The sequence below is a fragment of the Cupressus sempervirens genome, chromosome 9, assembly GCF_028749045.1.
Source record: "Cupressus sempervirens isolate cs-2001-9-10 chromosome 9, ASM2874904v1, whole genome shotgun sequence".
NCBI lineage: Eukaryota > Viridiplantae > Streptophyta > Pinopsida > Cupressales > Cupressaceae > Cupressus > Cupressus sempervirens.
In genome coordinates, this window is record NC_143126.1 from 78945103 (window position 1) to 79017191 (window position 72089).

A 72089-nucleotide genomic window follows, 5' to 3' on the forward strand; every position below is an offset into this window, starting at 1 on the left:
TATTTAATCTATTGATCTAAAGAAGCTAATAATTTTAGTGGACCTCTTATGGATCATGCCATTGAATTCAATACGCATTCCACTTCAACTTTGTTCATATTGTGAATTTTGAAATGACTTTTTATGAAGGCCTTCAACATTCTATTTAGTTGATAGATCATTTTTTATTGATTTCTCATCTTTACACCCAATACATTCCTTCTCTTTTCCCTACTAATATGTTCATAATAGTAAAAAACAATCAATTTAAAAGAAATCTTTATTTTTCTTGCATATAAAAATTACAATTCACTTTTAATTGCACCTTCTTTTCATGCAAATTCTGATTATGCAATTATAAAGTTATTAAATTTACATATAAATAATAAATAAAAATAATAGAAAACCATTAGATTTCTTAAAATATATTAATAATTTATATGTAACTACCTAATTCAAAAGTTTAATTACATTTTAACTAGTAAACTAGGAGATACATAAATAATATTCTATTCACATAAAAAAAGTCCCCCAAAGAATTAGAGAGAATCCTTTCTACATAGCGACCCTGCATGTAAAATTACCTTCCAGAAGTCTTGGCCTGCTTTTCGCTGGGCATTTTTTCTAACCTAGTGACTGTGCACGTAAAATATGAATCAAGTTCGCGTTCTTTTGGGTTAACTAGATATAAATCCCTTCTTCCAACCGGCCAAGGAGGAAGAAGGGAAGGTGAGCAGCTCTCCATAGCAGAAATAGACAATCTTCTCGGCAGATCCAAGTAAATGGCAATCACAAATCCAGGTAAGCAAAGATAACATACTCTTTATTCCATTTCATTCTTGGATTTTATGTGGAGATAAATCTAATGTACCAGTTTGTTAAGTTGTAGATATTACTTTATATCTGAAAAACCTACAGAAAAAAGAAAGAGAGATATCTAATTAGTGAGTGCCATATGGGAGCCTGATCGTGTCATGAATACCCTTTGTATTTGATACCTGGGCGCAACCCAAGTAGGGAAAATTTGAAATTCCCTCTATTATAGACTAGACCATTCTGGCTGTTTATCTGTGAATCGGAAGCCATTATATTGTTTCAATTTTTATTGTTTATATATGCATGAAACTTGATCCTGGCGATTATGAAATTTCAATTGTAACATAGGGCTTTTCCAGTCGTTCATGTCTCTGGGACATGTCAGGACGGGCCGTAAAAGTCATCGGGCCATCCCCAATCAGGAAACGTTTGATTTTTCTTGGAAATAGTTGGCAGGGAACGGATATGGTCCAGAAAGCAAAAAAATCCGAAAACTTAAACATAGTATAAAGAAAGAGAAATTGGAAAAAAAGGTCTAAACTTGACAATTCTGCTAAATTAAAATCAATTTGGCATTCTGCTTTAGTCCAAGACTAGTAAAGCAATAGTAATTTCAATGATATCAGATTTTAATAATCCATAACTCTTGTAGTTATAGTTTCTGGATTAGATTGTTGATTCAAACACTTACAAACAATGTAATCCAGAAACTAGAGCTATTAATAATATGTTTTCCAAAATAGATTATCAATCTATCCCGTTAACAGATGCACTTATACAATGAACAAATACCATTATATTGCCTCTTCAGCACAATGACTGTCTCACACGTGGTGGTAGTTTGTAGTCTAGGTGCAGGACTGTTTATATAATATTGATGGTATGTACAATAGGAAACTGGAATATTGGGAAGTGATGGTTGGAAACTACGAATTAAAATATTAGATGCATACTGTTGTATATTCCTAATGAGGCACGAAGAATTTCATGATAGTTATAACATAAAATTCCCGTCGTGAAGACGCCCTTGTGATTCAGCTAGTTTGCATTCAGATTAGACAAAATGGAAGTATAAGCCTATAACTGCAATGATTACCTGAAGTGCTACGGATATTTGTATTTTACAACCATGCCTGTTAGAGAAGAATGAATACGAGACATACTGGAAGCTCACACTAGATGAGATTTGACTACGGATCAGGATAATAGATGATTATTTTTAGTTTTCAGCCTGTATTGTTTGCAGTGTCCTGATATCTAATGATCAGCATCAATGGAAGTGTGTGTTCACAATGTTTTATAACTCTAGAATGCTGAAGATTTTAAGGAAATTGAAAGGGTTACTCTTCATCTCCTAATCTCTCGAGAGTATTGGGCAGTGCTGCATACTGTGAAAAATGCGTCACCTTCACCACAGGTGACAAGATCAAGTTTGCTGGTATTTTTGTGCAGTGCAGTTAACCAGGTTTAAAACACAGAAATCTTGGCCAAAAAATTGGAAAACAAATTACAATGTATTAACTGTTCAAATAAAGAAAAAACTATTTTTACTTTTAATTTTATGTCAAATATAGTGCTTCTAGATAAATAGAGACATTATACATTAAGAGAAATTGCACAGTGCTTAAAAAACTATATTTTAGTTTCATCTGAGAGGGTTTACGTAAGAGCTTACAGCACACCTTAAAACAGTAGGCCATTTTGCTATGAAGCATGATCTATTAGTTTAGGAGCAGCCTTACCTTGTTTGCCTAGTACTTCATTAGGTTATATATTACAAGAAAAATCTTTATTGTTTTGTAATTCAATTTTTAAAGAGATTTTTTCTGTGTAACTTACAGAAAATTTAGAATACCGTAACTCTATACCAAAAGTGTTACATCTTCCATTGTGCTGTGGCTTTATAAATTGTTAAAAAGAGCCAAATCAAAAAATCAAAACCACTTTTTGAAGAAACTGCAAAAAACATGAGGTGGCATGACAAATTTGGCATGTCATAATTACTTAGGGTTAATTGTGGGTTTTTTGGGTGTCATACTATCAAGTACTAACAGTAGCCTCTTTCATGATTGGATCCTTCCAGTCATCTATTTTTCAGTATTTTCACTGAGAGTCAACTTTATTCTTTGAATTGTGAAGCCATTCCCTAGTCTGAATTGTGTACGATTATATGAAATTATGTACTATATACCTCCCAGGAAGAAAACCCTTTTATTACTTGATATCTGTTACAATTATAGTTTGCTTTCTATCAGAATGCACATTCCTGAGATTTCCCAAGTTCTATTACTAACTTTATAGGCATTTGCTGCATTGCAGCATTACAGTGTTGTGGTCTTGTATAATTACTTTTAATCTTACAAACGTTTACTGAACACTTTGCATGTTGTTTATTTGTGATTGTCTGTATGTACACCACAATGGATATGGTGAATGACAATGGTTCATGTCTCAGTGTAGGTGCAAGATTACTGGTTTGGCAGGTATATGTTTATGCTCAGTTGGAACTTCGATGGCAGACATTCCAGGTCACTTGTTGGCATGCTTACATTCATTCAGACTTGCTGCCTTAGCAATTCTGTTTTCTGGTGGAATTGTTTTGCAAATACTGGTCTGTGATCTTTTCTTCAACTATATTTTACATCTGATTGCATAATACATACATATTTGCAAAATGTCTTTTGTGATTAGATTTCTCTCTCACTTTTTTGGGTCTTTGTCACAATTATGTATTTCCAGGCTTGCGCTTTATACAGTAACTGGTGGCCGATGCTAACAGGTACTTTTGTGGCATTTTCTCAAGAGAAAAGCTTTATTTTCCTTGAAATTTTTGTGAATACTGTTTTGTCAATAAACTGCAGTCCCACTGAGGTAAATACTAAAGCTCGTAGCTGGATTATTTTGCAGCCATTATGTATATAATACTGCCAATGCCACTTTTATTTTTTGGAGGTGGAGATTCTTCATTTATTAATTCCACAGATGCTGGGGGGTAGGTTTCATTGTTCATATCGCAATCAAATTGTTTATATTGCAATGAAGTGTTTGTAATTATTTTTATATTTTTAAAGTTGTAGTAATGCATTAATTGACATTTCCATTTTATTTCAACCTTTTTGATTGCAGATGGGTGGATATAGCAAAATTCTTGACTGGGTTTTCTGTAATGGGCAGTATTGCAATACCTTCTATCCTAAAACATGCCGATGTTATTGGATTGGGGGCCATGTTTTTGGTATTTGCATCACTTTTTGTGTTCGGTTGTACAGCATTTTTTTATATTCGCATGAATAGTGAAGACGAGCACAGTTATGGCTACATCTGAATTTTGTAATATTTTATTGTAAGGTCAGGTGTATTTTTTCTTGAGTCACAGGGTTATCAAGGACAAAAGGAGCAGCAGTGGCCTGCTGGGCAGATTTTTATGTAATCTTGTTACATTATCTTCTGAGTGGCTTGTTTTTTGATAATGGTTTAATGAAAAACAACGATTTCATCAATCCTTTCACTTATAACTTGACTGAGATATCTACAGTCCTCCTAATTGTTAAGCACCACTTACATAATTTTTTCCATATTGTATCTCAGCACCATTAAAATATCATAGGAAGTTTGAAGGAGATAGATAGATAATAATTTCTCAGTATTGTCATTTCTGCCAATATCAGAACTTTATGGTAAGAAGAGTGGTTTTATCATGCTATTGGTGAGTGAATTTTCTCTAATTCAAGTGGCAACTTTTTGTTGATTTTGGCATGGCCACAAGAAACTCAACTCAAGCATCAAATCTGATAAAATATTCCACATGTTGACACTTCGTTTTTTATTTTGTAAGGAGTGGTAAGTTCGTACCAATGTTTCCTTGTTGATATAAGCATTTTGAATCTTGACTTAATATTGATTCTGATATATTTGAAATGCTGAAATTTTTATGCGCATGGTGGCAATGCCAATTACCATTTAGTTTTGTGCCATATTGATTTGATGTTTAAATACAATTTCATGTTGAAAAATAACTCAATCTTGTGTAAAGTTGGGCTCCTTCCCTGATTCACGATTCCTTTCCGTTTATACTCATTTGTACATTCAACCATATCTGATCCTCATATGCACATATACCCATATATTTGACATGTGTAGTCTCCCCCATATCTAGTCATTTATTACTCACATCAATATTAAAAAGCTTTTGTCCAATGTCAGTCCCCCAATGTGTGGAGTCAAACCCCAAAATTGAAACATTCAAATTCAAATAGTACTGATTACTTCCTATATTATTCCCTTGGTATATGTTTCACTTGATTGTTGCCTTGTACTAGATCTGACTTGGTACTTATATAGCCCGACAATTGCTATGCATTAGTATCTAGAAGCATTCGATATGCATATGTTATTCTATATCCAAAATTCATCAAAGATCCTATCCATCAAAGAGAAGAATCATTCGAGGGACACTTCACTTTGGGACACTTAAAGAACCTAATTCTGCAACAAACTATTTTCGGACATTTGCATGACTGAAAGAGTTGCTGTCTTCAATCATTTCCATTACCGTAAAACTTGTCTAAACATGGGGGTTAACCTAGGAAAACATAACTCTTCTGTTTTTGTGATTGCCCTATGATATTTTAAATATTGCCAGTCCTTGACAGTCAAGGAAGAGCAAAGAATTTGGCAAATCAGAAGTCAGAAGTGCCGGTTTTACCAGATTGAATTTGCTTACAATTAATTATTAAAAATAGGATTATTTTTTTACACCCTTTTATTACTTCTGACCAAAATTCATATATTAATCCAGGTCAATCTATATGCTTCTGCATGTGTATTTTATAATTAGCCTAGATTAATGTTAGAGTAAGGTTATTTTCCTTTATGATATTCTAAGATACCGATTTGTCCAGGTAACTCCTGGAAGTGGAAGCGGAAGTGGGTGGATTCCCAGAAGCCAACCACATGCTCCAAGCACATTATTAATCACATCTAGAAAGCAATGCATGCTTTCTGAATTCGCAGGTGTAGAAACACAATATGTATCGAATTTTCTTTGGTGAGCTTTGTCTTACACTCCATGTGCCTCAAATAGAGAGCTTCCTCCCAATTACAATGGCCCTTGTGCAGAGGCATGAAACATAATAGTCTTCGCTAAACAAAAAACTAGTTATTGCGATCTAACTCCATTAATGGAGCATAGTAGCAACAATGAGTACACTTGGGTGGCGGGTACATAAAAAAGGTGGCAGATTGGACTCAACCCATCGTGCACCTTCTAGCTTTCTCCATTGCTTTCCAACATTGTGCAGGTGATGGGAAACTTAAATCACTGCAAATAGTATGTAGAAGATGTGATATTATAAACGGTGTCTTCCATGCCAAATAGCACCCTTCTCTCAGATAGGTGGTGACATTATTAAATCTGACATATTATATATGCTTCCTCCCACATCCGCATCCAGTTTTTTTTGTTCCCGCATCCTGCATTTGCTTCCCGAATCCACATTGAATTGGTAACTTAGATGGTATTATATGAGAGGTATTTTTTTGGATTCATAAATTACAGTAGAAATAATTTCAAAATTTCTGAACCCAAAACTGAAATTTGTCAGGAATAGTGTGTCACTGTTGTCAAGTTTAATGTTTATAAGAAATATGATAAAGATTACATATGATAATACTGTGAAAATCTTGTGTTTGTTTGAAAGTTGAAACATGTCTTCCAAGATCTTCCAGATGTTTTCTACCTTGTATGGTCGACATTTTGACATTAAAGATTTTATTGTCTGATGATGTCATATGAGGTCACCAGTTGCAGAGCTTCATTTCCACAGCAAAATTTTAGAGTAGAATTAATTTAAAGAATCACGTAATTCAGAAATCTTGACCGATTCTTTATTTGTACTGAAGTATTTATTTTTTGGTGAATCTGATGACAATTTAAAATACTTCCATTATCCCTTAAGATATTTTTATGTTTTATTATTATTATTTTTTGATTGATAATTAGCAGGTTTGGTCCTACACCCACTATATTGTATATAAGGATTTTACGTTTAGTTTTTTTCCCTGTGAAGTGCCAAAAAATACTTCATGCATACAATTCGGATATTTGTTATTCATCTTCGATAGCTAAATTTTAATTAACTTTATAATCAGTGACTTAGAATCAAAATTTCTTCACACTGTTCTTTCTTTCTGGTTAGTTTCTTGACTATGGTGTCGCCATTGTCGTTGGGTAAGAGGGCTCTGCATCTTCCTTTGCTTTAACCACCTTTGGCTCCTGCAGCATGTCCTTCACAAACTATGGGTTTGAACCACCCCCTGCCAAATGGAACCCTGATCAAATTTGGGTTGAACCTGACCAGTATTTCGAACTCGTTCGAACCCAGACGTGGTTTTTAGGGCAAACCAGCGAACCCAGGTAACTAAGAATAAATGTGCTGTGGCTCCAAAATTGCCTTTCTTCATCCACTGGATTCTCTGAATGGAAGCATATAGGATTTAGCCATTAAACAAAGTAGCATTCATCATTAATTTTGAGGTCAGTCACTTATGGTGTTGTGCAACATGGCTAATTATTTTAGGAATATCACAAATAGTTGGCAGTCCAAAGAGGCCAGTCACTTATGGATGTCGTGCAATGTGGCTATTAAGTTAAGGAATATCACAAATATTTGGCAGTCCAAACCATGTCCCTCAAGGAAACCAGCCACTTACATTTCAACACATTTCTATGTTAACAAAACCAGGCTTCAGAAAAATGTTGCCAAGAGCTATTGTCTCCAGTGGCATTCCTTGTAAATGCAGTGCTAAGTGTTTCATATTCTTCATTCCACAGGGCCTCAAACTTGGAGAGCGGATGTTTGATATTCTTCATTCCAAAGGGCGACATTCATGATCTCTGGAGATTCATCTAGTTCCAGTGGTCCAGTAGCATTTGGGGACATCAAATTAAACTTTGATGAAGCTTCCTGGGGTAAGATTTCATTGGTCAGATTTTTTCTTTGGTGCATTTGTTGCAACTCCTTTTTCAGGGGGAGTAACAGCCATAGTTGTATGGTCAAAGATTTTATTGGTTAGGTTTTAACTTTTCCCTTCTCTGTGCTCTCTAGTAACTCCTTTTTCAGGGAGAGTAACATTCATAGTTGTATGGTTGAGTAGTATTGTTATTTACACTATTCAGTGGCTACTATACATTTCAGTGCTGCAAATAAATTATCTTCCAATATTAAAACCTTATTTTATGAAAACCAATAATTTGTGACTCCCATATATCTGCAATCTTGCTTTGCCATAAAAAATGGAATTTCGAATCATCTGCCAATCTCCATAGGTCCTTGTGCAGCTATTGCTGCATTTGTTCTGCCCCTTTTTATATCTTTCCTTTTAGACAATTCATTCATGGTGCAGGAGCACCCAGGCATACGAGTAATCAGCACTAACCAAAAAGAATATAAGCTTTCAGTCTTTGTTAGTCTTTGTTTGTTTGACATCTCTTGGCCTTGCAAAGATCAATGTTCATCAAGATCATCCTTTAAGGTGTTGTCAAAACAATGAATTTAAGTGTTGGTTTAGATAAAGACATTCACCAAAGCATTTTGGAAGCGGATTTATAATTCAGATGTTGTAATTACCGCTGCCTGTGCAAAATAACTATGCAGAAAATGGAGCTTTGTTACAGCATATGGTCATCCATCAAGCAATACTTACCATTGAAATGTTCTTGTGAATCGGTCTATATGCAAATGTGGTAGCACAAAACAAGGGACATGAAATGTTTTACTAGATCCTTAAATAGATGTTGTTCATAGAATGCAGTAAGTGTAGGGCATGCACAAGGCATTAGGAACTTTTAAACAAGTGGAAAGTTGATCAGTCAATACCTATTGACTGGCAAACATGAGCACAGTATTAACAGATGAATGAAAAAAATAAAAGAATGAGAGACATATATCAAGCCTAACGTGGTTTCACTTGTTCCTCAGCTTCTGTTATTTGAAGTAACTGTCAATTCCAAATTGGTTTCTGTTATGTTTTTCGCATATGAAGGAGGTATGAGTTTGTGGTTTCTGAAGGCAAGTAGCATATGAAAACATTCGATGCAGCTTTTGATTAGGTAGAGGAAGGTTAAAAAATGTGAGATTAATTGCAGCATCCTGTAAAATGAATTGAAGGGTTGCAAAGGCTAGACAAAACGACATAAAGAAGGCCAAAAGGAAAGAGAGTGCGAAACAATGAAGGCTATTTAATATATGTATCACGTGGATCGACCTAAGAGGAGACTGCAAGCCATTGAGAAGAAAGAGATTTGGTGTTGGTTGTGTAGATAAGAGGAGTGCGTAGAAGCTTAGAGGCATGGGAAGAAACATTAAACAGAAAGGTGGCTGTAGATTGTGAAAACAGAGTTTGGTCTGTTGCCAATGTACAATAGAGTGGTATTGGTTTGTGGAAACTATTTATAGAGGAAATTGTCTACTGCTTGCAAGGCCATAGAGAGGCCAATAATTGTGATTTTTATTTCTTAGCAGATTTATCGTAAATAAAAGCTCTCACTTTTTGCAATCTAATTGATTAGTGTTATTTTAATGAGGATTGCTTGCAGATGTAATAGCACTGACACAATGTTTGGTACGTGTTTTCCGAATGGCAGCAACCTCAGCAACCTCTTATTTATAATGAGAAAAGGCTAAGAAGAGACATGTCCCGTGAACTATTCGTTAATTTGGCAATTAATATAATAATAAGTATAATCATAGTTATATATATATATATATATATATATATATATATATATATATTTCTCTCATATAATAAACTTGTATCTCGTATGTAATTATATCTCATATATAATTATTATTAGTCATAGGTTTATCCGATTAAAGCTACCAAACATCAACACTCTCTCTTAGCTAGGGAGGATAAACACACGTATTACCTCAAAGTAATATCAAGTTAGCAAGATTAAGGATATCTTTGATAAAAACTTATCCATCATTTTGATATCACATTTGATATCAAGAGTATTGGTCTCCCAAAAATTCAACATAGGATATTCACCAAATACTCAATAAGGTTTAATATCACATCTAATATCATGAGTATCAGTCTCCTAGAATACATGATATTCGCCAATTACTCAAAAAAAAGTTTGATATCCCATCTGATATCATGAGTATTGGCCTCCCAGAATATCAATGATATTCACCAAATCCTTTTTGAGTAATGGCCTTCCAGAATGTTGAGATGCAAGATATTCACCAAATACTGTGAGTAATGGCCTTTTATAACATCAAGTTTTGTGATATTCACCAAGTAATTTGTGAGTGATGGCCTTCCATAACATCAAGATACGTGATGTTCGCCAAGTACTCTGTGTAATGGCCTTCCATATCAATACACATAACATTCACTATGTACTGAAAAAATGCTTATAAGGTATGTGCACACACATTTTCATATTGCTTACCATATAGACATCCACCATGCAAAGTATAATCTATCATAATCTGCATAGACATCATAAGATATCCATGATAATGGAAAATTAAGTTATTGTAAGATCATTAGCTTTCAACAACTTCTATAACTACAAGTGATAATCATTTGGAAGTTGTCACTTCCTAATGGTGTACACAGGGGTTAGGCTCATTAAATCATGTAGTCACACGCATGATACCAAAAACATACATGAAATCAAAACTCCCTCTCATTTTGATATGATCAGAATCTTCAAAGATCAATTGAAACATATCCTCTATCTGCTCCTTCAGACAGATGTGTCAGGCTCCCTCTGAACATCAATCTTCTGAGCTACTTTACCTTTGAAGAATTGTCAAACTCCCTCTGAATATTAGTCTCCATTTTCCTGCAATATTATTTTAGGAGGAAAAGATCAAGGCACATAGCTCTCATAGAAAATCACTTTTAATAATCAAGTTTATAATATTAATGTCACATTAAATATCATAGCACTTGTACCTATGTTTATTATCTCATTAGAGTAGAGAAACTTATTTCATAATTATTAATCCCAATATATATCACATATACTTGTTAGTTTCATTAATAAATTGAAAACTTCTTGTTAATGTCACACATGATAGTCGAAGGTGACCAATTTCATAAATCTATATTCACTAATTTCTCATAAGAAATAAGCAATTAATACTAACCTCATAACTTCATAAGATAAATATTCCTATAAATGGTACAACTTATATATTCACTTCCCTGTCGCAATTTTGTGGCATAGTTTAATGAATCAAGGCACACCTTTTGGTTTAATGCAATAGTTATCATCATGTATATCACATTTTGGTAAACATTTCTACTTACTTCTTATTGGCCTTTATTGGCCACCTCTATGCTTGTCTCCCTTGTCGTTTTAATGAGTTCCTTACTGTAAGGTGGTGGCACTCAGATTATTTTATTCGCTGTCCTATTTCCTTATTTCTTCGTTATGTATATTGCTGCGTACCTTGAGTATGGAACACGTATGTCTTGGAACCATGCGACTAACATTTGCGTGTCTATCACTCCCATCTGCAGATGTATCTCTTATCTTTATCATTGTGGTATTTGTTTTTGTTAAACAAAGTCTCTGAAGAAGTCTGAGCACGGAGGAAATGAGTGCATGTGAAATAACAGAACTCCGCCTTTACAAGACCAGTTATCTATAATTTTCATGCAGTCTTCGATCAAGGTTCACCCATCAATTTCAGTGGTCTTCCATCTAATGCTTTGATCGCATTTGGGTGGAATCACATGATCAAGATAATCTATGCATCTGTGATTTTAGTGGGCCACTGACTTGGCACTCCTATGTTTAGATTAAAATCTGTATCTAATATGGATGACCATTGTTTGACGCCTCCCAAACTGGAGAATGTTTACAATCATGCAGTATTTCCTTTATTTTAATATCCTCGTACCATATCGGGTCTGTGATGTTAACAAGTATCTGTTGCATTCAACTTTATTCCATTGAGAATATAATGTTGGTACTCACTAACTTTTGCGGCTAAGGCAAAGTCCACCCAATCAAGAAACAAACTTCGCAAATGTCCTAGCTTCGATATAGTTTGCTGAAGTATTTACCCTGTACTCTAAATTCTTCATGTTTGTGCTTGCATCCATGATATTCCTTCGAGGGCCATGCACAGACCATAGCCCAAGCACCAACAGTGCAAGATTCCCACAATTGGAGAAGAGGGGTCACATGGGAGATTAATTGAAATTAGTTGTGATCAATTAGGGCATTCAGCATATCTTGTGAATATCCTTCTTGAAGCTTTTTCACTCATTATATAATATGCTGTAACTGTTCTTTTCTTTGCAAGTATCTCCCCGAACTATCTTCTATCACTAGATGAGGACTCATGGCATATTCATAAAATCCATACGACAGTCAAACAGTGCACTCACTATAAAATAATTATGTCTTTGTAAAGTTGTAGTTTCCAAAATATCTCTTTTTGTGATGTCACTTTAAGGAATCAATTTTTAGAAGATCTTAAATATATTTACCGATGTGTATACATATCCTCCAATTCCAACTCCTGTTGATTTTTCCTTAACAAGTCTTTACAAATTCTAATGGGTCATTTGGAGATGTCAGAAGAGCTTGTTGAACATTGTCCAAATCTGCCCAGATGCTCCATAATGGCTGAGGGTCCACTGCATTATAGTTGCTGTTCAACTTGGCAAGATATATAAAAATAGTTCTATATTCAGAATAATTCCTTCGTTTTTTTCTATTCGATTTACATCTGCAATTAGGCTTTGATACCATGTTATTTTTATGAGGATCGCTTGCAGATGTAATAGCACTGCCATAATGTTTGGTATGTGTTTTCTTAATGGCAGCAACCTCTTATTTATAATGAGAAAAGGCTAAGAAGAGATTTGTCCCTTCATGGGACATGTCTATTCGTTAATTTGAAAATTAATATAATAATAAATATAATCATAGTTATATGTATATATATATATATATATATATATATATATATATGTAATTCTCTCATATAATAAACTTATATCTAATTTTATTTCATATATAATTATATATAGTCATAGGTTTATTTGACCGAAGCTATCAAATGTCAACAATTAGGAGCAGAGTTTGTTTTTTGCAAGTGGTTGCAATAGTTTGTATTCAAGATTTGTTTCATAAGGCAGGAGGGAGGTTTGCTCCTGCATCAAATGGTATCAGAGCCAATAGTTTTGAGTGCGTGGACTGATCGCCAACTGTGAGGCAGTCTACACCAGGATTTATGGGTGACTATTAGAGAGTTGTGTAAACCAATTGCAGACTATGAGGCAGCTTGCACTTTAGGAGTGAAGCGGTTGTGGGGACTCAGAAGGATTGTTGTGGGTGTGTGGAGTCTCGATCAAGCCGTCGAGAAAGGTAAATGCGTGATGAGAAATTACAGCAGTTGAGATGATGAGTCCGAGGAAGATGACAATATGGGTCGTGTGGAGGCCTGTATTGATTGCGTTTGTGGAACAAAATTGGGATAAGAGTTGTGGGATGTGGAGATTATATAAAAAGTTGCAGCTAGAAAGCGAAGGATGCGATAGCAACCCACACAGAAGATATAGTTGCAGGAGACTAGACATGGATGTAGTGGATGAGCATGAGACCGATATATTGCAAGAGGAAGATTCGTGGGGACATTTTTTTGCAATCGAACATGAGTTCACAAAATTAGTTTGAGCTTCACTCACAAAATTTTCTTGCCCAGTGTGTCTGGTGCAGGAGCACCTGGGAATAAGTGTAATCAGCACCAACCAAAAAGAATTCAAGTTTTCAATTTGTGCTAGTCTTTGTTTGACATCTCTCGGCCTTTTACAAAGATCAAGGTCGATCAAGATAATCCTATGCCACTGTCAAAACAATGAATTTAAGTGTTGAAAGACATTCACCAAAGCATATTGGAAGTAAATTTATTAATCAGATTTGTAATTACAGCTGCCAGTGCAAAAAAAAGGTATGCAAAAAATGGAGCGTTGTTACAGCATACGGTCATCCGTTAAGGAATACTGATCATTGAAAATGTTCTGGCAGGTATATATGCAAATGTGCAGCATTAAAAGCAGATCCTTGAAGAGATGTTCGCAGAATGCAATAATTGTAGGACATTCATGAGGCATTAGGAACCTATAAACCAGTGGAAAGTCAATCAGTTAATACCTATTGACTGGCAAATATGAGCATAGTTCATTAACATATGAATGCAATGAGAAAAAATATAAATATGAGAGGATATTTGTCAAGCCTAACGTGGTTTCACTTGTTCCTCAGCTTCTTTGATTTGAAGTAGTATTCATTTCGAATTGGTCTCCATTATTTCTATTTTTGCATATGAGGGAGGTACGAATTGGGTTTATTTAAAGGCAAGTAGCATTTTTTTTCGCTGCAGCTTTTGGTTTGGTTGAGGAAGGTTAAAAGGCATGTCAGATTAATTGCAACGTGTAAGATGAATTGAAGTGTTGCACAGGCTAGATAGAGATATCAAAGAAGTGCAAAAGGAAAGTGAGTGCAAAACAATGAAAGGCTATTTAATATAGATAAGCTGAAGAGGAGAATGTGAACAATTGAGAAGAAAGAGAAGATGGTGTGGGTTGCGGAGATAAGAGGAGTGCGTAGAAGCTCAAAGGCACGGGAAGAGACATCAAACAGCAAGGTGGCTGGAGGTTTGAAAACAGAGTTTGCGTTGCGGCCACAGTAGAATAGAATGGTGTGGTTTTGTGGAAAGTATTTATAGAGGAAATTATCTGCAGTAAGGCTATAGAGAGGCCAATAAGGGCGGGGTCCCATGGAGGGGGACTTCCTAAAATTTTCAAGTGACATCCAAAATTGAAGGAAGTGGAGAGTTAATTTTTCTTCTAATACTTTTAAATAAAGAAACATATATTTAAAATATATTTTTTTGTGTTGAGAAGAAATAGGAAAATTTGATTTTCTTTCTAAACTATTATTGGGAGAGCAATGCAAATTTTGGAAATATTTTCCGAAGCTGGTGGAGCTAATTCTAGTCCCACCCTTTTTTTTTCTCAAATGTGCATAGCCCTAAAATGTACGAGTTCCTATTTTCTTGGGCAGGATTCTAATGTTTCCTGTAGCAATTTTCATTTTTCTTCATGGAACCTTTCATTCCTATAAAATAGAAGCAATTGTATTTTTTAATTGTCAGCTGATTTATTGGAAATAAAAGCTTTCTTGTTGCAATCTAATTGATTTGGAGCAGAGTTTGGTTTTTGCAAGTGTTAGCAATAGTTCGTTTTCAAGATTCTTTTGTAAGGCAGGAGGGAGGTTTTTTTCTGCATCATTTAATTTTTTTTTTATAGAGGGTTTCGGAACTCAATTCGGGGGCTCATACATGCACCTTTTCAGCTTAGAGCCAAGGATTGAGGGGCATCCACACTGTCAAAATCACTCAGAATACGATCCCGACCTCATCCTTATGATGTTGGGCCTTGCACTGAGCAAGACTTGGTCTACTGGTGTCAGTTTCTGCGAAAGGGCTTAGTTTATTTGAATTTGTCAAGTTCATTGCTTTAACCAATTGTTTTTAGCATTTATTATTTTAATATTCTATTTAAACCAATTGTTTTTAGCATTTATTATTTTAATATTCTATTTAAGATCTTTATCCTATTTTAAGTTTTTATGCTACGGTTGTATTCGCATTTCTTATAAGCTTTACTTGGTACTGATCCAAAGTGAATGTATTTCTGGTAACTATTTATTGTGCAAATTGTCTATGTAGGGATTATACACCGTTGATTATATATAATAATTGATTTAAAAATTCAAATATCTCAAAATATAACATTAAAAAAAACCAAATAATTAAAAAATGCAGTCAATGATACACTCTGATCCACCTGGACATGTTCATCACTATCACCTCGTCAATGGAAAGTCTGCGAAAACCTTTACTGGTTGGAAACTTAAATGCTTGTTTTGAAAATGCAAATGAGACCCTTTGATGCTTAGTCATTACACATTTCATGTTTTGCGAGGATAAAAAGAACAACTTAAGCTTATCTAAATAGATTTAAACAATAAATAAGACATCAGAATTAAATAATAATAAACCGGGTGATATAAATAAATATTAGGTAAAAGAATTGAGATATGATAAAAGGTTGTTGGTTATTGTATATTCTCTTGTAGATAACTCACAATGAGTAGATTCAATTTTTTTTATATTGGATCATTAATGTGTGTGAGGTCACTAATTTACTTGTGAATTTTGTTTTATCTATTGGCATGACTTTATTTTCTTGTATGTGGTTCTATGCTTGCTGATATTTATTCCTAAAATTTTAAGACACTTAAGACACAAAACATATATCGTGGTTGTGTGACTTCAAGTGTTGTGTAATATCTTTTAATTGTAAGGAGGTTATGATTATTGAAGCAACTTACCACACAAAACCTTAATAAGAGAATATGCAAATCTTTTAGATGTGATTGTAATTTGTTACAAAAATAATTAAAATAAAATATATATTACTATGTAAATTTCAGTTTTTATAATGTACTTGTAAACTTTAACAAGAGTTTGTGTACAAATTTAAATATCATTATAGTGCAAAACATGATTATATAGATCTAAAAGTAGATCATAAAATGAAGGTGCAAATTATAATGAATGCTGGAACCTTTAGGAGCTCTATTTAATTTCCTTGTACTTAAGAATTTGTCATAGTTCATCCTATGTGTTATTTATCAACTCCAAAGTAATCTTTTCTATTTTTATCTTATACAATCTTTGGAAAAATCTATCATAATATCCTTTATAATATATGTCTTACATTTGCAAGAGAATGATCTTTTAACAATTAACAAATCATTTTTCAAGGTATCAACATGGGGCAACAGTGTCAACTTAAAATTTAATGTCCATAAATGTTAAACAAGTATAAAAATTTATATTCAATCGATAAATATATTTATGAATTGTTAAAGCTGAGACACCTTAATTCCCAACACCCCCCTTGTCATCCATAGAGTCCAAACACATGAGTCTAATTAATGAATCTACCATCTACATCTCTCATAAAATGATATTGCATCTCAATATGTTTGGTATTACATAAAATGTAAGAAGCTATGCTAGGCAAATAACAATTTCACTATCACAATGAACTATCATTACATCTTATTTTAATCTAATATTTAAATAGTCTCTTAAGCAAATGCACCACTATATTGCACCATCATATTAGAGTAAACACATAAGAATTTGAAGATCTTTTATCATCAACATATTTGTCTAAATTGAATCTAGATCACACCACTTACAACAGAATTATACTAGTTAGATAATTAAGGGATGCCCTACTCTAGTAACATGTAACCTTTCTTTTTAAATTTGATCACACAATTGACACTAACTCATAGAATCAAGAGGTAAATATTCTTTGGCTGGCAGCGATGAGGAGCAATGGATGCGTGCTGGGCTAAGGCTTAATCCCTAGCCCCGTGTTTGTTATTTTATCTTTTTGCTAATATTCTTTCTTCTTCTTTTTGAATTGACAGCTGCTGGACAAAGTTAGTGTGGGTTACAAATTTTGGAGAGCATTTGCAGACATTTTTGGATTGGGGTTTTTATTGTTTGCATGGTAGGGCTTGTGATTTCTTTTGTGTTGATGAGGACAGATGGTTCTTCTCCAATTGGACATGCAATGAGATCTGAATCATTTCAGGGAAGAGTTCCAAGATAGAAAAAGTTAATGGTTGCTTTTCACATAGCTATGATCGCCCTGTTATGGTTATTCCTCCAGCAGCGGTGATGGAGGACATTGAATATTGGACTAAGCATGCTTTGATATGCAAATTTCTTGGAATCCAAATTTCCTTATCTACTCTTGAGGCATTGATCCGTTGCCCATGGCAAGTGGAAGGAGATATGGAGATAATGCTGGCTAGGAATAGCTATTTTTGTATTCTCATGCATGTCTAATCTTAATCGTGTTTTTGAAGGAGGGTCCTATTTCTACAACCATGTGGGGTTATTTGTCAAACCCTAGAATTCAGGATTTAATTCTGCTGAGGATCTCCCTTAAACAGTACTAGTTTGGGTTCGCTTGCGTTGCCTTCCCTTGGAATTCTGGCGAGAAGACATCCTCCGTCAAATTGCGACTTTTCTAGGAAAGCCAGTTGCAATTGTGCATCAATCCCTCGATAAAAAGGTTATTTCTTTTGCTAGAACTTGTGTTGAAATTGATTTGAACAACCCATTACCAGATTCTTTGGAAATTTGTCTTGGGGCTTCTTCCTGGGTGCAACAGTTTGATTATGAATCCCTCCCTTTTCAATATCAAATATGTCATGAGTATGGTCATTTATAGCATCAATGTCTTCGCAACTTGACTTCCGAAGGAGTGGATGGTTCTACGGTCGACAATGGTGGTGGTTTGGCAGGTGCTATAGGGAAAGGACAAGCTTAGATGGATAATACAACTAAGGGGAAGAATCAACCAAATACTATAGGAAAGGGAAAGGCTCAAATGCAGGATAAGGATGGATTTACCCCTACTCGCCCACGAGCTAAGGGGTGTGGTCAAAAGAGGCCTTTGAAAGATCAACAATTTGATTCAGGTTTTAATCGCTTTGAGGTGCTAGATAATATGGTTTTAGAGGAGGGTATTCCTTCTAGTATCTCTTATGAACCAGTTTGCCCAGATGAGGGACTTTCACCTCATGACACTTGTGGAGCATCCCAGGTTGTGGTACACCAGAATTGTGAGGTCCTTATAGCTCCCGAGTCAGATGCTCTGGTGATACTTGTGGTGTCGGAGTATAATGACATTGTTCTGGTATACTTGGTTAAGGATGTGCTAGCATCTGGTAAGGGTAAGGGGTCTCCTCTCCCCATGGGGTTGATGCATAAACCCTTCAAGAGGGTTTCCTTTACTCCTCTAAGGAGTGGGCACAAAACATACCAAGAGAAGATTAAACTCAAAGGAGATATATTGATAGAGTCTAGGTCAGTGAAACCATTGGATGCTCATTTTCTCATGGAATGTTAGGGGGTTGAATAGCATCCCTAGACAAAAGGCTATTGATCATTCTCCTAATTTTTTTTGTATCCAAGAGATAAGCTATCTGTGGAGTCTATGGTCTGATATGCCTCTAGTATTTGGCCTCGTGGGCAACGCCAGTGTATTGGGGCTATGAGAAGTGCTAGTGGTTTGGCTATCTTTTGGGATCTACAGAAAATTTCTCCCTTTGGTTGGGTATCTTCTCACTTAGCTCTCTCTATGGTGGCTTCTGCTTTGGACTCAGGAGAGGTAATCATGATTACTATGTGTATGTGCATGTTGATTTTGTGGGAAAGAAGGAACTTTGGAGGCATATTCAATATGTTAGAAATTATCGCCCTTTTCATCCTTAGGTGCTAGCAATAGACGTCAATTTAATTTTAAGTTTGGAGGAGAAGCAAGGTGGTTTGGCTAGATTGGGGCCTTCTTCTGCTCTTCTTCGTCAGCACATAGCGCTTTTGTCACTCTATGATGTTAAGCCTTCTAATGGTCTCTATACTTGGAATAATCGAAGGACTAGGGCTAATGCTATCTCAAAATGTTTGGATAGATTTCTTGTTTCTTGTTTCTGGGTTAGTGATACCCTTACTCTCTCTCTGGAAATTCTAGACTGGAGGGGTTCTGATCATTGGTTGATCAAATTTTTTGCTACTAGGGTTTTTATTCCGAAGCGTCCACCTTTTAAGTTCCAGTTGATGTGGTTTCGTGACTCCTTTCTTCGTGATCTTGTATTATGTTGGTGGAGAGACAACGCTCATGCATATGGCCCTGCTATGTTTTCATTTTCTAAGAGGCTTTAATATGTTAAGAGGTAGCTGAAGATATGGAGTAGACAATGTTTTGGAAACCTTCACTCTATGAAGAGGCTTGCTCAGGAAGATCTTGATGTCATAACCAGGCATATTAGAGATTGAGGTTTCTCAGAGGATCTTGGAAGGGTTCACTCCCTAGCTTTTAGAGTTCTAGAAGAATGAGAACTTCAAGAGGAAATTTTTTGGAAACAAAAGGCTAGAGTTGATTGGCTCCAAGAAGGTTATAGGAACATTATTATTTTTCTATAAAATTGTGCAATCTCATCAGAATTAGAGCAATATCTCTTCATTGGTTAATTCTCAAGGTATCTAACTGACTTTCTTCCCAACTTTGTTCTAGGAAGCTACTTGGTACTTTTCTACCCTCTTCTTTGAGGACTCTCCTCCTGCTAATAATGAATAAAATATTATTTTGCCTTGTGTTCCTTCCGTTATTACCTAGGAATGAATGATTATCTCATGTGACCGATCTCTTTGGAAGAGCTGGAGGAGGTGGTCTTTGGCATGCCTAAGGGAAAGGCTCCTAGTCCTGATGACTATCCAGTTGAATTCTTTTAGGAACTCTGGGACATCACTAATCATGATTTGTTGGAGGTGGTTAAGGAATCCTATTCTAGCAAGTAGATGCTTCGGGCATTAAATTGTACTTTCTTGACTATTATTCCAAAAAGAGAGGGGGCTAATCAACTGAAGTTTTTTAGACCTATTGCCTTATGTAATGTGGTTTACAAAGTCATTACTAAGTTGATTGTTGAGAGAATTAAAAAGTGGCTCCCCATTATTATCTTAGAGGAACAAGGTGGTTTTGTTGTTGGAAGAATTTTTTTGGATGGGGTGGTTATTGCTACTAAGGCTATTCACTCTATGGCTAGTTCAAGGGAGTGATCTATGTTTTTAAAGATGGATATGGATAAGGCTTACGATAGAGTTAAATGGAGTTTCCTGAAGAATATTCTTCTTACCTCTGGCTTTAGCTTTGATTGGGTGAGTTGGCCTATGAGTTGTGTTACTTCTGCCTCTTTTTCAATTCCTCTTAATGGTCAACCTTCCTAACTATTTGATGCCTATAGAGGTCTCCACTAGGGTGATACTCTCTCCCTCTATCTTTTCATCATCATGGTTGAGGGCTTGGGTAGATTCATTAAGTATCAGGTGTCCCAGAATTCTATTCAGGGGTGGTGGTGGGGTAATAGTTTACCTACTCTTTCTCACATTCAATTTGTTGATAATTCTACTCTTGCGGGTATTGGTAGGATCAAGGAAACTGAAGCCTTTTGACATACTCTAGATATTTATTTGGCAGCTTCAGGCCAAAAAGTTAATAAGTGTGTGGTAGAAAATGTGACCTGTTGCGAACACAAATCAACAAACATTAGTTAAAAATTTCAAATATGCATCAAAGGCTCATCAAAATGAAAAAACATTAGCTAACTAATGCTTGCTTGAGTTTTGCAACTCTAAGCAACCAACAAACCAAATCCTCCAACCACCTCTACAACTCAACAAGGGCACCCATGAGAGGCCTTGTTGGTGTGTTAAGATGGAGGGTATGTTTGGTGTGCTCTCCCAAACACAACAATGTAGTGAATCTCTTGAGTGGATGTGCAAATGTGAGTAATGGTGAAATATGAACCTAGGCTACATGACATGAAGAACACCTCAAGAAATGGCTATGGAGTAAGCCATACATGAAGGCATTCAAGGATGAAAATGAAATGCAACCAAAAAAGCTAAGTAAGTATGCAAGTTATACTAACATGTAAATGTGAATGCACAAGTAAACTAAATGAACAATGCAAATGCAAAGCTAAACTAGCTACCAAATGGTTAGTATGCATCTAAAAATCACAATGAAAACTACCATGAAAGCTACTATGAAAACTCAAACTAGCATGCAAGCTCAACTAAAATGAAAACTCAAACCTCAAACCAACATGATAACAATGCAATAATGAGAGATGCAAATGCTTGAGACAAGGCCTCTATTTATAGGCTTGAGGGAGGGCTTAGTGAGGTGGCATCCATGTAGATGCCACATAAGGTGACATGCAAGTCATGCAAGTGGTCAAAAATTAAAAGTTTGCTCACACATGTGTGAACAAACTTGAGAAGAAGAGTGGGAGACAAGAGTGCAAAGGGGAGTGTGTAGGCATGCCATCTCACACGTGTGAGCAAAATCTCAAGCTAATGAGGGGGATTAGGAAAGAGATTAAGAATGATTAAGTGGAATTAGAGAAGAAGTAGGCTTAAGAGGATGAAAATGATGGTTATAGGCTAGGCTCTAGGTTAGGCTTAAGATTAAATAAAATAAAATTTAATCTAATCATGGGTTTAGAGGAATTAATGGGAAATGGGGATTTAAACGAATAAAATTTATTTAAAAAGGGGAAACATGGAGGATCATGTGTTAAATTAATTTAACACATTAGGGCTAGGAGTATTTAAATTAAATTTAAATACTTAGGAGAATGAACTAACTTAATTAATTAATTTAATTAAATAAGTAGAAGAATGTAAGCAATATAGTTAATTAATTAATAATTAATTACAATGTCACGAGCAATATTAATAAATTAATATAATCTTTAGGGATGATTTTAAGCATTTACATTTTGCCCCTTTGATGTGATGTTGGAACGACATCATATCAAAGAAAAGAAAATATAGGTTGCCCTAGAGAAGGTGGGAGTCCTATGGCGACGATAAAGGAGTAGGGTGCCCCCTCGCAAAAATTGCGCAAAAAATAAATTTTGGGCAATTTTCATGAAAAGGTCTTAAGAAAAGAAGAGAAAGGAGAAAAACAGGAATAAATGACAACATTTGCATGAATTGCGGGTAAACAGGGGACAGACATGGCTCAAGGAAAACATGGGCTCAAACAGGGTCTGTGGGGGGGGGGTGGTGGGTAACCTATATAAGCCTCTAAGGGGCCCAAAGAAGGTCATTGTCACACCACGAGTAGAGCATCCAGAGCAAACATGGACCCCATTGATCGATTGCAGCTTGGTGAGCACGTTCGAGAGTACCAACGGGCAGCCGAGATGGGCCCACTGGTAAGTCATCTGATCCTCTTCGTCTTTTGGTAGGTTAGGCTAGGCTAGGCACATTTAATATGCCATAAATGCACCAAAAATGAGGGCCGGGTGGAGACTATCGTCTGCACAGATGACAAAGTGGTGATCTCAGCATTCGCGAAGATGACAGGATCCATCCTGTCATCTGCGAAGATGCCAAAAGGGTGAAAATGACGTGGAGGCGACAGGTTTCATCCTGTTGTCTTTGCAGATGGGAAAATTAGGTTAGGGCCAGCAGAGACGACGAAGCACAAGTTGTCATCTTCGCAGATGACAAAATGTTGTCATTTGTGCCGATTGGCATCTGCGCATATCAGTGTCTGCACCGATAAGTGGCTCCACCGATTGAGACAAATCATAGGAGGCAAGGGAAGATGCCCCATTCTAGGGACGTCATAGGCTAGAAAGACTAATTCTCTATATGTCTATGCTGCAGCAGGACACAATGGTGTTTAGGTCGAGGGAGCACTACCCTCTGACCATGGTGATCCAGGAGAGACTCACAGACGAGGATTGGGGACATGTGTCACTATGTGGCTTAGAGAACGTTCATGAGTGGTCGGACCTGAGGGTCCACTCAATGTAGCTATCGGTGCTCATAGAGCGATTGCACACACCGATAGGGAGCTTCCATATGCCGACAGGGGAGGCTACAGTTACACTCTTGGATGTATGGCAGATCTTGCGAGTGTCGATCAGAGGCGCATACCTAGAGTATGTACTAGAGGGTTCTAATCTGTTCCTGAGGGAGTGCTGTCGCAGACAGCGATAGCGACTACCTATCCAACAATCGTGGTTATTGTGGAGAGGAGCTCTAGAGCAAAGGCTACCGAGGCTAGCAGTGTACCTAGCCTCACTGATATGGTGGATGCTGCCAGATCATGCAAGACACGGGTGGCCGATTGGTTGGGCGCGGGTGCTGAGCACCCTGCTACAAGAGGAGGGAGAGGTCTACTGCTGGGGACAAACGATCCTGGCTGAGTTATATCACGATTTGCACATTTGTACATATCAGACCTAGCACACTATAGGACCAGGACTGATGCTACTGATGGTCTAGTCATGGGAGCACATTGGGGTCACATGACTTATCACTCGGTGGGAGACTAGGTAGCCTGGGGAGCCATTTTCCTATAGATACCAGCCTCCTATCTAGTATACATCAACAGAGTCTATGGGGTTTTGGTGTCGGTGCATAGATGAGATTATCATGTTCGAGTGGACTCCATATGATGGGGTAGAGTGGTGGGGGTAGACACTGGTAGTAGGTGGCGAGGATGACACAGAGGATCAAATGTACCTCCCGTACACACAGACTGACTGCTAGATCATTGGTAGGTCCCTGCACGTGATCATGCGGTACATGCCCTCTCGAGTGTGACGGTAGTTTGGCATGACACAAGATGTAGTGCAAACAGATTCTTATATCTTGTAGTGTCTCGAGAGTATGGTTGGCTACGGGGTCAGAGGACCACCTTTCAAATGGCCCAGATATCATGGGTATCGATGCTAGCAGTACCATGGGTCCACGAACAAGACAAGGGAGATGCAAGCGTCACACCGACATATGCACAGTAGTGGGCAGCCCACTAATGAGTCAAACTCATAGTGCTAGGGGCATCTCCACCGACAGAGCAGGCACGGGGTGACAGAGATGGTGTAGGGGATGGGGGATAGGCAACTATGATGCCACCTCAAGCACAAGGTGCACAACATGGACCTCATGGGTGCAGAGCTAGTGTGAGGAGGGGTCGAGGGCTAACACCAGTATAGGGACCACCACAAATAGGGCCCCAAGCACAGGTATAGGCACCAGCGCAGGAACCACCGCAACCATAGGTACAGTTACAGATGCCAGCAGGGGGACAGAGATAGGGGCTAGCAGAGGACCCAGATATGGTGAGGGCTAAGCGGGATAGCCTCCGTGCAGAGGTAGCCTGACTACAGGGGATAGCACAGGTGTAGTAGGCACGAGCAGACAGCTTAGAGCAAGCCATGGGGGCCATACAGGTAGAGTTACAGGTGTAGAGGGCCAGGGGAGACAATGCACAGGAGGCCTTAGCGGCCCTACAGGCATAGGTGTATGCCAGGGAATTTTTAGGGATGGGTATCCATACAGGGGCAGAGGAGCGGGCAGAGCTGGAGAGACTTCGAGGGGAGGTAGTTGCATTACAGGCCGAGCGGGCCACCCATCAGGCGTAGCTGGATGGATACTGCAGGCAGAGAGACATAGCTAGACATATGCTACAGCCTAGGGCAGTTGTCTTAGTGATGCAGGAGGCCATCGCAGCTAGCCAAGCAGAGGCACGGGCCATACGAGAGGTAGCCTATTATAGGTTTCTTTCTATTGAGGCCGTGCATGCCAATCGACAACAACCAAATTTTGAGAGGGGGGCCAGCTCATGGATCTCAGGTGGCAGAGCCAGATCAGAGTAGTCCGTAGGACAAAAAAGACCTCCTCGAGGGGGGGATATAGGGGGGGTTGGGCCCTCACAGCCAGCAGCTTGATTTTGTATAGTGATCAATTTTTTTGACAAATATGTGCAGATGTAGCGAGTGTTTGATGATGCATTTGTACTATATGATTCTACATAATTTGTATATGGACTATATAGACACTATTTTTTGATATATATATATATATATGACATGATTCGATGACTCTATATGTGTATGGATTTATGTGATGCGTATGGTGTTTATGATGTGGATACTAATGTTTGTGATGCAGGATGTGATGTTTCCTATGATGTATGCATATGTACATGATGCCTAACATGTGGATGATGCAGGTTTTGCTGGTGATTATGTATGCATTGCTTTATTTTACATGTATGGATGCACTATATATATGTGAGGTGTGCTTATGATGTATATGCCCCTAGATGTGATGACTAAAATAAATGTATGCAACTAATGGAGCAAACTAATGCAATCTAATAAAATGAACTAAAAACACCTAATGAACACTAAATGCGATGAATCAAATGAACACTAATGTAGTAGAAAATGAATGAATGTAATAATGGGAAGTTAATGCAACCTAATGGAAATGAACTGATGAATGAATATCTGTCAAAATTGTCACTCATAGAAACCCAATAGTGTAGCATAGGAGGGGGGAAATAAATAGGACCTTGTCTCAAGCACGACTCGAATGAAACCCTATACTACATGCATCCTAACTATATGATATCAAGCGATTCCGTTGTGTTCATATGGAGAGCACATCTTATTTTGATTTTGCAAATGAGTTTATGCATTATATGCTATAGAAGCATAAATGACATGACTCTTTTGCGTGAACTAGACACACAAAAACCATAGAGACTTTAGAACGATAAGTGTAGTTTGCATAGTTATGATAGATCAAATGTCATATACGCAATAGAGAGGTCTGGGCACACCCAAAGTCTTTTTAGGGATCGTTGGTGGTATGTGTGCTAACTCGTTGCCCCCATTGCGCAGCACATTAACATAACCTGAAACTAACACATATGACATAAAGCTCCAAAAAAAATAGATCATACCACAAAAATGTGTGTAGTCAATGATAGCCATTCAGGTACGACCAAATTATAGAAGATCAAGGCGCACCCTAAAAGGCTTTCATTAACACACAAAATGAAAATCAACCAAAAAGAGACCTCATGACCAAGTAGTCATTCAGTCCACAATTCCTGCCAAGAACCTTAGTTCTAAAAGTGAATGTAACAATGTCGCCTATAGGAAGGATCCATCCTATACTAATGTGTCAAATCGAATGTCAATGATCATAAAGTCGTGTGATTTCGAAAAAGGCTGTGAAGTGAACAAACTTCTCGAATCATCAAGCCTCCAATGGTGATTTTATGTAAGTCCAAGTGTGGTCACTGTTGTGAAAAATCTCGGTGTGATGGGATTGACAATCACTTTGATGGAAAAATGCCTCACAAACTAGAGGTCTTTCAAAAGATGGAAGTGACTCGAAGCCTCGTGGAGAAGAGGTCTTTTATTGGATCCATGATAAGCAAAAAGCTAAATACAACTTTGCACAAATGGAAATGGAAGGGTGGAATGAAGTGAGGTGGAACGAGCCTTATAGACAATGAATTAACCATATTTTTTTTAGGAACTTTTTCTTTTGTTTAGGCTTTTTTCAGGAACCTTTTATGAATTTTTTTGGATTTTTTTTTCTTTTGATTTTCTGATTTTTTTGGGATTTTTGCGGGACTATAAGTACTGTACAAGGACTACAGAGGCTCAAGCATAGAACCACTTGAGATGCTGAATATTTATAGGCTCAGGGAGTGGATCTCCCTCTAGATTAGCAATTTGATATGCCCCAGAACCATACTTGGCTGTAATAATAAATGGACCTAGCTAATTTGCCTCAAATTTTCCTTTCTTTTCATGATTCTGTAGATTCCTCATATTATGCTGCAAAACTAAGTCACCCACTTCAAATTCCCGTGGCTTGAATTTCTTGTGATACTGAAGCTGAAGGTAATTTTGATAAACATGGAGGTGGTTTAGGGCAGTGAGTTGTCTCTCATCGAGGAGTGCCAGCTCTTGCAAGTGAGCAACTCGGTATTCTTCTTCGAATATCAAATTCTTGAGAGAGATTCTGAGGGAAGGGAGCTCAATTTCGATGGGCAAGACGGCTTCAGAACCATAAATAAGGGAAAATGGGGTGGCTTTTGTGTGGGTACGGATGGAGGTGTGATAGGCCCAAAGGGTGAGAGAAATTTGGATGTGCCAATCATAGCCAACTGCATCAACGATTTTCTTTAGGATTTTCAAAATGGTTTTATTGGTAGCTTTGGCTTGGCCATTGCCTTGGGGGTAGTATTTGGTGGAAAAATGTTGGGTGATTCTGAATTTCCTACACAATGTGGCAACCTCTTGATTTTTAAAGGGGGTTCCATTATCAGTCATAATATCTTGAGGTATACCAAAACGAAAAATAATGTAGTTCAATATGAACTTCAAAATCTATTTTTCGGTTATGTAGGTTAATGGAATGGCCTCGACCCACTTTATGAAATACTCAGTGGCAACAATAATGTACTTGTGGCCATTTGAGGAATTTGGGTATACTTGACCAACAAGATCGAATCCCCAGCGGGAAAAGGGCCATGGGGTGATGGTGGGATGAAGGTCTTGGGTGGGAGCGTGTATCAAATCATTGTGTTGCTGACAAGGAACACATCTTTTGGCAAAATGATATGCATCTGCTTCCATAGTGGGCCAATAGTAACCTGTCCTAAGAAGATTTTTTGCTAACGTAAGGCCACTAGAGTGGGCACCACAAATCCCTTGGTGAACCTCTTCTAACGCCATTCTAGCTTCATTTGATTTGAGACGTCAGAGGAGGGTTCCATCAAAGTGTTTTCAAAAAAGTGTGTCACCTAGGATTGTATATCGGGCGGTTCGACGAATGAAAGTTTTGCTTTGGTTTAGAGTGAGGGCTATGGGGATGGTTTTGTGATATAGATAGCCAAAAATATCGACATACCATGGAGACTCAGGACCAACAACCTCACACACCAACTTTGAATCAGTTTGCTCATAAGCAGGAGTAAAAAGATTCTCAACAAGAAACTCACATTTAGGACTATACTCTGGTATGGAAATCATGGAGGCAATAGTAGCCATGGCATCTGTTGCTTTATTATTAGCCCTTGAGATTTGCTGAATTTTTTTTTCTATAAAGTGCTGCTCAAGATCTTCAACTATTTGGCAGTAGGGCAACAATTTCTCATCCTTGGTGTGATACTCATTTGTGACTTGTTTGATAACCAATTGTGAGTCCCCAAAAACAAGAAGGCTTTTAATGTTCCATCTAATAGCTTGACACAATCCTATGACTAAGCCTTCATACTCAGCTATATTATTTGTGCAGGGGAATGAGATTTTATATGACTTAAGAATGAAATTCCCTTGTGGTGTTACAGATAAAATTCCTGCCCCCGATCCCTTTTGTGTAAAGGATCCATCAAAAAAGAGTTTCCATGGTGTACTAGGGACTATTGTCATGATGTTGTCATCTGGAAAATCTTCTACAATGGGATGGTCACCTTAAAGGGGAGCTTTAGCAAGCTGATCTACAATTACTTGTCCCTTAATGGATTTACAATCCTTATAAACAATGTCGAACTCACTCAAAATCAAGACCCATTTTGCTGCATGACCTATGAGGGTGGCTTTTGATAACAAATATTTGAGTGGATCTATTTTGGCAATGAGGTATGTAGTATGATTAAGCATATAATGGTGTAGCTTCTGTGTGCAAAAGACTACAGCCAAACATGCTCTCTCAATGGTAGTGTAGTTTAACTCATAGCCAACTAGTGTTCGATTGAGGTAATATATAGCTTGCTCATTCCCATTGTCATCTAATTGTGCCAAAAGTGCTCCTAGGGCAACTGAGGTAGCTAAAATGTAAAGGATCAATGGTCGTCCTGCAACTGGAGGGACTAAAGCTGGAGGATTAGCCAAATATGTTTTAATTTGTTCAAATGCTTTTTGGCATAGACAATCCCATTGAAACTTGTTTCCCTTGCAAAGCAAATGCTGAAGAGGGTGGTCCTTATCTACTAGTTGTGACACAAATCTCCTAATAGATTGTAACTTTCCTTGAAAATTGCGGAATTGTTTCAATGTGGTAGGTGGAAGCATATCCATAATGGCTTTCACTTTTGCTGGATCTACCTCAATACCTCTTCTTGACACAATGTAGCCTAATAATTTGCCTGATTTAACCCCAAATACACATTTCTTAGGATTAAGGCGCACTTTGTATTTTTCCAACTTGTCAAAAATAGTGGTAAGGACATCAATGTGGGATTCTCTTGTCTTGGATTTTTCTAGGATATCATCAACATAGTCCTCCATTATGACATGTAAAAGATCATGGAATATGGTAGTCATCGCGCGTTGATAAGTGGCATCAGCATTTTTCAAGCCAAAAGGCATGACTTGATAACAAAAGGTTCCCCATGGGGTGGTAAATGCTATTTTATGTTGATCCTCTTCTGCAATTCTAATTTGGTTATAGCTAGAAAATCCATCCATCAAAGATAACATCTCATGTCCAGCAGTCAAATCCACTATGATGTCTGTATTTGGGAGTGAAAAATCATCCTTAGGACATGTGAGATTTAAATCTCAAAAATCTGAACAAACACAGATGCTTTACCTATAGGCACAATGTTGGAGACCCACTCAGGATAATCAATAAGACGGATGAACTTTGCCTCTAACATTTTTTGCAACTCTGCTTTGACTAGAAGTGCTACCTTAGGGTGCATTTTGTGCAATTTTGTTTCATTAGTTTAATCTTGGGATTAACTGTCAAATGATGCACAACTAAATCTGTGTCTAAACTAGGCATATCTTTGTAGGTCCATGCAAAATTGATTTTACCCTTTTTCAAGAACTCAGTCATGGCTTTTTGTTCCTCAAGACTTAAGGTAGCAACAATGTAGGTGATTTGTGGATTATCCTCTATTCCCAAATTGACTGGAATTGTGTCCTCATTCAAGATAGGTGACCTTTTTGGTGGCAAAGATCTAAATGGCAAGTCGAGCTCTCCCTCTTCTGGATCCTCTAAGAGGTTTTCACCAAAAGATGCATCCTTTATTTTATCTTTTTCTTCATCCAAAAGCGCCCTAGAAGGGTTTTCACTAGAGGATGTTTCTTTTATTTTTTTAATTTTAATTTTCTTTTTCACTTTTGCGACTAAGAGAGTTGACTTGGCTATCAAAGTAGGCTTCCTCATTGTATTAGATCTCATGTTCATAATCTCAGAGACTCTTGAGGCCAAAAAGCGCCATCACTACTTCATTAGTCTTACAAATGTCAAGAGCGAGTGGTGTATCTTGAAGGTCCTAGTCTATCATGTCGAGGTTGGTGAGAGGTAGGTCAATGGATGAAAGGTCATTTATGGTAATGGTGTGGACATAGTTATCTAGGTCATCTTCAATGTATTGGAAGGGTACTTCAAAGAATTCCTCCTCTTTAGTCTTAGATTTAGGTTCGGCCAAATAGTTGTTAGCAAAGGTCACCTTAGGTTTGACATTAGGGGTTGTCTAATTCCATTTTATTTTGGTCCAAGGCCGGTACCATCATATCCCATGCTTTAAAAAATGGGAGGTGCCTTAACATATTTATCCTTAGGAAACTCCACAGGTTCATCTTTTCCATCAAAATATAGCCAATCTAGATTATTGTTTTCCATGTGCTCATCACTAAGTGAACCCCAATGCTCAAATGTTGTCTTGCTAACTTGCATATTTTCCTTATTAGTAGAAGGTGATAATTGAGAAGGTTTTCCAAAGGAATGAGGGGAGAGTGGTAGTTGTCCAATACACAAAGCATTTTCAAACTTATACTCTCCCATCCCTAAATTAGCAAAAGTAACCTTCTTTCCTGTGGTGTTAACTTTAGTATCTTCAACCTTCTCCTTTCCCTTGCGGGAATTTGAATCCTCATTAGCCAATTTTGGTACTGTTGTGGAAGGTGGTTCTTTTATGGTGAGGGGCTTAGGTATGACCTTAGCAAACTCACTAATTGGACAAAAATTTGCTGGTGCACCTTCCAATCTTTTACAAAATTCGAAAGGGGTAGGATCTCCTGGGATTGTGACCTCTCTTCCTTGGTGAGGAAACTTTAAGCATTGATGATATGTAGAGGGTACCGCTTTGAGTGTATGTATCCATGGTCTACCAAGCAAGATGTTATATGGAAAATCCAAGTCTAGGACATGGCATTTGGTATTTATGATGGCTGGCCCAACCCTTAGAGGCAACATGATGACCCCTTTTGATTCTCTTTCCCTCTCATCATATGCTTTTATTGCGATCCTTTTATTAACATCTAGAAGATCCTCTGGAAGTCCCAAGGAGTGAATCATTTTCAATGTACAAAAGTTCAAACCAGATCCATTGTCTATAAGGAATTTTTTTATTTTATGTCATTGTATAAGGACTTCAATGTGGAGTGACATATTATGGTGTGGATTAGGACCTTGGAAGTCTTTGTATGTGAAGACAAGGTGTTTTTGGGTGGCAAGGTTTCCAATCATAATGGTAAATTAGGATGCATTAATATTTTCAGGAACACAAGACTCTAAAAGAGCCTTCTCCAAGATCTCTTTATGGATGGGTGATGTGGTAAGAAGTTCAAGAATGGATATTTGTGCAGGAGTTTTACCTATCTGGGATAATACATCATAGCAAGAAGTCGACCTTTGTGAAGTGGATGGCGCAGTAGGCGCATGTGGAATTGATGGATTAGTGTTGTTGGGGGTGGTAGCTTGCAAAGTGGGTCTTCCCCGTTGAGTGGTTGCATCACAATTGGCTGCTTGTAAGAAAAGGGTATTCACATGAGTGTCTACCTCTTCAATGTGACCACACATGGAGTGAAAACCACATATATCGTTGGTTTCTATCTTACCACACAAGGAGTCAAACCTTGATATGTGGTTAGTAGAATAATCATAAGGTACTGCATTTGATATGGAGGCTCGATTCATATTGTTGGTATTGTTGTTATCATTGTTGTGATCAGGAAATGGCTTTTGGAATATCTTCAGTTTAGCATTTTTAGAAGTTGGACCTCCTTCTACTTCAATTTCCCCATCATTAACAAGATTTTTGATAAAAGTTTTGAGCTTGATACATTTGTTGGTGTCATGTCCTTTGATGCGATGGTATTTACAATATTCATTTTCCCTATACCTCTTTGACTTCGGTTAATTTTCATCAAGAGGACGTGTGCTAGGAAATACCATCAAGTTGTGATCCACTAATTTTTGAAAGATGGCCTCCAAAGGTTCACGAAAGTTAGTGAACTTCCTATTTCAATCACAGTCACGATTGTAGTTGTTGTTGCATGGAAAGAATTGTGTTTGATTACGAGATTGTTGATTGCCTTGATTGTCATGATTTGAATTGTTGTTATTTCGATTACGGTAGTTGTTGTTACCTCCTTGGAGATTTTTGACATCAGTAACACCATTGTGTGTAACACCCTCATTCTTGGACCAAAATTTGGGCTTTCTATTGGTGTTTGACTCATTGTGTGAGGATGATGAGTTATAATGCTTAATGGTACCCTTCTCCAAAAGTCCATTTTCAATGTTTTTACCCTTCTTGACTAAAGTAGCAAAGTATTCAGGGCTAGCCATCTTCATGTGGAAGGACATTTTGGGTATCAAATTCTTGATGAATATATCCACAAGGTGGGAATCCTCAATTTTATAGGGCATACGATTAGAAGGATGTCTCCACCTTTGTAGGAAGTTGGCAAAAGTTTCACCGTTTCGTTGCTTTGTGTTGCACAAATCACTCAATGAAGCATGATGTTCAATGTTGTAAGAATATTGTGCTATAAACTTTCTTGTCAAATCATTGAAAGGAGTAAAGGAGCCCTTAGGTAAATTCATTAACCATTCTAGTGCAGGGCCTCTAAGACTTCGTGCAAAGAGTCTCTTAAGATAATCATCACTGTAAGCTACTTCTTGGCACAGAATGGAAAATTCCTTGAGATGTGTGATGGGGCATGTCTCTCCTGTATACCTGTCAAATTTAGGAATTTTGAAATTGGATGGAAATGGTACCATATTGATGGATTTATCAAATGGAAAAGGACACATTTCCTCAAAAGAGAAGTCCTTCACCCCTTTATTACTCATGCTAAAGACCAAATTTCGCAATTCTTGAAATTGTTTAGCCAAATCTTGATTGGGTTGCACTTGTGATTGTTGGGAGTTCACAAATCCACCTCCTAAATTGTAGGGAGTCCCAAATGTAGTGTGAGGGGGTGGAAGTACTCCACTTTGGCCAATGTATTGATATGTAGTTGTTGGAATTGGCACGAATGACTTTACCATACTTGTTGGTATTTGTAAATAAGATGAGTGCATTGGCTGTGTCAGAATTGCCATTGGTTGAGTAGACACTTGCCCAACATTTAAACATCCCATAGTGGTACCTGTCAAGGTGGATTGTGGAATGCTAGCATGTGTGGTTGCATTTGGCATAGCACTAATGATTTGTTGAATATGTTCTGCACTCAATTGAAACGTGGATTGCGTGGAAGTGCTAGACATAGGCACAACACTAGTTGCCACCATAGTTTCTTTCCCTTTGCTAGAAGTTGGAGCTGCATTTGAAGTAGTCAATATGAGAGCACCACATTTTGTAATTTGTCTAAACAAGGTGCTCTCATCAAAGCTCGGGGGAACATTGACACCATCTTTGACCAAATTTAGGAATATTTCAGTTTTGTTTGCCATAATGGATTTCTCCATCATTTCCAAATTGCAAGGATTTGCAAGGAACGTCCTAACATCGCTAGGTACATTTTTGGGGTTAATAGGATCTTCATCTTGGTATACTTCTTCATCATCACCCCCCAAAGTTGTGTTACAAAAGGGATCTTCTGGTTCTTGCGCAGATGTTGAGTTAGGCATATCAAGGTTCAAACTAGAGGGGATTGTGCTCCGTAATGAAGTTGTGTGTGGAGGAAATGGATTCTCCATCTTTGATTGTCTCAACGATTCCCACAAATGTGACATGGGATTAAATGTGAACCTTCCTGATTGTGTGTGTACCATGCAATAGTGACCGACTAATGGGTGAAAGATTATGGGAGAAAAAGAAAATGAGGATGAGAGCTATTAACCTTATGTGATTAAAGGGTCAACCACCCAAGTGTGGACAAAAGACCTTGGTTTAGCAAACAAAGTTTGATTAGAGGATAATATTATCCTTCTCCTACCAAAGATAGTCAAGTGATCTTTAGGTAAGATAGGACACCAAATTGATTACTCACTATTTGGAGATGGACTTGTGATCCCAAATAAGTAAGTGTAATTAGGATAAATGTTTGCTTATAGATAAAAGGTCTACCATCACAATTTTGAAAGATGTTTTAAAGGTTCAAGCTCTCTAGAAGAAGATTTGAAAATGGAAGACTAGGAGTTTGGAAAATGGAGGTAGATATAGAAAATGGAAGATATTATAGTCACTTATGTCATTAACTCAATCCTCATTCACTAGAAATAAAAACCTTGGGTTCACTCTTGGGAATGCAGACCAATTTTGAAGTTTTCCATTGTATTCAATTCTATCATAACAGTCTTGTCTAGCTTCTTCCTTTTGAATGTCTTTGATAGTGTATCAAAATTGTTTGTCACTATGTGCTAGGTTCTTCCTTTCCTTGTAGATGGGTGGTTTAGACAATTTACTTTCTTATGCTTGACTTGGTCGACTTTATCAATCATGGTAGGAATAAAACAAGACCCAAATTTCAAGTACCCAAAAACTTTGCAACAAGACTTAACTAGACTCAAACACTATCAATGTAAGACCTGTTGAAAATAACCACGAGTCAAGAGGACCTCACTTACCACTGTTTCACTTAATGAAATGTTACCTCACAATTTCACTCGTCTTAGAACTTGTGTGATGTTTGGCTTAGGTTTTGAATGTTTGAACAATCACGTTGAACACACCTACAATCCTAACAAGGCTACCACTAGGATGAACAAGGCTTATCTAAGGGATGTCCTCGATATACACAAGGTACGTGAGGCCCAAATCTGTAGATGAAAGAAAATACTACCACACAGCCGAGGGGAGAGGGTAACCCAAATCTCTTCCTTCACTTCCCAAAGGTATAAAGTTCTTTGGGGCTTAGCCAAGAGTGACAATATTATGCTTCCAAGAGAGGTGTCTTTCGATTCACCTCCCACTATTTATACTCTGCCAGAACACTAGAGTTGAGGTCGTCCCAAGGGGTGATGAAATCCCCAAGTAGGCCTTCTAAAAAAAATGAAAAACAAGACTACTTATTTCTTGTGCACCTAAGATCACCCAAAGGCGCGAGGGGAGAGAATACGTAAGTGGCCTTGGGGTTTAAAAGACACTTGTTCTTTTTTCAATGAAACTTTAAGTTTTTTAATCTACTTGAAGACACACATGTTTAAAGCATACAATGTTCTTCCAACTTGAAATAGTGCCAACATAAATAAAAATGTAGATTCATCAACAAGAAAGTAAAGTGAGCGCGTAAAAATAAAATGTTGAAAATAAAAATGCGAAAAAAAAGTCAATTTACCTTAGGGCATTCAAGAGTGTATGACTTCATTTTAAGCACCAAATCCAAATGTGATCTAGCCTAGGCATACATTTCCATTGTCCCTTAATGCACTCAAGATGGTGTGAATTCATTTTAAGCACTAAAACTAAATGTTGTTTCTATCTTAAACATTCATGTCAATTTTATGCACCAAGTCCAAATGTTTGCTAGCCTAAACATCCATGTCAATTTTAAGCACCAAGTCCAAATGTTGGCTAACCTAAACATTCATGCATTCAAATGAAAGTGTTTAATCCATACAAGTTCATTAACCCTTAAGTTTAAGTGATAAAAATCACTACAAATCTCCTTTAGTGATAAAAATCACTATTGGTTTTGCTTTTTAGGTTTTCAAGGTTAATTCTCTGCATTAAAACAGTCAGTAAAAACTAGCAAATCAATATGTTAGCAAAGATTATTGTTCAAAGTTGCACAATTCTATCACAAAATGAAGATGCCAAAATATAGGTGTAGATGCCAATCTGTGAGGACAACGAAATACGAAGATGCTAAAAGTGTAGATGATAGAAGGCACAATTTTCAACAAACTAAATGACTTGTCAGACGCAGATGATAATATAAAATGCAGAGATGCTAAAATTTGGAGACAACAAACTAGGAAGCACACAACACAGACAACATAACGGTGTTCGTAGACGACAGAATAAACTTCATAGATGACAAAATAAACTTCGCAGACGAAAAAATAATCTTTGTAGACGACAGAATAAAAACTTGGATGAAAGAACATTTTCCTACGCAGACGCTAAAATGGAAATGCAAGTAAGTAGGTTTTTGAACTACGACAGAGACGCTAAGGAGCAAAGATGCTCGTCTGCACAGATGTTGATCTGCGAAGATGAGAAATGTAGATGACATTGCAGCCCACAGAAATGACATTGCAAGGTTTTCTACGACTAAATGAAGTTTGCTCGTGAATTTTTGGAATGAAATCAAGGACGTGGGTCCCACTGGGCATGCCAAAATGTGTACTAGAAAATGTGACCTGTTGGGAACACGAATCAATAACATCAAAATGAAAGAACAATGGCTAACTAATGCTTGCTTGAGTTTTGCAACTCTAAGAAGCCAACAAACCAAATCCTTTAGCCACCTCTACAGCTCAACAAGGGCACCCATGAGAGGCCTTGTTGGTGTGTTAAGATGGGGGGTATGTTTGGTGTGCTCTCCCAAACACGACAATGTAGTGAATCTCTTGAGTGGATGTGCAAATGTGAGTAATGGTGAAATATGAACCTAGGCTACATGAGATGAAGAACACCTCAAGAAATGGCTATGGAGAAAGCCATACTTGAAGGTATTCAAGGATGAAAATGAAATGCAACCAAGAAAGCTAACTAAGTATGCAAGCTATACTAACATGTAAATGTCATGGAAATGTGAATGCACAAGTAAACTAGATGAACAATGCAAATGCAAAGTTAAACCAGCTACCAAATGGTTAGTATGCATCTAAAAATCACCATGAAAACTACCATGAAAGCTATTGTGAAAACTCAAACTAGCATGCAAGCTCAACTAAAATGAAAACTCAAACCTCAAACCAACATGATAACAATGCAATAATGAGAGATGCAAATGCTTGAGAGAAGGCTTCTATTTATAGGCTTGAGGGAGGGCTTGGTGAGGTGGCATCCATGTAGATGCCACATAAGGTGACATGCAAGCCATGCAAGTGGTTAAAAATTTAAAGTTTGCTTACACATGCGTGAGCAAACTTGAGAAGAAGAGTGGGAGACAAGAGTGCAAAGGGGAGTGTGTAGGCATGCCATCTCACACATGTGTGAGCACACTCTTAGGCTAATGAGGGGGATTAGGAAAGAGATTAAGAATGACTAAGTGGAATTAGAGAAGAAGTAGGCTTAAGAGGATGAAAATGATGGTTATAGGCTACGCTCTAGGTTAGGCTTAAGATTAAATTAAATGAAATTTAATTTAATCATGGGTTTAGAGGAATTAATGGGATATGAGGATTTAAATGAATAAAATTTATTTAAAAAGGGAAAACATGGAGGATCATGTGTTAAATTAATTTAACACATTAGGGCTAGGAGTATTTAAACTAAATTTAAATACTTAGGAGAATGAACTTATTTAATTAATTAATTTAATTAAATAAGTAGAAGAATGTAAGCAATATAATTAATTACAATGTCACGGGCAATATTAATAAATTAATATAGGCTTTAGGGATGATTTTAAGCGTCTACAATACGCACAAATATTCCATTTATTTTTTTTACAATCTAGATTCTCTTTAGCAAAAGATTGCTAATATCTTGCGGTTTCAGATTGGGTCACTTCCTTTGACTTATCTTGGCATCTCTATTGTTGTTTCTAGGTAACCATGACTCTTTTGGTAAAATTTGATTACCAAGCTTCAGAAAAAGGTAAATCAGTGGACTCATAGATGGCTTTCTACTATTGTTTGGGTTACTCTTCTTCAATCTGTTATTCAAGCTCTTCCTCCTTATAGAAGCATGGTTCAAGTTGCTCCTATTTACTTTCTCAAGGAGTTTGATGCTCTTTCTTGGCAATTCCTTTGGAGTTGTAAATTTCGTAGGACTAAGTTGAGTTTGATTAGCTGGGAGACTGTTTGCAGGATTGAAAAGGAGGGTGGTCTTGGTCTTTGATCAACTCTCTTGAGTAGTTAAGCGTTGGCTCCTAAGCTTTATTGGTGATGGTGCTCTGGAAAACATCAACTTTGGGCTCGTATTATCACCCATAAATATTTTAGAGGTGTTGATCCTTGCTTTATTTATGCACTTCCTCTTAATGTTCGTGGCTCTATGGTTTGGCATACTCTGAAGACTGGTGCTCTGTTAGTCAAGAGAGGTCTATTCTAGATATGTAAGGGAGGCTCTAAGGCTTTGTTTTGGTTTGATGCTTGGGATGGATTCCCATCCATGTTATCCATGTACCCTCATCTTTAGACTCTCTGTGATTCTTTTCATGTTGCTAGATGGGATAAAGTGGCTCATTACAAGACTCCTTATCAATTGGGACTTGTTGTTGGTTATGGATGGAAGCACTCTTCTGATTGACCTCCTGGAGGCACAAAGGTGGATCGTCAAGAGCTTCATCAAATTTTTGCCTCTAGGGAGTGTTCCTCTCTACTAGGACCAGATGTTTTGGCTTGGGGAGGTACCTTGTTTGGTAAATATCATGTCTCTGCTGGGTATCAAGAGATAATTATGGTTGAAGAAAGTTTGGAGTAAATTTTCTTGGTCCAAGTGCAATTTTTTCATGTGGCTAGTGGCTCACAACCGTTATCTTACATGGGATAATATTTGTAAACATGGATTTCAGGGCCCCTCTTGTGTTTTGTGTGGTAATGGGGAGTAGTTTGTCTCCCATATGTTCTTCCATTGCTCCTTTTGTACTTAATTATGACAATTTTGGTGGAGTGCTTGGAGTTGCTCTTGTAGGCATGCTTCCTCTTTGCTTGATTTCTGGGCCTGGTTGGTCAGTGCTACCTCCAAGTCTTCTCCTCTATATGCTACTTGGATTGCCAACTCATCATTCATTCTTTGGCATATCTAGCTAGAGAGGAATCATAGAATCTTCCAAGATGTTCGAATTGGTGTTATGCATCTTTGGTGGAAGATATCACATTCTCTTTAGGAAACTATTCAAGTCAAGTGTACGCTAGATGGGGGTATGGATTTGGTTGATCTTGCTATATGTAATTGCCTCAAATTTCATCTTCAGGACATGGTTGCAACTCAATGGTATCAAAGAGTGCCCAAACATCCTCGATAACAAGGGAAAGGACAGGTGAATCGGGAGGGGCATTGGACTCCTCCTCCTCATGGAGTTTTGAAAATTAACACTGATGGTTTTTCCCAAGGGAATCCAGGCCCTGCTAGTATTGGGGGAGTGGCTTGTTGCAGTTCTGGTGAAGTTAAACTCTTTTTCTTAGTGCATAAGGGTGATCATACTAACAATCTCATGGAGGCTTAGGCCATTTTATATGCTGTGGAGCAATGTTGTTTGTAAGGATGGTGCAAGATTATCTATGAGTTTGACTCCGAAGTGGTGGCGAACTTGCTTTCCTCACAGGAGCTTGAGGATGTTAGTTGGTAGCTGGCCATTGTTGTTAATTAGATTCTTCTCTTTTCTACCACTCTTGAGTTCATTAGGTTTAGTTACATTCCTCATGAATGGAACAAAGCTGTTGATTGTTTGGCCAAATGGGCTTCTAGTCATGCTCCAGGCTGGAATATTATGGATAGGGGGCAGCTTAACCTTGACTTGTTACAAGAATTTGATGAACTTGTTGCTTAGGATAGAGTTGTATTGAGCTCTCCTTGTAATCCTTTCTATTTTAATAAATTTTTACCCCTCTTTTTTCAAAAACACGTAACCTTTACATCTAATTTATTTTAGATTTCTAAATCTTAAATGCAATAGTAATTTCCACTTCACAAAATTTTCTATAACATCTCAATAGACATTATCAATACTATATTAATATTTAAACAAATAATAATCTATTATTCTTATTATAATTATTCTGCCACAAATCTCAAATATTTTACTATTTAATTAATTCAATATTTAGTTATACTTGTTGTTTGATTATTCCCTATGCTTATTTTTATAAGATATATTAGAATAAGCACACATTATTTTTAAATGAACAAGATTATATTGTCCATGATACTATTAAAAGATAAATGTACCAATACTTGGCAAAATATTTGAAGGATTAATGCATGGATAATTATAGATGGAACATACGTGTTTTAAGTGAAGGATAAATGCACCAATTATTATAGATTGAATATATGTGTTTGAATTGAAGGATAATTGCATGAATGGTTGAACACATGTTTGAATTTGCAGTGGTGTCGCACTAGTAGATTAGGGGAAATGTAAGATCTAATCTACAAAACAAGAAATGAATACAAAATCAAGTCATCTTTGTGATAGATGAGTATACTATTTTTTAATCTTATTAAGTAGTCCATATGGACATGGAACATCTATCAAAAATTATTTCAGTGGTGGCCTTGTGTTGGTTGGCCACCTCATTGAACCCTCCATCAGAATAAAATAAAAAATGTACACATGCCAAACAAGGGTACACATTTTTAACTAAGATTCAAAGACCTTAAAGTGATTTTCAAATGTTCATATTCATAAATCTTGTGTTGATTGTAATTATTATAGGAACTTAAGATATGCAATTAGATATATATTCTTAGTTATGTAATTCAAAAAAATTAACATGCCAATGGGCTCTTGGTCTACTAGTGAAGTTGAATGGCTCACAAAGAGTCCACCAGGGATCAAGTCTTGCTAAGTGCAAGGTCCGAAGACATCATAAGGGATGAGGCTGGGATTGTGCCCTAGGTGAATTTGGCAGTGTGGATGCTCCTTAGTCCTTGGCTCTTAGCTGAAGAGGTTTCAGGCACACGTGGGCCCATATCAGGGACCTAAAGCTTGTTTGTGGATGAATGAATGTAAAAAATATAAAATAGAATTATAAGAAAACCCACTTGTAGAGAATTGAAGTTAAGATTTTCAAATATCATATACAAATAAAACAATTTTTTTATAAAAATCACACATGCTAAAAGACCTTGTAGCTTTTTATTAATGTCAATTTAATATGACAAAAGTTAAAAATACCAATGATTGGTACATTTTTTATTTTCTATTATAGTTGTCATTTTTGAAAGTAGAAAATTTTAAAAATAATTATTTTTGTCAACAATAAATAATTTCTTATGCAGTGGAACAATGCTATCAACGTGGATGGAAAAGAATTATCTGTGAGACTGAGTCGCAGGTGGTTGCAAATTTATTGAATAGAAGGAACCTTGTGCATATGGATTGGCATTTGGCTCTGGTTATTTAGCAGGTTATTCAGTTATGCAATTCTTTGGATTCTGTGTCTTTTATGCATATCCTTTGTGAGTGGAATGGTGTGGCTGATTGTCTGGCTAAATGGGCCTCTGAGCATGGGCCCACTTGGAACGTTATTGATCATAGGATGCTTCCCCTTGATTTATCTCAGATGCTGGTTCAACTTGTGGACCAGGATAAAGCTCTGTAGTTCTCTTTGTTTCTTGTATTGTTCTGCTTTCTTTGGTATTCAATAAAATTTTTACCCCTCTTTTAATTAAAAAATTAATATAAATTCAAACTATAGACTTACAAAAATAGCTACTTGTATACCATATATTTTAATAGAAATTATTAAAATAAATAGTTCTCTTACACTATAAAAACTTAAATAAATAAAATATAAAATAAAATCAAAAAAGCTATTTTTCATTATTAAATGTATCTTCCCCTTAACATATCTTTTACTTAGATGCACCTAATTTGCCATTCTTTTAGACTTTTCTAATAGATAGGAAGTTTCAATTGAATTTTTCTTCCAAGATACTTCAAAATGCACTAACCTACCCACTAATTTATTCACATTAAAATAATAATATGTCGCTGACTTTTAATGTTGAATTTAAAAAGAGAGTCACTGTGATAAAAACTTATTTGTTTTCATCGCAGTAGACAAACTCCATGTGCGGTTTATTTTCTTTAATTATTTTCGTATATTAATCAAGATGGTGAGATATTTCGGGATCTTTTGTCACTGGGAGAGAGCAGCAAGTTGTGGGAAAAGCAAACAATTCCAACCACCTCAAAAATTAATTACTTTTGTGAACCCATGGGTAGGTCTATTCTAATATGACTTGGGATAGATGAGATTTTATTCTGATACGGTAGGTATATATATATATATAATTTCTCTTTTCTTATATATACAATATTTTTAATAAAAAATAAAATAAAATAATATATTATATATAAATATATACTTATATATGTAACATTAATTCTTTTCAATTATCATCTACAACAAATTCTATATTTTATAAAAAATTGTATCTTCTACAAAATTTAGTCAATAAAAAATATTACAATTAATTTCTGAAGTAAAAGACAAGAATGCTACATACACAATTGATAAGTGGTTGCATTTGAACTGAGTTGAACTTTCTCTAGATGGGCCAAATCATCCAAATAGATTAGTCATTAATAAAAAAGTTGATTAAAAAAATTAGAAATATTAGTTCAAGATCCTATTGACAACACCTCTAATTTTTGGAAAAAGAGGGGTAAAAATTTATTAAGACAGAAAGGAATACAACAAGGAGAGCTCAACAAGGAGCTCGATCCTGAGCAACAAGATCATCAAATTCTCGCACCATCTCAGAGGAAAGTTGCCTCCGATCCATAATATTCCAACCCGGATCATGACTAGAAGCCCATTTGGCTAAACAATCAGCAGCTCCGTTCCATTCACGAGGAATATACATGAACATAATGAATTGAAAACAGGTAGAGAAGAGAATAATTTGATTAACAATAGTGGCCAACTGCCAACTAACATCCTCAAGCTCCTGCGAAGAAAGCAAGTTCACCACCACCTAGGAATCAGACTCACAGATAATCTTACTCCATCCCCGCAAGCAACACTGTTCGACAACATATAAAATAGCCTGAGCTTCCATAAGATTGTTAGTGAACTCACCCTTATGAATCGAGAAAAAGAATTTAACATGATATGTATTTTTAGATTTAAAAATAAATAAATTTAGAACTGTCAATTGGTTAAAATAAAATTTTACATGCCTAAAAGAATTGAATGTTTGTCTAATAGATGATGAGTGCAATTATATGCCTAGAAATTGTAACAATAAATTCATACTTCTTTGAAACACTTCATATTCCCCTTCCTTTTCCAATGTGATTTGAATTTGAGAAGATAGAAATAACATATCCATCTTGCTAAATAGTTGATTTTGTAGTCATGTATTGCTCTATATATTATGGTACACGTCTTTTCTCACCTTGATTTACCATATTCAAAATAAATATATCAAAACAAATAGTATTATTTATGTTAGGACTCCTAATACCTATTATATTATAATTAATATACACTCTCTTGTTTCTTTTATATATAGATATCCCGGCTTCATCCCTTAATTCAACAAGACTTGATCATTGGTGGGCTCTTTGTGACCCATTCAACTTCACTAGTGGACCAAAGATATATATTTTGAGTTTTCACTTTTTAATCGAATAATAAAATATAATGTATATTTAATTGTACTTGATAGAGAAAGTGATGTAATTGTTTTTTGAATGGTTTAAATTTCTAAATAGATTTTTGAGAGTATAGAGTCCTCCATATAAAGCTCATTGCTCATTGCTGTAAGATTACATGTGCCAAAATTAGGTTCATTCTCCAAAGTGACGGAGGACCAACAACTCACTTATTGAATCTAACCGTTTAACCTGGAAACAATTGATTATTGTACATATGCTAATCTAACAGCAGCAAAAGGGATACTGCTTCAAGAGAAGAACAATAAATGCAAGAATCCAGCGGCCATGATTAACCCTTTCTTATTCTGAAATTGTAAGAGCAGATACAAGAACTGAGAGGCTAGGATGGTCTTCACGCCTCTTATAGTAATGATCATTTAAACTGTTTTATTGAATGAATACTAAATTATCAAAGCTAAGAAATTCAGATTCCTTTTGGGCTTTTACAATTCTTGTTTACCAAATTTAATGGCGGAACTGAGAATTCACCATTAATCAGCATTTGAGTTATGGCTCGGTAGGCAGTCTCTGTGAGATGAATACCATCCCAATGAAAATATGAGTTAGGGTCAGAACACAGCGTAGCATTCATATCACACCCTAACTTTGGGTTGTAATTATACTTTCCACCATATCCACAACATGCCCTCAAAATATTTTTATGCAATCCTGCACCGTTAAAATACAATGCTCAATCAGATTCATGACCATAGGTATGATCTAGAAAGTTTTTTAAGGAAACAAGCCAGAAATATTGCTCACCATATTTCTTAGGATTTCTTAAAATTGTCAGTGCAGCTGAATAATAATCTGCATATACAATTGAGACCTCTGGATGATGTCTTTGCACATCTTGTAACATAACTCTCAAAAGATTGTTATTAGTTTGAGAGAAATTGTTAAACTTTATGAGACATCCAGTGCCATCAAAGTCAGATAAAGCATTACTCGGATTACTTGCTAAATAGAATGGTATACATCCAATGGGAAAATTGCCTGGAACCAAAAACTTCTTTGCATTTTCTTGAATCAATGCCTAGCCAACATCAAAGTCATTATAAACTTACATTAGTCATGGAAGTAGATCAATTGAAATCAGTTTAAAAAAATAAAATTAAAAAACCATTAACATAGCTTATAACAAACCTCAATGGCTGTTCTAATAGTCTGGATGACCAATGGTACAAAAGCTTTGACTTTCTCTATGGGCATCCCTAGGCCTAAGGGAATATTCAAATCATTTCCACCAATCTCTCCAAGAACAAATAATGAATTTTCAAAATGCTTCTCACAATCTAATATGATCAACACAATAACAATAAACTACTGTTAAGTTATAAGATATTACCTAAGTATAGTAATAGTTATATCTATATATATTGACAATAATGCTGTAAAAACTGAAATACCAAACTAACCTTTTGTGCTAGAACAATAAGTCTTCTTGAAGTCCTTGAACCATTGTATCTGAGTGTTTAGGCTCAGATTTGTAACGATCTGTATTTGCCTCTTTTCAAAAAAAGAGGCATCCAAGGCTGTGGCACCAGCAACAGCAAAATCGACACCAGAAGTGTAGTCTGAAGTTCTGCTTAAATATGGTGGCAAAAATGACAACCCATATGCTTGGGCTAACCATACAAAGCACAATATCATAATTAGAAAAATATCCTTACAGCCTCAATAGAATAGAATGTAACATCCTTAAAGATCTTTGTAGAATAGAACGTAGCGAAATACATAAATAAAATCAATAGCTCTACCATTAGAGCAATCAGTGAAGACAAGAACGCCAACAGATATGGGACACCTTATATATGGGACACCTTATATATATCTATTGGCAGTGTTAATAGTCTAAGTTCTTTACATTCTCATTCCAAATCGGTGCATATAAGTTGCACCGACAAAAACATGGTCAGGAATGGTTTAAGAGTTACAAATATTTAATTTAGATGGATGAAATTGTTATCAATATTTTATTTTCATTATATTTTATGATTAATTATTGAAATGAGTAAGTTAGCAGAGGGAAAATCATTTAAAAGATATTTGTAAAATTTTATTAAAAGAAGGGTAAAATTTATTGAGAAACAAAAATAAAGGAGCTTAACATATAAGAATTCTATTAGTTCATCATAAGTTTGAAATAAAAGGGAGGACATGTGTCTTTTATCATCAATATCCCAGTCTTGCATGTGAAGTTGTGAATCAAGCCATTAAATCAAAATTCTGTCATCAAAACAAATAAGAACGACAAGAATAAGGAGGAAAAAAGAATGAATGATTTGAGAATTACTAATTTTCCAATTTTATGCTTGGCTTCATCTTGATGATAGATCAAGGGAGGTGATTCAAAATGTTATTTTAGATTATATTCAATGATCTATCATGAAAATACCATTTTAAATTATATTCAATGATCTATCATGAGAATGAATTAACTAGAAAAGAGAGAATCAATTACAAGTATACCAAGAAAATCAACAACAAGTCTGCCATTGGAGTAGCGTCCGGTGGGCTTGTGGAAGAAGGTCTCTCCATAGGGAAGCTCTTGGACTGCCTTTGATAAAACAGGATTAGAGATAACAAGGTTCCCTGTATCAGCTATTGAGTCTCCAAACTGATATATTGAACTGTAGCATTTCTCTCTTGTTTCAACTGAATCCAAACTGATGATAACAGAAAACAGTAGAGAAAATTTTAAATATTGACTTGCATAATTGTTGCTCCTGTTTTCCATATCTTAAAAAACAGTCTGATATTGTTAAACTGTGTTTATCAATAGACCACCTGTAACTGTGATTTGAGATTCAATCATCTTCACAAATCAAAATTTAGATCGTATCTAAGTCAAAATTATACCGATCTGCCTATATTTGTAATCTACTCTATATTTGAAAAATTCTACAGCTGTTGAATATTAATTTCTTTGGAAGTTGATTTATGTGCATTGTTGACATGCCAGTCGAGTAGGAATGTTGTTAGAAAACTATATATGTATTTTTTGGGTTTAATATATTTATAAAATAATTAATTAATATATAATATCATTATATCAAAATATAGTTTAGATTTAAAATGATCTTCATCTGAAGATTTGAAATTTAAAATCATCCTCAAGGGAAAGATATATATATATTCAACAGACAGCTTTGCCATAAGAAATATAATTTGGATGATTTTTGAAATAAAAAAAGTCAAGTTAAATTTTCTAAATTTATTTTTAAAAAAAAAAAATGTTAATTTTTTAAATTGATTTAGTTTTTAATTTTTTAATTTGAAAATTAATTTTTTAAATTAGTTTAGTTTTAGATTTTAAATTAAATTTACTATTAAACTTTTAAAATTTGTTTTATTTTTTATATTTTATATTTTATTAAAACTAAATAAATATTTATTTTTAATTTATATAATATATCTTTTAATTTATCAAAAATTATTTATGATTTAATTTATTAGAAGAAAATATATGATTTGAATGTTCTTATAGTAGTTTGGTTATAAAGGGAAACTTATAATTGATCACCTTATCAATTTAATTTTTTTAATATAATTTTTAATCATCTATATTAATTAAATAATATCTTAAATAATTAAATAGTTATCTATTTTAATTAGATCAATCAATTGAATTCTTAAATGAATTATTGCTTCTTCATATATATTTACTTATGTTGCAATTATAATAATATTGTTAATTGTCTATTATTTTTATTTGAATTCAATTTTTATTTTTCAATGATTTGACAAATATATTGTGTTATTTCAACCATCCAATACTAATATCAAATTTATTAAATAATTCTTTTTATTTTCTTTATTTACATTTTATTATTATATTATTTTAAAAATAAAATATTATAAAACTAAAATGAATACATTTGTTTTTTCAAATTAGGGTAGCATTATCCAGAGCAGACAACCTAGGATCTTGGCACTACATACTCGCCCTTACACTGCACTTACTTCTTAAGGCTACCAAGATTTGCTTCCCAAGGGTCATCACTTCCCAAGGGATAGTTGCCTCTACCAAGGACCGTGAGATTGTGGGTTGTCTTCATGGGAATGGGTGACCCCCTGAGCCAATGGATAGAAAGGTTTTTGGCTACTCGGACATGGTGTTTAGTTTAGGCACTTTGTTCAGCAAGTGGATGATAAACTTCCTCAAAAGGTCTCCTAGCCCCGAGAACCGAGGGTTGACACACCACAAGGGTAATGGAGAAGAGATATCACCCAACAATATCAACAATAGGGCATTAATTGTATTGAGTCTGTTATAGTGGCTGGAGTGTAGACTTGACATTGGCCTGTTACCACTTCAAGGTCGACCCTTGGGACCCTCCAAGTGGGGGTCTTCATTCCAAGGAAGGCCTCTTTAAAAGAAATTGCATGGACTTTTTGTACATGCAAAATCCACAAAGGTGAGGGGAGAGGATATGTCCATGTAACTCTTCGATATCTAAACAATACAGAGATGCCAATCAAAATAGAAAGTTCATTTTAAAGCACCAAAACCAAGTGTTTGCTAATCTAAAGAAAACCACACACATAATTTTGACAAACACATAGGGTCTTCTTCTAACATCTCGCACTAAAAACATTAGTAGTTTTCAAAGGATTAGTCTTCTCCCAATAAATGCCACATTCTACAAATAGATCATTAGTAACACCAAAAACCTCTATTCTAAGTTATGGAATCAAGATGAAACCCCTAAATGTATATTCAAACTCAAACTTGACCTTTCTGTGAACCAATTGCACAGTGACAATACCAACTATGTAGGGGAGGACCAAAGACCTGTCAGAAGACTCCCAAGTGCACCCAGATAGTACCAACTGCACCAATGGTGCAGATGGGGCCCAGATAGGTGCAACTGGTTACGTGGAGGCTAGAAAACTGAGTTAGATAGCTAGAATGGGTTCTAAACAAGCATGTAGAAACCTATACATACAAAGGTAGGCAGGTCACTTCCCAAGTGTGCTCTTGGTGCAGTTGGGACTTAGATGGGCACAATTGGGAGCCAAATGGGCACAATTGGGAGCAAGAGACCTAAACAGGGTTATAGAGAGTCATAATGGCATTAAAATAGGCAAAAATAAAACTAGGGTTACCAAGTGTTCCTATATAGTACCAACTACACCCATGGTGTAGGTAGGGTCTAGAAGTGCACACTTGGTCAAATCAGAGCATAAAACGTAGCATGTTTTGGATCTTAAGCACCTAAGACAACTTCCTAAGGCACCCAAGTGCGCATTGACAGTACCAAGTGTACACCTAGGACAAAGAGCTACAAAAATGCATAAACAACGAACAAAATCTTATTACTGGACCTCCTAATTAGGTTAGATGTGATCTCAATGAACAAATAATTGTTAGACTCCTTCAAAATAAGCTCCCTCTTTGCACCTACAAGAACAAACAAAGAAAACCCAAGTTAGTGAGCATGTTTCACATCAGGTTCACCAATTGCAAGACTAGAAAATAGGTAGGATAACATACTACGAGAAACCACAAACTCAACTAACATATGCTAACTATTCTAATCTACCATGAAAACTATTGAAAATAAAGAGATTAACGACATGCAAAACCCCCTTTCAAATGTAGTTTCCATGTTTTTCTTTCTTTTCCATTGTTGATGTTGATGTAGCTCCAATTGCCTATAGTATACCTGTAGTTGAAAAGAAAAGACAATGATAGAGTGATGTGATGAATGATGGAGAGAATACTAGAAGTGTGGTTAAGAGTTGTTAGGAAAATGGGTTGAAGCCTAAAATGAGTGCAAAATGGCTCAATTTATAGCCAAAATGTAAGAGCTTAGACATGAATGAGGAGATGGACATTTGTCATTTCAAGTGTGCAACTTGGCACAATATTCCTTGGAATATCTTTGACAAATATGACATAATGTGCCATATTTAGGATTCTATGACACATATAAGTCAACAAGACTAAAAGTAGAAGAGAATCTATGACAAGCTTATGACACATCATAGCCATGTGTAGCTAAGAACTTATGACAAGTGTGGCTTATTATAGTCATATGTAAGAAAGATTATATGCGAAATATGACACATATTAGCCAAGTGTAGGAAGAAAATATTTGACACATTATGGCCATATGTCAGGACTAGGTGAAATTTTGAATAAAAAAACTCATAATTCCACACAAATGGAAATTAGTAAAATAGAAATTAGAAATGGGAAAATCGGAATTAGGAAATCAAGAATTCCCATAATTTGCAAAGATGGATCAATTAATTAATAAATATTAATTAATTGAAAAACACTGGTCAATAAGAATAAGTAGTAAAGTAGGATGAACAAAATGATTGAAAGACATAGAAATAGATCATGGGTTATCTAATTTTATATGAAAAATTAGTAAATGATTGGCCAATTTGATGAAATAAATATAGGATTAATCTTTCGATGAATTGAGATGATTATGCAGATCGACTAGGATGATGGTGGGTAGATCAAAGCCATGATCAAATTTATTGGATGATTAGGATCGATGACAAGTCAAGGACATATGACATGTGATATTTAACAGACATTGTAAATGCCACATGATCAAAGTTGATTGATAAGATTGATCATAATAACATCAACAAACATCATCAATGTTATTAAATTGATTGGATAAGGCCACAATTTGACACTAAGGGACTTGACAATGTTGATGATCAAATGATCAAAATGACAAGTTGACCTAGCACTTAGGGATAGGGAAGTGCTAAGGTTGGATTTGATAGATTTGATAGATTAAAAAGGCACTAAGGAATATAAAAATTCCTAGGATTCGATAAATGATGATTGATTAGGGATGTTTGACATGTTTCAGATTAATTAGGGTTGAGTCATAATGGTTTAGGGTTGATTTAGGATGGTTTAGGGTTAATTTGAGATAGTTTAGGTTTGATTCAAAATGGTTTAGGGTTTATTAGAAGGGATTCTAATGATGTCAAAATGATTTAGAGTCAAACAAATGAGATTCTAATGATGTTGAAATAATTTAGAGTCAGTTCCAAAAAGTTTAGATAAAACAAGAACCGATTATGAAATGATCTGCAGTTGATTTGAAAAGGGAGGTGTGAATGATAAAGAACATGTCTAAATATGCTCGAATGATGATAAAGTTGGCCAAAATATCAAAATTAGTAAAATGAGAAAACAAGACATGTTAGTATGAAAATGTGATGAACAATAGACACAAACCATTTTTGAGCATCTACACGGCCATAGAATCCCTTCGACGTTATTGAGTACACTACATGAAAGTGTCCTTGAGGGTCTCTAAGAAATATTTGGCAATGATATTTGCGAAGGAATATCTCAGAGCTTGTGCAAGGTATTGATGAATGATGAGGTGCTATAGGTTGAGGCCTATAATAACCTATATAAGTTTCAGGAGATCCGATTTTGTTTGAATTTGGCATCCCTTTCTTGCCTACTACCAAAGCTTATGTTGTTGCTCGGTTCAAATGAGCAAGGTTGAGTATATTCCAAATCACTCATCCTGGGATTGAATCATATTATCTGTTGACTAGGTTTAGGCTAGTGCCAACCTCATTTTGGCCATAGAGTCCCTGAAACATTATCAAGCACACTACATGGAAGTGTCCCTAGGGGTCTCTAAGTAACATTGGGCATCGATGTTTGAGTGGGCATATCTCAAAGCTCATGGTAGGTATTGATGAATAGTCAAGTGCTACTAGATTACATTGTTGAGGCCTAAAATGACCATCTCTATTTTAGAAGATCCAACTTTTTTTAGATTTGGCATCCCTTTCTCGCCTATTGCCAAAAATTGTAGTGTTTCTATGTTTAAATGAGAAAGGTTGAGTATAATTCAAATCATTCATCCTAAATAATATCTAAGCAAGCATATCTAAGAGATTTTGTTTGGTATTAACAAATGGTCAAGTGTTATAGGATCATGTTGTTAAGGCCTAAAATAATCTATCACAATTTTAGGAGGTCCAACTTTGTTTGGAATTTAGCATCCCTTTCTTGGCTATTGCCAAAAGTTGTAGTATTGCGTAGTTCAAATGAGCAAGGTTGAGTATATTTCAAAATGTTCATCCTAGGATCAAATCATCTTCTCCATTAGCTCTAGTTGGTTGGTTTTAGGCTATTTCCAATCTCATTTTGGCCATAGAGTCTCTTAGATGTTATTGAACACACCACACAAAAGTGTTCCTAAAGGGTATCTAAGAATTATTGATGACCTTGTAAGGCTAACTTCTTTAGTGACTCGATCCAATAACACAAAAAATGACTTGATTTAACCATTTCATGGTGGAAGTTTCAGTTTGAGGATTTCACATCCTCACATGGCCAAAAAACCTTTGGTCTTCCACTCTTTATGGAAAAAAATGTTAAGTTTTCATATTGCAACTTTTGCTAAAAAGATGACAAACATAGAAAGTTTTGAAAAATGCTTATAAAACATTTTTGAACTAACACCTACACATCTTAGGAGACCTAACAATCTATAAAAAACATTATAAGAGCCCAGATTTCCCTTGGTTTATCCTTTCCCATGTTGGCTTAAATACACATGCCAAATGGGGGTCAAACCATAAGATAAGGGATTTTTTACTACAAAATACAACAAATGCAAAATCAAATACACAAAATAATCACAAAACACAACAAACAAAAAATACAAACACTTATAAGTTTGACTACAATTTTATACTAAATTTGATAAACATGTTACATTTTTATATTAAATAATAAATGTTCACATGTTTGATTAATTGCAAGAAAGTAAGATGAAGTACAACTTTGTATGCACACAATGAACAAGTTGGATGGAAATTCGAATTCGATGTATATCAAAATGAATAATATCATGCCATATCAATCATATAGTTACAAAAAGATGACATGTCTCATAGGTACAATACAAATGCCAAATGTGTACAAATGTCAAATGTGTAAAAATGTTGAATATATACAATACAAAAGTTAGACATATAAATGTAATGTTATGACCACAAATATATGTATATCTCTATCAATATCTATGACTGTGTTGGATCATCAAAAATGAGTCTCTTTGATGTAGTACGTGGTTCACCAAGTACAAGAAAAATTAAAATTCTATATCAACTATCTTATCTAAAAATAATATGAAATAACTAAAACTTGGATTGTAAATTGTTGGTAGTTGAGTTGTTGATTACCTCATCTCTTTTTCCCACACTTGTACTAAATGATAATGGTAATGGACTCCTAACAAAATGATGAAGTAGAGTGACGATGAGAGACATAACTAATGATGAATTAGTACTGGTGGAAGGTACAACTAGTGATGAAACAGTGATGGTATATGACACAACTTGTATGGTAAGTGATAAAATATTAGAATTTTAGACATAGGTGTTTGATCTGATGGATGGATTTAGACTAATTGCAGTATTGAATGCTTAAATAAAATCAAATTAGCGGAAGTCTTAATACATTTATACATAAATGAAATTATGCATCAAAACTTAAGGTGAGAAATGAAATTGAGAGAGAGAAGAAGATAGAAAGTGCAAACACAGTTTGATTTCGGAGTTCGCTACAAATGTGACTACGTCTCTGGGTTGGCTCCAATAGAGTATGATCGATCTGATTAATCTCCAAAAATCAATTACAAAGCACCAAGACCATTCCTTCGAGCACTTCAACAGCAATAAAACTCTGAGATACAAGAATGGTACAAAAATCTCCTTACAAGACCTCTCTGTCACAATGCCTGTTTCAATAAATCATCACTTAAAGAGAATAAAATCTGCCTCCAAGAATACTTGGCCAAAATTCTCCTCCAAAAAGACTCTTGAAAATTATGAGTGAAAAACACTCACTCTCTTCCCCTTTTTATACAACAAATTTACTTAAATTAGGCCAAAACAAAAATATTTAATTATAGGCCTTGAACAAACTCCCCCTTTCGAAATAGCCCTCTTTACATTTTTGTATTTTGGCATTTTATCAAATTAGGGTGGTTGAAGATTAACAAAATAACTACATTCCTTATTTAGAAGGGGAGCGGGCTGTTTGTTAAACTTTAAATAGCAATCACACATTCATGTTTTAGAACATGCACATGGCACAACGGTTATAGCCAATTTTCGAAGGTGTTGGGTCGGCGGTTCAACCCCTGCTGGCACCTTTTTCACAATCGAATTGGCGTCTAGCTCAAATTTAAATAGAAGTTTTGACATTTATTTTATGAACACCCAACGAACAAGCCTTATTTTAGCAAATAGGTGGTTAGGGGTTCGAATCTCACCACTAACTTATTTTTTTATTTTTTTTATTTTGGTTTAAAATTGCCACCATGACATCATGATGATGTCATCAACTTTCAAATGACATTTTTACCTCCAAAATTCAAATTGCCATAACTTTCACATATGAAGTCCGTTTTTAATGAAACGAACGCCGTTGGAAAGCTCTCATCAGGCTCTTCATTTTGAAATCCATTGTTGACCACTTTTGAGATGGTTTGATTTTTCCCCTTATCTAGCCCTCTAGTCTACCTATTGACCAGACCTTTGACCGAGCATAACTTGCACGAATGGACTCCTTTTTGTTCCATTCAAGTTGCGTTGGAATCAGGACGTTGAGATCTTTTTGATGGTGCAAAAATCTAGAGATTTGAAGACACTTCAATTTTTGCTGAAATTATCCACCGGATCAGTGTTAGGCTTTTCTAAATAGAGTAAAAAAACAAATACGTACTAGAGCCTGAGTTGGATCTCCCATGGTAGTAGGAGACACAAAAATTGCTGAAATAATGCTAGTATAAGACACATTTTGTATGATAAGTAATAAAAAGTTAGTGTTGTAGATGTTAGTGATTTATAAATAGAGTGAAAAGAAAATACATACTGGAGCCTGATCTGGATCTCCCATGCTACTAGGAGGTACAACTAGTGATGAAACAATGCTGGTATGAGGTACAACCTATATGGTAAGCAATAAAATGTTAGAGTTTTAGAGTATGTGTTAGGGATTTCCAAATAGAGTAAAAAAACAAATATGTACTGTAGCCTAAGCTAGATCTCCCATGCTAGTAGGATGCACACCCACTAATGAATTAGTGCTAGTATGAGGCACAACCTACATGATAAGTGATAAAGATATTAGCATTGTAGACGCAGGTGTTAGGGATTTCTATCATACACACAAGAAATCCAAAATGAGATCAAAAGAGGCTTTTAACTAAGAATCTACATGCATACCTCCAATCTTTGTCGTATTTGACCCATATTTGATGGTCGAGACTCCTAACAAATTGAAATGATAAAGGATATATACAAAGTCACAAAGGTTTTTGTAATAGGTAAAAGATAATTAACACATGTTAATACCCCAAAATTGTTGATAATAGGGTTCTCTATTTTAAAGAGTTCTATAAAGAGTTTTCTAGATCCTTCCATAATAGCCTCTCCATTTGAATTGTCGATCACAAAACATAGGGATATGTAATCCACGTCATTCACACATAAAACTCTTTGTAACAACCTCTACAAACATTAATTGTTCCTTCCATGTCAGATCAAAAATGATTTACCTCAAAATCTGTTCCATTCCTAACTTTTATGTAAACTCTACATTGCTCAGCCTTTACCATTTTCTGACACTTGGCATTGTTGTTGCTTAGCACAAATTGTGTCACTTGGCACTTGTATGCTTGAAACTTGCTCAGTCACTATTGAGCCTGACTCATATAGAAAATACTCATTGACCATACACTTGCTCGGATCCTATAGAGATTGGTACATACTTTCTTATGTACATGACTCGGCCTATGTAGAGTAGCTTGGTCACAGTGATGACTGTCTGACTCTGCCTTGTAAATGACTAAGTGTTTGACACTAATAGACAAGAATAGTTAGAGATATCAACAATCTCCCCCTTTGACATTAGTGGAAAAAACACTTTGTCATATTTACATCATTACAAATATATTACAAATACAATCTGATATAAATTCTTCCCCTAATTCTTATGACTTATGCAAAAAATGAATAATGAATAAATGAATATGCCATATCCATTTCCCAAATCCAATTCCCCCCTTTTTTTGAACACTTATGTCTAGACTACTGGGGTGGAATGGGTGGAAGCAATCTATATTTGTCAATGAATGTCTTGTGAACTCGGATGATCATGGACAATTCATGATCCCGTGTGGTGCTTGCTGCTCCTAAAATGCAATTTTACAACTGTAGTCTTGCAACTAAATCAGTTAAGTTGTCAGCCACTAAAAGATTGTGATCTTTTGTGATAAGATCTTGGCCTGATTGCAACTCCCTTTGTATGAACTCAAATGAGGTATCAACATTGCTTGAATAGAGATCAATTTGGATCTCATATTGTTGTTAGTTGATTGAAGCTTGGCTAATGCTCTTTGACCATTCAGATGATTATTGTAATGATCTATGCTAGATTGTGTCGAATTTGAAATAATATTGTTGGATCTCTTCACCTCATCTTGAATTTGGTTTATTTGTTCTTGAAGATTGCTTGTGAATCTTGACACATCTGACAAAATGTTGTACAAATATTGTACCTTTTGAAATAGTTCTATCATAACTTGTATTTGCTCTTGCAATTGTACTTTTTGATCAATAGTGGTAATGGAAAATTTGTCCACAACCTTGTTCTTGAATCTTCTTGTAGACTAATCCATCAATTTTTATTTGATTTCATATTTCCAACATTGACTTGATCAACTATATTTACAATCTAGGTGATGATTGGCACATCTTCATCAAAATATTGTATATCAAAAACATCAACAAAAATATGCTTTACATCATAGAGTACTTCCCTTTTCTTAAGCTCTCTTCTTAACTCTTCTTGTTGTTTCTTCTTTGCCAAAACTTCTTGTAGCACAATTGTTTGCTCCAAGGTGAGATTTGCCAAATCCAATTGTGGAATCTCAAGTATTTCATTCAGACTAACTTCAATATCTAGTGAATTAACCTTTATTATTTTTCCTCTACTCCTCAGTGATGGAGTGTTGCTGCTCGACACTGCTTTGGGAGTTGGTGAAGAAGTTTGACCACTTGGTCGTGGTGGTGGATCGGTGCTCTAGAAAACAATGGTTGCACTTCCTTCAACTTTACTTATTTCTTTTTTTTCCCTTAATATGAGGTGCTGAAACAATCTTACTATCTGCACTTGTGCATTTCACCTTAGTTCCTGCCTTTGTATTTGTGAGCCTTGATTACTTGGCTTCTGGAGCCTTAGGGGTGTTGGCATGTACTGGTGACATGTTGCCTTGTGGACTCAGCACATCCAAACTTTCTTCACTAATGTAATCATCTTTGATGTTAACAATTGTTGTTTCTGCTGCCTTGATAGATAATCCAAAAATGATTTTCCAAAGCAATTCATCCTGATGCACTACAACTTCCATTTATTTTGTAAGATCAAAAACATTTTGTGCTTAGGAAAAAATCTACTCCTATACTTTTCTAAAAAGGTGTCTTGTTGATTCTAGGACAGTGTCAATATAGGATTGTTTTGAAGTGAAGAACCTATAATGGAACAATCATTATTTTGTTAATGATGTCAAATCTACTACCTACTGGTGATACAATTTCTTTTTGGTCTCAAACCTATCATTTAGTTGATTGATGAAGAGGATTTGAAAAGAGGAGATAACAATAGCACCTAGAGAAAGGTTGAGTTATTTGGTATGTAAAAGAAGCACTAAGACCAAGTAAGACATTGATACTATGTGTATTGTTTATCTACTTAAAGTCTGAAATGAAAGATTACTCAAGCTAAGAATAGAAGAAGATCAAGTATGAAAAGTGTCTGCCAAGCCTTGTCAAGTAGTCAATGCAAGCCGAGTATAAATCAATGGAAGCTGAGTTAAAATCAAGAGGTGCTGAGAAAAGATGAAAACTAGTGCAAGCTGAGTGATTGTTAGTATATGTCAAGTAAAGTTTAGTTGGTGCTGAGCATCAATAAACTTTAGTGTTTGTTGAGTAAACTAGTGGTGGACGAGTGAAAGAATAATATAGATGTTGAGTGACAACATATTGATGCCGAGTGCTAGTAAATGTGTTAAATCAAATATTTGATGAATCTGAGTTGACTATTTTATTTTCTTGAACTATGTGAAGCATGTGGAAGATAACTATGATGAGCTGATGGCACAAAATTCAAGGTAAGCCATTTTGAGGTGAATTCAAGGAAGATTGTAGAAGAAATTTCTAGAGGAACCAAGTGGAAAAGTGGGTAGATTCATTGTATCCTACCTAACCCTAAAATGGACAATTGTGGTTAGGCAACGAAAGATCTAAATTCTCTATATATAGAGATAGTTGGTTAGAAGAAAAGGTTGTCATGTGCGAGAACCTAAGGAAGACAAAGAGTCTAGGGTATTGCTTAATTCAGTGGCCGAACAAAGGTGACTGCAATTGGCATACAAAGCAAGAAGAATTAAGAGTATGAATGCTTGAAGGGTGAACAAGCTATTAGAGTTGAAGTGTGTGTAAACCAAGAAAAATGGAGGACCAAAATAGAGATCTGTAATCTACAAGTGAGTTGTAATTTGTTATCAGATCAAGCCTTACTATTACATTCTAATCATTCTGTCAATCTAGGGTAAATCCTTTGGATTAAGGTTGACCTAACAGTTATTTATAAATCCTTTAATCGGGTGACATTCTAATGGAATGGTCTAAAGTCCTCTAACAAGGCTCACTCCTAATAGGGTGATTGAAATCCTTTAACTAGATCACTTTTAACAGTGTGTATTGTAACCTTTAATAGGGTTGGACTTTCATAGAGCATCATTTTAGAAGAGTGAGAATTAGTAGCATGTTACTCATGGGTTTTCCCAAATTGGATTTCCACATAAAATCCCTGTTTCAAATTGTGTAAAAGTTCTTATGTTGTTTCATGTTTACATTTCTGAAAATTTGTTTTGACCTAGGATAGTAACCTACAAAGTTTATGTATTGTATGATCAAATGGATGCATGCATGATAAGGCTTTATGGATATGGGTCTACTAAGCATTGAAATTTTTTATTTGTACACCTAGACCTTGGATAACTAATTCACCCCTCTCTCAGTTATCCTAAGGAATTCCAATAGATATATTGAGTATAACTCTGATTAATGTGTCAGTCCTTATCTTTTTCTCTTCTACCTCTGCCTGCAACCATCTTCTTTCTAATCTACTATACAAATCCTTAGTTATTTTATTCTTAATTTCACTAGGGCTAGCTTATGATTAGCAATCATAACCACCATAGCCTCCTCAATTTTGGTTTGGTTAGCATCTTCAAATGTGATATTTCTATTAGGATTTAACTGTGTGATTAATCTATCATAAGGCACAACACTTGGTGAAGGTTTTGCAAATGGGATTAAAAGCTTTGGGTTTAACCGTGGAGGAAAATTTGTAGTTAAGCGCACTCAAGCTGGAGTAGTAATAGGATGGGTGACCTCCTAGGAAGTCTCGGTGCTTCACCCCTGTGAGCATCACCTAGATCTAATGAGTGCTAAGTGTTCCATTTATTCTCATGAGAGATGGGTTCATGTTGAATCACTACTCATGAAACATGGGTCAATGAATTTGACTCAAAAATCACACAGTTAAATCCTGATAGCAATATCACAATTTGACTTGCTGTGGAAATCATCTCCTACTTATCAATTGATGAGCTTAAGGGGCTTTCTAATGAATGATTCATAAGGCACAACACTTGGTGAAGGTTTTGCAAATGGGGTTGCAAGCTTTGGGTTTAACCATTGAGGAAACTCTGTAGTTAAGCGCACTCAGGCTAGAGTAGTACTGGGATGGGTGACCTTCCAGGAAGTCCCAATGCTTCACCCCTGTGAGCATCACCTAGATCCAATGGGTGCTAAGTATTCCATTTATTCTCATAAGAGATGGATTCATGTTGAATCACTATTCATGAAACATGGGTCAATGAGTTTGACTCAAAAATCACACAATTAAATCCCGGTAGCAATATCACAATTTGACTTGCTGTGGAAATTATCTCCTACATATCAATTGATGAGCTTAAGGGGTTTTCTAATGAATGGTTCATAAGGCCCAACATTTGGTGAAGGTTTTGCAAATGGGGTTGCAAGCTTTGGGTTTAACCATAGAGGAAACTCTGTAGTTAAGCGCACTCAGGCTAGAGTAGTATTGGGATGGGTGACCTCCTGGGAAGTCTTGGTGCTTCACCCCTGTGAGCATCACCTAGATCCAATGAGTTCTAAGTGTTCCATTTATTTGAATGAGAGATGGATTCATTTTGAATCACTACTCATAAAACATGGGTCAATGAGTTTGACTCAAAAATCACATAGTGAAATCCTAATAGCAATATCACAATTTGACTTGCTATGGAAATTATCTCCTACTTATCAATTATCCAATGTATCATACTTTAAAAATCTAAAATTAGATAAACTTGAAGATCCTCATAGATGTGCATGTAGCTCTTAAATATATTTAGATATCCCTATAGGTGGTCCTTTGACCAATCTCCTTCTCTTTGTTCTAGGGGCACTTGGCTTTGTAGTCTCTTCTACTCTTTGTTTTGCAGACTACTCGACACGCTCTACCGTAGTCCTTGGCTTATTTGGTGGTGGAGGAGAGAGGGGTGTCACTACTAGCTTCTTCTTGGTTCCTTGGGCCTTCTTTCTTGGTAGAGTGACAAAAATTAGGGCTTTACCCTTGTCTCCTTCAACTTCTTCCTCTTTCTCATCACCACTTCCTTTTTCTTCATCCTCTCCAAGACCTTGTGTTAATTGTATTGGTTCCTTTCCCTTGCTTAGGATACCCAGTTTTGCTTCTAGGTCTTCAATCATTCTTTTCCTTTTCTTCTCCTTTGAATCCATCTTGATATTTACAGTTATTCTTTCTTTAGCTTCCTCATGTTTACCAAAAGGTTTAGCCTTAGTGTCTATCTCTTCTTTTAACAATTCAACAATATTTTCATTCACTGTATCACTGTCAATTTCATAGTCAAAACTTTGTAACCAAGCCTTCCTCAGCTTCACTACTTGCATAAATGTGTTGTTTGTATCTACAAGAAAGAAGATGTCACTAGAATACCTTGTGACTAATTCTTCTAGTATCCTCATCCTCATTTTCATTCTTTTCTTAAAAATTCATCAAAGTTAGCATCCATAACATTCTCAAAACTTTCTCCTAATTGAGTAATGCATTCATTTATCTGTCTTGTCACCAAATTTTCTTGTTCCTAAACAATATCACCAACACCAGAAAAATCCTTCTAGATATAAAAGAAAATACATATAATGAGGGATCCAAACTTACACATTGAATTCTTTTCTTTCCTTATAGATGATAGATTCTCTGTTAGTTATGATTTTTGTAGCTTGGCAAGATCATATTCTTGATCTTTCATCACTATCTTCCATGGTTGATCCATTGCCATACACGACACACTATTCAATTTGCTTGATTGGTAGAATTTGTGAGCTATAATCCTCATTGAAAATTTGACGAGTGGACTAGAAATTTTTGTAATGGACAAACCTCATCCATTCCACTCAGCTTTAGTATTTGCCTCAACTTCTTCATGACTCAGGCATCACATGGTTTTCTTCTTATCTAGGGTTGGATAGCATGTTACTCTGTGAATCATTTCTTCATGATTTCCATGGGTCCATTTGTAACCAATACTTCATGTCATGGGTTCTTCTTAGAACAATCTTAATCCATTTGATCTTGAAATTCTTTGGGAATTCTAGGGCACAAGTTAACCCTTTCCTCTCAACAACTTTATATTCATCCTTCAAGATTCCTTCATTACATAACATTTCATATGCTTCTCTGATCTCATAGTCTCCTACTTCTCTGATTTTACACATGTAAAAATTTCTAACATCATGGATCATAATAACTTTGGGGTGGTATCGAGGATAGCGCACCCATTGAATCTTCTTTCATCGCAATTTCTAGAATAACACAAAAATTTGGTGGAGGACAAGCGTCACTCTTCACCAGTTACATTCTACTAACATCTTGGCTCATTCTAGTGGTAGATGAAGCTTCCATATTCACTGTTAGGGTTCAAAGTCTCTTCTTACACCTTTGAATTACTCAACACTATTCACATCTTCTCTTGTTTGGCTTCTTGTCCAAATCGCTCTTGAAATCTTTTGTTGATTGCTCAAATCATCAAATCGCTTTGTGTTCTTGAAATCTATATTTAAGGTATGAGATAATGTCTTCAAAATTTGATATATACCTTCTTTTGATCAATTTAGGGTCCCCATTAATTTTGTGTACTCAGTTAGGTTGAAGCCAGCTGTCTTGGTCGATATCGGTGCCTTTTGAACTAGGTATTTTCTTTACAGCTTAGTCTCTTCCATATCACTTTGTCTCTATCATTTCATTTGGTCTCTACCATTTCATTCTGAGGTGATTAGTCTATGTTGCAATGCACGGTCAACATAAATAATTTTTATTGATGCTCGACAATCCTTCATGAATCTATTCTTATACGTCTTTATATATGCAAATATGAACTTTGGCACATTTCATGTAAGGAACTAATGTATGATATATTAATTGAATATACAGTTCCATAAGTTCCTCTCTTGCTTAGTTTGAGATGACATGATCACCTTCTCCATTGGATTGGGTGACCTCAGCTTCATTTGCTCCACTATTTCCATCTTCTGCTCTCTTTTTCTATTTTTTATTCATTTCCTTCTTAATTTTCTTAATGTTTACTTTGGCTTTGCCTTTTTCTTTTGTTTTATTTGTTAAATATACTTGAGTCCTGCAATTCTTGCTTAGATATCCAAACTTGTGACATTTGGAGCATGCATTATTCTTTCTCTGATTTGTCTAGTAAGGTTTTGTCTGAGATTTGCATTAATATGCTCTATACCCATATATCTGACAATTATAGCAATATCCTTTAAATCTAGGTGTAGTAGACGCATTCCTCATTCTTGACCTACACTAAAGTATTTGATGTCCTTGTTTCTTGCAATAAAAATAGTAACCAGTAAACTTAGATTTAGGGTTTTGCATACCATTTTTGCTTCAAAAAATGTTTGTAGTATGACCAAGTTTTCTATAGTGACAACATGTTGGTTTGTCATTTGGTTTTGCATTCCTCATCTCTCCATTCTTGGATGTGTATATGAGCAATGTTAGTATGCTAATAGAAACCAAATTTAAATAAAGCTTCTACAAACTAAACAAAATTCATAAACTTCAAGATAGACTAAGATGAGCTCTCAATTGAGAATATGAGCCATTAATGGGCTCTCTCAATGAGAAGCTCTCTTGTTGAGTAGCTTTGTCTAAATAGATAGGATGTATGCTCAAGCTTTATGCTTCAAAAAGGGCTTCAAATGGAGTTGGAATTTGGGTGTGAGTGTATGGTTTTGATGTAAAATGGCTTCTTAAAATGGCATTATGACTTTACTTCATGGATTGTGTTGTTTTGCAAAGGGGAAGGATCCAATTTATAGGCAAGAGGCTTGAGGGATTGAGGGCTAAGATGCAAGGATGGGGAAAAGCTCATGGAGGGCTCAGATTGCATGAGAGGAGAGCACATGGATTGTGCTTCCGTACAACCAATCAGAGAGTGACACGTGTCACAGGGTGAGAGGATGGAGGAAAGGGGAAGGATGAGTCAACAAAGGAGGCTCAAGCGATAAAATATTCATAAAGACCCTCATAATGGCTTGTAAGAGCAATGAAAGGGCTTTGGAAGAGTCATTTATGGCCTAGTGGGCTTCATAAAGTTTTATGGTTGGGATATTTTGAGGGAGATGAGAGGAATTTCGACTTGGGCTTGATTAGGAAGGTTTTAAGCTTGCTTAGGCTTGTGTAAATGATTAGAGGATGGATTAGGATGGTTTAGGATTAGCTTAGGGATAGGCAAGTGGATGGCATTTAATGAGGGTGGGTGAAGGAGGAGATATTTGTTAACTTTGGCTTGGGTTAGTAAGTTTTAACCCGTGTTTAGGGAATGTGACAAGGTTAGGAGAGGATTAGGATTAGGTTTAAAGACATCTTCTAGAAGAGTCTAGACTTTGGATGAGGATAAAGACTTTCTAGAATAGTCTAGAACTTCCTAGGATGAGGATGAAGACTTTCTAGAAGAGTCTAGAACTTCTTAGGATGAGGATAAATTAGATTTTTAGGAAATAAATAAAACTTTATTTATTTCAAGGGTTTGGGTTGAGGAGATATTTATTAAAACTTTTTTAATAAACATGAGGATTAATATTTAATCTTAATTAAATATTTTGAGTTGGGATTAGGGGTAGGAAATGATGGGATTAGCCTTTAATCAAAATTAAAGAAGGATTAGAAGATTTTGGAAGAGGTTAGTGGTCTTAAGGAAATTGGCCAAGCTTTGGGAAAAAAATAAATTTTTTATTTATTTTGAGTTTTTTGGTCAATTTATTAATTAAATAATTAATAAATAAGGAAATAATGTTTAAATAAGATTTAAACATTTTTGGGAGGGATTCCTTAATTAAATATTTTTAATTAAGATAAAGGGATTTAATGGCATAAAAATAAATAAATAAATAAAATAATTAATTAATTAATAAATGATGATGTCATCAGGGACTTTTTTTTAGAAAATAAAAATATTTTATTTTCTAAAGGATTTTTAGGTGTCTACAGGATGATTCTTCTTGCTCAATGCATGAATGTCCTGACTGATCAAAACAACTAGATGACTTCATAAGTTCTTCAAAGTATTTTCTTTCTCAGTTCTTAGTTCATTCTTTACTATGTCCTTTTGTCACAAAATTTTGCACCCTTGTCCAAAGTTTTTACCTTGTGAAACACAGAAACAACCTCCAAGTTGTGGGACTTGAACTGTAAGGTTGAGTCTTTGGAGAAGGCCAACTTCTTTTACTATTAGGATCCAACTAACTACTCTTGGAGAGGAAAAGGGAGAAGGAATGCATGAAAGTAAATCTACCTATTCTAACCTAAGGGGGTGATGCACCAAAATAGAATGTTCAAACCAATTTTTGCCCACACATGCACACTTAAACTATTATGGCATCAAAGATAAACTAATTCAAACTTGTTTAAATCTAACAATCTCATGCAGATCAGAAAACCAACATGAATAACACAAGGAAGAAGAGAGTTCACTTAGATATCACTCATAGGTCAAAAAAGACATAGTCATGCAAATTGCAGAGAGCCACAAAACATTGAAGAGAGGAAAATAGGTCTTGCATTGTCATCAATGTTTGAAGGAGACAAGGTAGAATGTCATGAATAGTTCAGAGGCAAAGGGGATTTACACTGAGCTTGCAGAGCAATAGTAGAGAAATAGAAAAGAGTTGACCTTTACAAAATTTACAAAATCTAACTTTATAGCTCAGGATAATTGAGACTTTTTTTCACAAAACCAAACTCAACCACTACACTCATCCATTATTGTAAATCTGGAAGAAATTTGATCATGGAACAATCCCAAATGTAGCATAATCATCAAAATCCTAGCTGGAAGGAACTTGCAAATGAAAAAAAAATGCCGTTCAAAGCAAAATACCCCAAAATGGGCAATCAGACAGTGGGAGTAGTGTCCTTCGTGTCATTTTTAGACTTATATTCATTTGGAAGTGGTTGGCATTGGTCAAGAAGATCCAATCATGCAAGAAACGCTGATTCCATCTATTTCTAGCCCATGAATCAACAAAGTCACTAGGCCAACTGAGTCCTGCAACCAAAAACCACCACGTGGACCAACCATGTTATTTCTTTTTGCCACCTTGGGGAGTCTTCATGCATTTGACCATATCATTTAAAACTACACCATCCTTTTAAAACTAACCATGACAGTTACAAAAAATGTTTAACTTAACTGCCAATGTTAATTTCGAACTGCACTTGCCTTTCCTTTTAAACTAAACCCATAAAGACACATGTTCTCAAGGAACTTCCTCACATTAGCTAAAGATCAAGCGGTTCAATAATGTGAAAAAGCACCAATTGTTGATTACCAAATGATCAATGATCAAAACATAACTAGTCCACCAATCGCACAATCAGCACCTTTGACCAATAAAAACCTACTAACCTACCATGCTACTCTGACATATCCACGCTAGTCCTGAAAAATTCTAACACCATTCTTCTTTTTAGCCCACAAGGAAAGTGACCTCAGCAATTCCATGAGTCAACAAGGCACTTCCTTGCATTAGCTAAATACCTTGCATCTTCATAAAGTGGGAAAGCACCCATCGTAGATCATCTTTGATTTGATGGTGAATGAAACATGGACCACCTTCTACCCTCATTGTCAAATCTTGACCAATGAAGTGCCTCCCATATGCCAACTCAGTTTACTCATCACCTCGTCACATTGCTTTGTCTGCGGTCCACAAGGTAGACACGACCCACATGGGCCACATGCCACACTTTCCTACTTTTTGACATATTCTGACAAATTTGAGAATGTAGAAAAGTGCCAGTCATTGATTTGGGAAGATCCAATGATGGATAAAATATGGGCTCATAAGATATAAAAGTGCAGCCAAACAATATAACATAAGGTTTTAATATAAAGTATTTTCGTGCTCTATTATTTGAATTTTTAAATATTATGAACGTTTAACTGAGTTTGAATTCAAATATGGAAATTTTGGCAGGAAGGTAAAAATGACCAACATATCCCTCTATGATTTGAGATTTACAATTACCACATCCTTGCTATTCAATTCTTGATTTGTGAGCATTAGATGATTCATCATGTCCAGTTGTGTGTTTGTGAGCTTCTGCACATCTTATATTCTTTCTTCAAGTCTAGTAGCCATTACTATTTTGTCTTCCTTAGCCATAGTCATGTCTTCTTCAACTTTCTTCTTTTGTTTCATCACTTCACATAATCTTATTGATTGGATTTTATGTTCTCTTTTTAGTCCTCTTATTTTTTCATTCAGGAGTTTGTTCTTTTCAAGTAGATCTACAGATGATTTTTTATTTTGATTGATTGATTCAAATAATCCTTTAGTTTCAAATTCTTCATAAGAAAATTGTTTTATCTAGATGGAAATTTTGTTTCTCCTTTATAGGGAATCCTTTAGATCTTGTCTCTCTTTCTCAAGTCTTTGCAATATGAGTTGGATGTCAATCACCTGATTGTCAATAATATTGTCTAGTTTGAAAGCCTCCATCTCCAAGATCTAATCTCCAAGTGTTTAACTTATCTCAAAAAACCAATGCTCTGATACCAATTATTGACTGATGGAGGTATAAATAAGATAACCAAGATACTAAGAGGGTGGGGGTGGGGGTGAATCAAAATCTCAAGCACTTTTACTTTTCACCAATTCATTCACACATTCACCAATTATCCTATGCATGTAAAACTTGTAATAATAAACTTGTTTTATCACGTAAATCCAATTTATCACATGCACAAAAACAAACACATAACATAATGTTTGTTACCCAGAAACCCTCCAAGGTGAAGGTAAAACTAGGGTGGGGATGACACCCACAAATATTCACTACTGCAATAATAAAGTTAACCTATTATGGTTACAATGTTTGATCATGAAATATGATCTACCTTGTTTGATCATGAAATATGATCTACCTTGTGAGGGGTCTTCCCTATTAAAATCTTAAGACTACTAGGTCTCACCTTGTTAGAGGATTTAACATTTACAACAAAGTAAGGAATTTTTAAGGAGATTTATAAAGATTTGTTAAGACCACTCCATTAAGAGTTTTACCCTGATTTGAAAGTCGGTTAGAATTGATTCAATACCTTACTCTTAGTATGCTCCGTAAGCTAATTTTGAGTCTTCTCCTTGCTAACTGATCCTCTCCTTTGATATGATAATACTTATCTTCCCTTTCACTTCACTACTATGAATAGATCACTTGCTCTGTTAAGTGATAACATAACACCTTCATTGACTTCTGATCTAATCTCAATCCTTCACTTCACTAATCGCATATTACTTCTTATTTGCATGCATACACTTATCTTATTCACTTTCTCTATATGTGTATCCACTTATGATCTAGGTTAAGATCTTCTCTATTTAAAGAGTTCCATAAAGAGTTTTCTAGATCCTTACATAATAGCCTCTCCATCTAAATCATTGATCACAAAACATAGGGATATGTAATCAACATCATTCATGCATAAAACTCTCTATAAAAACTTCTACAAACATTTAATGTTCCTTCCATGTTGGCTCAAAACTGATTCACCTCAAAATCTATTCCTTTCATAATTTTTATGTAAACTCTACATTACTTGGCCTTTACTATTTTTTGATAGTCGTTATTGTTGTTGCTCAGTCTGTATTATGCTTGGCACAAATTGTGTCACCTAGAACTTGTATGCTTGAAACTTGTTCGGTCGCTGTTGAACTCAGCTCATATAGAAAATACTCAGTGACCATACACTTTCTTGTCTCCTATAGAGCTCGGTACATACTTTCTTATGTACATGACCTAGCCTATGTAGAGTAGCTCAGTTGCAGTGATGATCATCTGAATTTTCCTTGTAAATGACTAAGTCTTTGACACTAATAGACAATAATAGTTAGAGATACCTACAATATTGATAGAAGGCAACACCATTGATGAGTCAACTTTGAAAATTTCTTGGATGAAAAACATAACATTTTATGACACAGTAATAAAATTTAATTGAAAGAAAATGTGAAAATTTTACCTCTAACCTATCTTGAACAACATTAGCATCATGTGCATTCATCAACTCTTACAAACTCAATTGTTTCTACATATATTCAAAAAACAAGTCAGCACATATTCATCAATATTGAGTACATGTATATAGATTCATTCATAATAGATTTCAAAATATAAATTTAACTTGCATTTAATACCTTTTTGCATTTGGGTGTGCTTGCTGATTTCTTTAACTTTTCTCTTGACCTCAAGCTACATGGGGTACTTTAAAGAAGAAACAAAAATAACATAAGAGGAACGAATGAGATAAGACATGAGTTGAACCCAAATTATAAACTTGATAGGTGTGAAAAATATGATACCCCATAGCTATCAAGGCCAAAGGTAATGACAGGAAGTGTGCCATCATTAACTTGAGAAATTTCAGCCCCTGACAAGCCCTATAAAATAGTAAAGAGCATTGTTTGAAATAAGAGATAGTATTGTAAATGGAAAGAAGATGCAAGAATGATAGGAAGGGAATATGAGGGCAAGAAGACATGAGAAGGACATGAAGAATGTTTTATAGATCATTCTTTATCACGAGCACTATTTTGTATACCTCGACATAAGGGATTTGATAACAATGAGTTGATTCTTGTAGTGGGTCAATGAAGGTACAAAACCAATGGTTCTAAGATGTTGAATGGAGCGTAGACAAGGTGTGAACAAGATTGGAAGGATAGTTGAAAGACATGAAAGAAATGCCTAATTGAGGCTTAAAAAGACTACAAGGCCTGAATTGAAAACAAAGAGATCAAGAAAGAAAAGAGAGATAAGAATGAAATTGTGGCACCCTGTCAAGAAATACAAGTGTAGATTCATGACCTCCACACTCCTAAAAGACAACCTAGGTGATATGGAGGTTGATAGGTTCTTCTATTGGGATGGGTATGTGGAGGATAAACTCATGAGGTTCATTAGATAGGGTTTGGGTAATGCTAGGAGCAGGAGATATGGATGTGAATTGGATGGATTTTATGAATGGGAGGGTTTAAATGATGGTAGGAGATGAAAGGGGATCTATACAAAGGGTTTCAATAATGGTAGGAAATGGAGGGGGATCTATAAGTGGGGTTGATGAAAGAGAGATGATAGTTATGGGAGATGGAAGATGAATGATGGGTGTGGAAGATGGAAAGGTTTCAACACTATAAACTTCACATGATGTAATTAGATGAAATGATTCATTAACTTAAGGAGATGGGTATTCTATTGGATTCCTTTTCAAACTCCTTGGAGAATTTGATGTTACTGGATGAGGTGGAGGATTGGAAGATGTAGATAGTGGAAAGCTATATAAAAAAGAACTATATCTTAAGGAATATAATAGATGGAATAATGTAAGATGTTAAAGTCCAAAAGGTACTAGAAAGGAGCCTTGGACCAAATAGGGTTGGATAATTTCATAACAATTAAGAAATAAAATTTAGGGAACTATGTATTGTTAGTGTCATAATAATTAAGAAATGATATTTCAAAGCCAATGTATTATTGTACTTTTAAGAATATTTAAAAAACTTTGCCTCAAGTGTTCTTGCTCCTGGCCTCGCACCTCTAGAAAAATGAGTATTGAGTGGTGTTCTCATACCGCTTACTACATGCTGCATTGCATATTTTTCAAATATCAATCTAGAGTGTTCTATAAAATAAAAAAAATATTTACTTTTACGATATTTAGGTGATTAAATAATAACATGTGAAAACTCAAACAATCAAACCTATGTCTCCTCTACACCAAATACCACCATCATTGAATCATCTGTGAGCATGAAATCCCCACATTTGGATGCATAAAAGGTCTTCCCACAATGTACACATGCATGGGATGTTAATCCATCCTAAGTCATCTCAGTATCCAACCCATCACATACACATTGACAACTTAAACACACATGTCGATTGGGCCTCAAAGACTATAGTGATGTATATGATGATGATGTAGGTGGCACAAGTGGGGATGCCATTGATGGTGCAAGTGATAATGATGGAACTATTTCAGGATGCAATGAGCCTAATGACACATCTAATGATGGTGGAGGTGTCGTAGGTAAAGTAATACCACCTAACTATGAGCCATGTTGAATGATGACATCAATCAATGATGCATATGCATGAAGAGTCTATAAATCAATAGACTCCTTTACGACTTTTGGGACCACAACATGAGAGATGTTTTTGTGTTTTGTACATATCCTCTCATATGCTGGTACCACCCTACAGTCTATTATGTACAAAGCCTTTCCTTCACAGAGCCTTTCCCTCTACCTTGGAACTTGTGGATGTCAAAATAATTTGGCTTATCACCAAGGATGAACTCACATTATAGATTTCTCAAAAAATATAGAGGAATATCATAATTATTACATGGTGGTAGGTCAAATACCATATACCACCTATGCTAGAAATTTGATCTCATCCTAACATGAGCGCAAAAATGAATAGGAAAAGTTTTGGTTATTTCTAATAGGGATTTGCCAGAATTAGAACCAATGAAAATAACACATACAACACCTTTCTTTATATCCTTATATTTCACTTGCTGATATGATAAATGATCAACGTAAAATACACAAAACCTATCCCTCCATGAATCCCATTTTGTAACCTCCCTACACACCTCATTTGCATTTTGGGTCATTTGTTCAACTTATATGCTAGGGTTGAGTGGTGAGCAAGACTAAATTACCTCAACCTATTGAAAATTTGGCTAATACAAGAGGTATTTTTTGTTAGGCAATTAATGAGGTCCTCTTGCGTAGCATTTACATGATCTAATGGTATGTGTAGAGGGTTTATAAGTGGTTGTAGTTGTTGAAGGGGAACATTGAGTAGATGGCTTTGTATTTGTGTCACAGTGGGTGGAGGGTTTTGTGCTTGTATCATAGTGAGTGGAATGTTTTATTAGTGTGTTGCAGTGGGAAGAGGGTTTTGTGGCTTCCCCATAGTTGATGGAGGGTTTTGTGGTTTGGGGGTTGATTGCATTGTTTGTGTATGAGGAGATGTTTTATGTTTAACTCATTTTATTGGTTTCTTTGATACATATGAGAATAAAATTATAAACAAAACAAAAATATATTACAAAACTTAAATTTTTAATAACCAAGCGGAAGAAAATAGAACCAAAAACTTTTAAAAATGCAAAATTACCTTATTTATGGGGTGACGTGGTAAAAAATGTTGAAAATGGCTTGAAAAATGTCAAAGCCCGATTAGGTTTTATGATTTCTCTTCTCCTCAATTGTGCTAGTTTAGGCGTTGAAATGAGGCAACCAATCGTTTAAAAAAAATTTAGCTCTTCAAAACCTGATTGGTTTTTGAAAAATTAAAATTTTTTAATAACCT

General features: G+C 35.7%; 2 protein-coding genes across 4 annotated transcripts; one reads left to right on the plus strand and one right to left on the minus strand.

The window, feature by feature from the left end:
• The first annotated feature begins 630 nt into the window (after window positions 1-630).
• LOC149537705 (vacuolar protein sorting-associated protein 55 homolog) lies at window positions 631-4295 on the plus strand. Of its 3 annotated transcripts, none has more exons than XM_089799081.1 (5): window positions 631-780; window positions 3251-3406; window positions 3535-3574; window positions 3703-3787; window positions 3922-4295. In XM_089799081.1, exons 2-5 carry the CDS (start codon window positions 3308-3310, stop codon window positions 4118-4120), a joined length of 423 nt encoding a protein of 140 aa, XP_089655207.1. In that variant the 5' UTR covers window positions 631-780; window positions 3251-3307; the 3' UTR covers window positions 4121-4295. The 3 variants fall into 3 exon arrangements, with proteins under 3 accessions (XP_089655207.1, XP_089655208.1, XP_089655209.1); XM_089799082.1 differs by having other exon boundaries at window positions 644-780; window positions 3256-3406; XM_089799083.1 differs by lacking the exon at window positions 631-780 and adding an exon at window positions 877-992 and having other exon boundaries at window positions 3256-3406.
• A 40143-nt stretch (window positions 4296-44438) lies between these two features.
• LOC149537706 (GDSL esterase/lipase At5g45910-like) lies at window positions 44439-46754 on the minus strand. Its single transcript, XM_089802363.1, has 5 exons — window positions 46487-46754; window positions 45433-45642; window positions 45161-45309; window positions 44777-45050; window positions 44439-44683 (listed from the first exon to the last, which is right to left on the minus strand). The coding sequence occupies exons 1-5, from the start codon at window positions 46752-46754 to the stop codon at window positions 44439-44441; spliced, it is 1146 nt and encodes a 381-aa protein (XP_089658489.1).
• Window positions 46755-72089: the final 25335 nt, after the last annotated feature.

Bases quoted from the DNA above. Each gene is read 5' to 3' on its own strand.
- LOC149537705 (XM_089799081.1), top strand. From the start codon at position 3,308: ATGGCAGACATTCCAGGTCACTTGTTGGCATGCTTACATTCATTCAGA. The intron at 3,575-3,702 runs GTACTTTTGTGG...ATTATTTTGCAG, and splicing joins CTGGTGGCCGATGCTAACAG to CCATTATGTATATAATACTG. The intron at 3,788-3,921 runs GTAGGTTTCATT...TTTTGATTGCAG, and splicing joins AATTCCACAGATGCTGGGGG to ATGGGTGGATATAGCAAAAT.
- LOC149537706 (XM_089802363.1), bottom strand. From the start codon at position 46,754: ATGGAAAACAGGAGCAACAATTATGCAAGTCAATATTTAAAATTTTCT. The intron at 45,643-46,486 runs GTATACTTGTAA...TTGTATGGTTAG, and splicing joins ACTTGTTGTTGATTTTCTTG to CCCAAGCATATGGGTTGTCA. The intron at 44,684-44,776 runs GTGAGCAATATT...TTAACGGTGCAG, and splicing joins AAGAAATCCTAAGAAATATG to GATTGCATAAAAATATTTTG.